The 72,089-nt window shown below is 47.6% G+C and overlaps 1 protein-coding gene across 1 annotated transcript; it reads right to left on the reverse strand.

The window, feature by feature from the left end:
• Positions 1 to 19,743: 19,743 nt before the first annotated feature.
• On the reverse strand, positions 19,744 to 40,850 carry LOC134368658 (F-box-like/WD repeat-containing protein TBL1X). Its single transcript, XM_063085076.1, has 14 exons — positions 40,770 to 40,850; positions 39,897 to 40,079; positions 37,864 to 38,122; positions 35,510 to 35,642; positions 35,008 to 35,149; positions 34,292 to 34,355; positions 34,074 to 34,171; positions 30,517 to 30,577; positions 28,053 to 28,174; positions 23,273 to 23,347; positions 22,806 to 22,933; positions 20,957 to 21,122; positions 20,442 to 20,543; positions 19,744 to 19,770 (listed from the first exon to the last, which is right to left on the reverse strand). The coding sequence occupies exons 1-14, from the start codon at positions 40,848 to 40,850 to the stop codon at positions 19,744 to 19,746; spliced, it is 1,641 nt and encodes a 546-aa protein (XP_062941146.1).
• Between the last annotated feature and the right edge of the window lie 31,239 nt (positions 40,851 to 72,089).

A 72,089-nucleotide genomic window follows, 5' to 3' on the forward strand; every position in this document is an offset into this window, starting at 1 on the left:
CCTCCCCAGCCCCCTTCCCAGGCAGCTCGGCCCTCGCCTCCCGACCGCCCACCTCAGCGGGTCCTGAGATCCCCGCACACCTGCCGGTCCCCACGGAGCACGCACCTTCCCGGCCGCGGTGGCCGCAATGTCGCGGCGCATCAGAGGCTGTGCTTGGAAGGTCCGCGTGCAGGCCGATGTCCCGCAGGTGCGACGCGGACTGTCCCCAGCTGCCGTCCCAGCAGGAAACTCCTGGTGACTGGCACGTCGCCCCCGCTCCGGGAATAGCTGTGGGGTGAGCGAACCAGGCAGGGGCGCACCTGCCCCGGACGTGCCCGCCCTCGTCCCTCCGCCCCCCGTGCAGCTCAGCCCTCGGGGCCCCGCCTGTCCCCTGTCCCGTCTCGCCACCGCCCGCAGCCGCCCGGTGCTTTCCGCGCTGGCGCCGCAGGTCTGATGCTGGGGACGAATCCGCACCTTCCCATCCCAGGGCGACACCACCCAGGGAGCCCGGCCCCCGCCCCCCGAAGGGTGACGCGGCCCCGGGCCCCTTCGTGCCCCTCCACCCCAGGGTGCAGGGAGGAAGACCCCGGGGCCTGCGCGACAGCGACGCGGACGCTGTCCCCTCCCGTGCTGCGGACACGACCTCCTGGGCTCTGGGTCAGGCGGAGGGGACAGGTGCTGCCCTGTGGTGCGCGCTGGAGTCTGTCTCGCGGTTCCCGCGGCGCGGCCTGGTCTCTGCGGGACACGGCACTTCCTGCCACACAGAAGCTCGGCCACCACTGGACCGCGACACCGCAGACCTGCCCCCGCCGCGGTGACCCCCAAGGGGACGTCCCGACAGCTGGCCGTGGCCCTCGTGGTCAGGGCACGAGGGACTCCGAGGACATCCTGACTGTGCCCGCAGGGTCCTGGTGGCCAGAGAGGCATCGAGGACGTCCGACTGCCGGGCCCCTCTGTGGCCCTGTCCACTGCCGCGGTCACCCGGGGACCAACGGATGAGCCCGCTCGTGTCAGCAGAGGGGCAGCTCCTCGGGCAGCAGGCGGCCCCCGGCATGTGATCTCTGGTGTCCTCCACTGAGGTGTCCCCGCTCTTGTCCCTGAGCGCCCAGGGCCTCACCTGCTGCAGCCGGACGCTTCCGGCTCAAGTCCACACCCGGACTGCTCTTCCTGATGCTGCTGACTTGCAGGTGACCAGGGACCAAGGTCAGGGGCCCGTCCCCCCAGGGCCTCTCTCCTCCCCGTCAGCTCCTCCATCCCCTCCCCCTCCCCTCCCCCCTCCTCCCCCTCCCCCTCCGCGTATAATTAAGTATAAATATACGTAATACATTAAATATATGCTATAGAATACATAATAACGTATGTATTGTATGTCTTCTCATGCAGCCTTTTATGATTTTTTGACCACAGACACCTATTAATATCTCCAGTTAGAAAAATTATGAAAATACTGACGTTAATCATTTGAGTCCAGAATTTCTTGCCAAAGGGTCGAGTCTTGTGTGAACAGCAATTGCATTTTACCAGCCACTTTGGAAAAATCCATCCCAATCTGAAATACGTTCAGTCCGTGACCTGCGCTGTGGCTTCCAGTCACTCACCCAGCAGACAGAGCCACCCAGGGCCGTCCACCCCAGCCGATAACAGGAAACAAAGTGTCCCCACAGGGACTGGTTCTGAAATAACAGTCTATCCTCCGCCCCAGGGTTCACCAAGATGCCCTTGAAGGGCGAGATAGATCTGTATGTGCTGATATGGGAATGTGTCCTCAAACTACTGCATGAAAAAGTCCAGCAATGTCTGTGTTGTGTAAGTGCAGAAGAAACGTTGGGGATGTACCGGCAAAACTGCACAGCGTTGGGAACGTACAAGGGAACTTCAAAAAGTTCATGGAAAAAGTCTTATGATCTTTTAAATGCATTTTCCATGAACTTTTTGAAGTACCCTAGCACTAAATGCCACTGCAACGTACGCACACTTTGAAATGAATAATTTGATGTTATGTACCTTTTATATATTTATTTTTCTTGGTGGCTGACCAGTACGGGGATCCGAACCCATGACCTTGGTATTACCAGCACCACGCTCGCCCAAGTGAGCCAACTGGCCAGCCCTTATGTGAATTTTAAATTGAATGAAGTTTAATTGAATCTTTGGATTTAGGGCCTCCCTGATACAGGATGATCTCATCTCAAGATCCTTAACTAATCACATCTACAAAGACGCTACTTCCACATGAGGTCCCATTTCCAGGATCCAGGGGTGGGGATATGGGCATGTGTTTTTGTGGCCACATTCAACACACTATAGAAGGCTGGAGCCCCTTGGGGATAATGACTGTGAAAGCTGAGGAGTGGGGTGAGGGGCACTGACCTGAGAAAGTCTCAGCCAATGCTGCGGGCACTCTGGCCACTTCCGAGCCAAAACACCCCGCAGAGGCATCGCCGCACGTCAGAGACCCCCAAGCCCTCAGACGAGCACTGGGCAGGAACAGGCCAGGCTGTGTGGGTGGGATGAGAGATGCAGGCTGTCACTGCCAGCCTGTGCACACGGCGTGGTTGTTCTGGGCCCACTGGTACTCGGGGAGTGTCACCCTGCTCTGGATGGAGCCAGCTCAGCCCTGCCTCCTGGAATCCAAACCCATTTTAAAGCCTATGCTTCTCACCATTGCAGGGTTTTCTGATGCCTCTGGGATAAAGCTGGTGGTGACCGATTACCTCCTCTCTGTGGGAAAGGTGGGCCAAGGTGTCTTTCTGTGTGAACTGTGTGGGAAGTGCGCAGAAATGCCACAGCCAGCCTGTGTTCCCACACCAGGGGGCTCCAGCCGGTCCAGGGCTCGCTCATAACTCACGGAGCCCACGTTCCTCCCCTCTCCTGCTGCTGCCAGGTTGGTCCCGGGATTGGGGGCTTGGGAAAGGTCCCAGGTGCCTGGTGCACAGATGAGCTCTCGGCAGTATCTTAGGGGGGACCTGAGTAATGTCCCTCTTTCCTCAGCTGTATAGTAGGCATGACAACATCATAAACAGTACTTATGATAAATGAGGTAGGTTGAGGAACCGTAATTAAAAATAAAATCTCCTGCCAGCCCAGAGATTTCTCTCCACAAAATATAGGAAAGAAAATAAAACAACTTGTTATTAAATAAGCGTTAAACAGTGTTACAGATTGAACTGTGTCCCCCAAAATTCATAGGTTGATGCCTTAACCCCCAGGATTTCAGATGTGACTATTTGAACATAGGGTCTTTAAAGTGGTGATGAAGGTAAAATGAGGTCAGGGTGAGCCCTGATCCAAGAGGGTTGGTGTCCTTAAGAGAAGAGAAAATTAGGAGACAGACATGCACAGAGGGATGACCATGTGAGGACACAGGGAGAAGATGGGGTCTACAAGCCCAGGAGAGAGGCCTCAGTAGGAACCGGCCCTGCCACGCCTTGATCTCAGACTTCCAGCATCCAGGACTGTGACAGGTAAATGTCGGTTGTCTAAGCCACCCAGATTGTGATGCTTTCTTACGGCGACCCAAGCAGACTGATGCAACCAGGCTGAGATGTGCATCACAGGAAATCAGCCAAAGAAATTGCAAAGAGAAAAGAAAAATCTCATTCTCTTACACAGCCAGGTGGATAAAACCGATTACCTACTTGTTAGTTGTCTTTATTGAAAGGAAAAATAAAACTGCTCACGTCTATCTGACAACAGGAAGTTACGTCTTGGAGCAAAACTCCCAGATGGACAGGCAGACAGGGTGGGGGTGGGCCCTCGCCACGGTTCCCAGGCAGAGAGAGGCTGCTTAGCTGCAGGAGAGACAGTCCTCGCATGTAAAACTGGCCGCGGCTCACTCGGGTTTTAAAAGATTTACGTCTCAGATCCAGAAAGCCCTTATGATGCTGAAGGAAATGGGAAGATTGCTTTCCCTTTTGCCACCAGGAAAAATTTTTAATTAAAAAAATTCCAGATTCATATTTTTCCTTCCAGTTAACAAGGTAGAATCTCATTGTCACCTGCCAACAGGTGGAACAGTGAGTGAGTGAATGAATGAATGAATGAATGAATGAATGAATTCAGTGCCACAGGACCAAATCGCAAGGGCTCCACACAATCAGGAGTGATTTAAGCCAGTGCCCAGACACTAGAGGCCGCCGCATATTCTGGAGCCGTACAGTAGCTGCCCTGACAACAGCTGGTGTCAAATCTCTGGACCAGTGTGGGCCGGCAAGCTTTGTAGCACCTGCCGATGTCTATGCTGTGAACACGCCCACCGTGGCTGATTTCAAGCAAACAGCCAAAGCCAGAGTTGGGAAGAAATGCACTGGGTTGTCTCTTGTGAGCCCACAACACCCGCCAGCCAGTACACCAGGCTGGGCACCTCGCTTCACACGCATGGGAAGTCTCATGGGGACAGACCTTCCAGACCACGTCACCATGACGGGCACACGACCACCCTACAAAGACGGGGTGTGACTGCTCAGCTGCTTGGGTATAGAGCCGTGGCTCTGAAAGGCTCGATGCCCTCTCAGGTTCACACTGCACTGTCTGGAAGTGGCCACTGTCTTGTCACGTTCCGGAACCATCCACAGGACCCCACACTTGCCATCACCTGCTGATCACCTTTACACTATTAAGGAGTAATACAGGCCTTCAGGATGGTTGACTTGGAGTCTTCAGTGGGTGATTCCAGAAGGTGGAGCCACAGCACTGGGGGAACACGAACCCCAAAGTCACATGGTGGCACCTTGGGAACCCACAGCTAAGGGTGAGTGCGGGACCATGCCGGTGTCCATGCTCACCTCTCCCGCTGGGGACATGTGACCCTGGGCAAGATCACAACTGCTCCGCGGCTAGGCCTGGTCCTGGAGGCAGACACTTCCCACCCTGCAGACATGGGAGGAGATACAGGCCTGCGGCTCGCAGGGGGCCTCCGGCCTTAGCCACCTGGAAGCGCAGCTGCTTGCATGTTGTGAGGCTTCCAGACCTGGGCTATAAAAGACATTTAGGATTCCTCTTGGGATATTTGGCAGCTCATTAATTTAGTATGATCTGTTTATTTATGAGCTCTAAGCTCCCTGACTCTCCTGTCCTATGACACCAGTTTGGAGACAGGCCTCCTGCTTGGGCCCCACCCTGTATGTGGGGAAGGGGCCCTCCTGACTTTTGTTTGGGAGCCAGTGGCAGTGCGATTGGTACTATTTTCAAGGAGATTTGTACTCGGGTTGTTGTCGGTGGTGGGACAGGGACTGAAGGAGTCTTCTACTCTGCTGTCATCCCTCCCATGTCCCCACAGGACACTGCTCACTCCCCACCTCCTCTCTGCCAGGATCCTTCAATCCCTTCGTCACCACAACTGCACCCAACCCGCCCACACAGTCTTCAGAAACACAAGTCGATCCGTCCACACGTGCTGAGGCAGGATTAGAGGAAAATTTGATGATTTGGCTCAAACAAAATAAATTGTAACCTGGTCCTGTGGAAAATTTCAAACCAGGTAAGAGTGGAAAGATTAGTCCAGTGAGCCGTGGTGCTGGCAGCACCCCGGGCCACAGCGACCAGCTCAGGCCACAGCTACTTGTCAGCCATCTGCTCCTGTCCCCAGCTTCTACCCTTCCCTCATTGTGCCACACACACAACCCACACATAAGCACACACATAAACACACACACACATAAACACATAAACACACACACACATAAACACACACACAAAACAAACATAAGCACACACACACATAAAAACAGACACACATAAACACACACCACACACAAACACACAACACACAAAAACACTCACCACACAAACACACACACAGCACACATGAACACACACAGCACACATGAACACACACAGCACACATGAACACACACAGCACACATGAACACACACGGCACACATAAACACACACAGCACACATGAACATACACACAGCACACATGAACACACACAGCACACATGAACACACACACCACACATGAACATACACGCAGAAAAAAAAAAAACATTTCGAAGAATAATTGCTCAAACTCCCAAAATTCTTGAGAAGACATGAAAGGTCAGATAGAATGTTCCTTGGCTTAGAAGCCTTTAGACCAAATTATCTCTTTCTGAAGCCCTCACATTTCTTCAACACCCAGACCCTGTAGGCAAAATAGGCTCACACTGTTACCTGCCCTTTCTGAATGCCCTGTTTAGTGTATGTCCCCCTCTCACTTCTCTGCAGGAGGTCAACGAGAATAGAGATTTTTTGACACCTTCTCATGCAATGACAAACCCATACATAAATAGCTTAGAACAAACAAATCATGAAGAAATTGTGCATAGATTATGTTTATTAAAGGAATAATCCAGTTAAAAACTGGAGGGGCTGTGACCATCAACTCCATTCACCACTGCACTGTGTTTACAGAACTCTTACAAGCAAACCTTACAAGTAAACCTAAGATTGCCCCCACCTTGAAAACGACCTGACACATCCCTTCAAAGCATTCATTCTCTTCTGGGGGCGAGGGGTAAAGGGGGCAGAACTAGGGGGCAGAGTTGTTACTGACTTTTCCGAAAGCCTCTCTTATGTGATCCAAGTGGGATTTATGTTCATTGTTAACTTCAGTGAGTGCACAAGCTATCCCTGTTTCTAAATATGTAACAAGGTTAGTTATGCCTATAGTAAAGCATTTCTGTGTCTCACAAAAATAACTCACAGAAAATCTCAGTTAAAGGAGATAGAAAGATTTGATGCAGAAATGGAGAAAACAGCCAAATTCACTTGGAGACAGACTCAGACGCAAACTATATATGAATGAATGAACAAACGGTAACAGAGTGGCAGATAGCAAAGCAAGGAGATGAAAATATTGAAACCATTGTAGAGATGTTCAGTGTACATCAGCAAGGATAAATGATATCAGGTGATAAAAGTATAGGCAGAGTCAGAGGAAGAGACACACACTCACACACAGAATGAGAAAGAAACCTGGGGAAATGTAGACACACAATTTGAATTTTAAACAGAGACACTGACATCAGGAAAAACAAATGTGGTTCAGAGATATCAAGTCAGAATGCTCACAAATTAATCATGTGATTATGAGGCCCACATGCACTGATACTCAATGGAAGGAAGCATTAGGGAAAATGTACAATTTCACACTTCTTTTGGTAACCCCCAAAACAGCGGGACCATGGGAAAGCAGTAATATGACTGAATTACGCGGATGAGTCAAGGACGAAACTCAGGAAGCTGCATTCTCTTGGGTGGACATGACCAAGCCACTAGGCAGTAGCAGTTTAGTCAACAGTAGACAGCTACGGTTTTGCTAGACCCTCCATGCAAGTTCTCCTCACATTTCACTCCAAGAGCAGCTACAGTTAAAACTGGCAACCAAGGGCTAGCAGGAGATAAGTATTTGGAGAACGCTTTCCTAACCTTTTCTCCATTCATTAAACGCTAAGTAAGACCCCTAAACTTGCCGCTAAATACTAAGAAAAGGGCACACAGAAATCTGCTGACCTGCTCTCATGCAGGGCTTCTGGAAATGCTTTCTTTTACAAGCACAATGGAAGATAGGTAGCAGCACATGGCACCGGAAAAGGTTCCTGCTGTTTGGATCAAGATGGATCAAGCTGCTTAGAAAGCCTGTCCCGTTCTTTCCTTTTATGTTAACCTTATGCACAACATGCTGAAAACACCACAGAAAATGAAAGGTTTCTGGGTTCCTAATACGGTGTGGGGTATCATTTACTAAGACAGCATTCTCACTGGAGTATACCAAGAAAGGAATGTACTCATAATGGCTTTACCTATTTACATTTTGGGATCTTCACCTAATACACAGGGTCTTGCGTAAAAGCTTAGACTATCTGAAAATAGGAATATTAAGAATAAAGTCTACATCTAGGATCATCTAGGGACAGACAGCACATGGGTGAAAGTCTGGCAGTTGTATATTCAACCACTCCACCTCCCTGCTCTGTTTATATTTTTTGCCCAAACTCAGTCACCTGGAAAAACAACGGCACTCACATACAACTATGAGGAGACCTGCTTTTTCCCAAAAGTTTATCTTTTCACTTAGTCACCTTTGCAAGAAACAAAGCCACACCTTCACTGCCTTCCCTCATCCCTTTGTGTCCTTTCCCACAGTCCCTTCATATACCTTATATTCCCATTTCTTAAAATGTTGCTGGGAAGCCTGGCCCTGACAGGTTGATTGTCCCAGCAAAGCACTGTGCATTCATCTACCTAAGGATGACGTTTGGTTCAGAAGAGAAACGAACTTTAACAGTTGCACCTTGAATTCTCCTAACGCGTCTGACAATATGCACAAAAGAGGATATTTGGAGGAACCCTGTGCAAGAAAATTTCACCCTGATTATTTTACTTCTGTAATCACTAGGTCCTTTCTTTGAACTACCCTCCCATTCCTGGGAAAAACAAGAAGTGTCAAACTAAACTGTTTCTCTTTCCTTTCTTCTTTCTCCACAACCCCTGCTCTGTGGGGAAGGAAAAAAACAAGTCCTCAGAAGGAATCCCAAACCTTGGTGTATCTGCTCTCTACAACTTTATAAGCCCAGATCCTCCACAGACTGACAGTTCCTGGACAAAGAATTAAAAATCCCACATGGATTTGACCTATGTATAATCTCACCCCAATCCAGTACACAAGCACATACACAGAGACACGTACGCTTGATGGTGTTTATTTCTCCTTCACACCAATCCGATTTTATCCAAGTGTCTTGCTGTCTGCATTTTTCATCACCGGATCTGCTTTTCTTTCAATCCTGAGCATGAGAACACTGTATCTGAAGTCACATTTTAGAAGTTCTGCTTTTTTAGGTAAAGTTTGATGCTCCGAGATATTCAACTCAAAAACTTGGAATACTCTAAAACACACAAACACACATAAAAACTCATTTTCTCTGAAAAATGTTAAAAATTGCTTTAATTATGCAAGGTCCTGCCCAGGAAAAACTAGCCCTTCCCCGTTTGTGACCTCTTCAATTTCCCCTTACCATGTGTTAGCAATTGCTCTCCGTAACATCTGCCCCACTGCCAGTGTTCTCTGTGTGAGTAGAATAAGCTAAGGAGATAAACAAGAAAATTAAAAGACACCTGATTACCAAAATGGAAAATTGATGAGAGAAAGGAATGAGAGACTGTACAAATATTCATAGCCTTTTGTGGAAAGGGTGAAAGGAGGAACATTTGATGAGCCAAAATTTAAGGGGGTGGAGAAATGACTGAGGGTGGGGTTGGCTGTCATGGAATTAAGTTCAGAGAAGTAAAGGATTGAACTTTGCTTCTGTCCAAACGACTCCGGACACTGACTACAGTGCAGTGGGCTTAAGCTTCCCCAGCTCTAACTTGTTTTGCAGTGCAGTTTCTCCAATGTTCCTGTTTCATCTTGATGCCCTGGGTGACCTGGTTTGTGTCATTCCCTGTCTTTCAATTTCTACACTTGTGAAATGAGTGTCCAGGTACCCAAAAACATGCATTTCAGCCCCTACTTCCTGAGCTGCTCACCTGCCCTCTCGGTTCCCTGTCCAGGCACCTGCATCCTCATGTGGTACCGCAGGGGATTGAGCCATAGGTCTTCACAGATGATCTGTTAGGGGAACCAGGACAGGACCGCTCAGGGTTCAGACACCATTCCCAAGAAGGCTGGGAACCCTCCCTGGTCATTTCTGAATTTTTGCAGTGAGGCCCTACCTCAGCGATCCTGTTAGATCCTGCAAAGTTGTGGTCAGAAAACCAGTTGAAGAAGAAGTTAACACTGCTGTTGTGGTGCCTGCGGCTATAAGCCTCATGTTCATAATCCTGATACCACTGAACTGGAGTGGAATGAGATGCCCTATATCCTGCAGGGAAGAAAAGTATACAGGAAGGGGTTGGAGCATGCTGACGATGATAAACCCAACACCTTCACTACCCATCCTGGGATCCACCTCCTACCAGTGACATTGAGATATTCCTTAATAATCACTTTATTCCGGAAGTACGGGTTGTCCCGAAAGAACATCATGATCTTGCAGCAGTGAATGGGATGCCTGATTTCCTCCACCTGTCATGACAAAGTGGAGAAGGCTAAAATTTCTTTTCAGGTCACCTACCCTTTTCTGTTTGCCTGAAAGAATTGCTTCTCTTATCCTTCCCCGCTCAACCTTCCAGCCTCAGTCTCACTAGTTCTGACCTCCAAGTCGATCATGTAGCTAAGCAAGTCTTCATCTTCATCGCTGATCATGGCCAACATCTCGGGGTGGTTCACAATCTGCCTCAGGTCAAGGAGCCATTCCATGCTACGGAAGTAGGCGCTAGAAGCAACTGAGCATGTATAAACAGCTAGGAGAGTGTGTTGCGCAGGGGTCTCCCACACCTCACACATTGTGTCTCCCACACCTTATGCACTGTGCCCTCCCTGCCTGTCATGAGACACACTCAAGGCAATGGGTGCCTTGCGTGGCCTTAAATGGGAGACTGTCCACGTTGACACAGGGAGGGGCTCCTTTCTGAGGGATGCTGAGCTCTAAGTGTCCCCGATGTACTAGGGGCAAAAGTGAATCTGCTTGTATCTAAGTATGCACTTTATCAGCTCTGACTGACTAGGGTGGGAATTCATACACTTTCCTACAGCATTATTGTCAGGAAAGCCTGTCCTTCAAACACCTTTTCTACATGAGAACTCCTTTGTGCTATTCACGACACTGATCCAGAATGACTTCTAATTCTCCGCCCCAGTTAGTGTCTCTGTGCCATAAGTATTTGTATTTGCACGAGTGTGGCTGCAGCTCCGTCTTCCCTCAGTCTGTACCTTCCCCCACACCCCCCAAGCAGATGTTTTCCAGTACAGGAACGGAACACTGGTCCTTGGTGCTATCAGTACCATTCTCTAAACAACTGAGCAACCGGCCAGAAAAGCCTGTATATTCTCATGCTGAGCTGTCCCATGGATCGATTGCTATTACCCTTGCCCATGCTCCTACCGGTCAGTACAAAGCGAGATTCGAAAGGATACGGCTTTGGCCCAGAAGCCAGGGATGCCCTGGATGATGGACCTTCGGTGACCGAGAAGAGTCCTACGTCTCTGCACCAGGTTCTGCCTCAAACAAGCAAAGGCCGTCCTGGCTTGGTTGTTCACGGGCTCCATCTCTAACTGAAGGGCCTCCAGTGACTACAGAGGGGATAAGGACAACATGGGGCTCCACAGAGTCTGTGTCGGGGTCTTCTATTCAAGCTTCTCCTCAGGCTCTACAAGTTGCATCAGAGTTTCCTCCCCCACGTCTTCTTCCTGAACTTTTCCCTCAAATTCCTCCTCCTCCTCTTCCATGTCAGGCTCCTACACCACCCTCTCACCGTCCATCACGTGCTGCGCCCACTCCCCCTTCCACTGCTCCTGCTCCTCCTTCTCCTCGTCCTGCTCAGCTGCCTCCACCTCCTGAATAACATCCACCAACACAAGCACCACATCATCCTGCTCCTCGACTTCTCTCTCCTCTTCTCCCTCTTCGGATTACCCCTTCTCTTCCTGCTCCTCCTGCCACTCAACGACCTCCGCCACCGCCATTCCTTCCACAAGGACAGCACCACGTCTTCCAGCTCTTTATCCTCCTGGTCCTCGACTTTTCCTTCCTCACACGCCTCTTCCGGTTTCTCCTCTTCCCTCCTCCACAGCGACCTCCACCACCTCCACTGCCTCAAACAAAACTAGCGCCACCTCCCGCCCGGTCGCCGCCGCCTCCCTCTCTGCCAAGGCCTCGCTTTCCTGCACAGCTTCAACCCCGGTCCCGGAGGCCTCCTCGGGCGTCCCACCCAACTCTGCCTGGGTCGCACACCCCACGCCATTACTGGCCTCTGGCCGCTGCTCCCCGAGAGGCCTACCGGCCCCTCCCTCCCGAGGGCCCTTTCCCACACCTACCTTCATCCAGGGTTCGGCAGAAGACCCTTCCTCCCGGGAGCCCGCCTCACTCGCCATGCTGCCCTGGTCCTCAGCAGGCTCAGCTGCGCCGGGTACGCAAGGCCGAAAGCCTTGAGCTGCACACCCCAGGCAGCAGCTAGAGAAGCCGAGCCGCAGGCAGCTTCCGGCTCTGGGAACTTCCGGGAGCCTCGCGGTCCGGCTCGGCATCGGGCGCATGCGCATGGCTTGGCGCGCTCTGCCGTCCTCATGGGGCCAAGGTGCCCAGCCACGCCCAGACCGCTACTGTTGCTCCACGGCCAATGGATGAAGAGGTAGTGGCTGTCACCCATGACGGCCCCGCCTCCCGGACGCAGACATCTGAGGCACAACTGCCCTGCCTGCGAGCCCAGGCCCGTGTCTCCAGGAAGCCCTCCAACTTGCCAGGTGCAGTGCACACACACAGCCGGTTTGCCCTTTGCAAAGTCCAATGAGTGTTCCACTCCAAGGTCCATGCCTGCGTCTTGTGTGGCACCGAATTCAGACAACATAAAGTACTTAAGGACACGAGGTGGGCACAGTGGACAGTACTGGGTATTTCAGTTTCAGTGCACAGTCCGAGTGAGGTTCTCAGAGGGCCGGGCCCATGTGTTGCTCTATGTTGCTGCACTGGATTTCATCGGGTCTAGAGGCAAAGAGCACTACTGCATCGTCTCCCTCAGGATTAGGAAAATTAGGGGTCTCAGACATAGTGCACGATTGTCTCTGCAAGTATCAGACCCTCTCCTCCTCAGTGCCTGGCACAATGGAGGTGATTCAGCAGAATGTTCAGCCGCCTGCATGCACACATTGATGCAGTGCCTTCCCAGAGACTGAGAGAGCAAGCCCTGGCCTCCTTTCTACCAATGGCAGATGGTCACCGGGTGGATGTCACTGGCCGTGTGTACTTTGGAAGAAAGGAAGTCCTTCGAAGGTTTTTAGGTTCCTCTCTTCGGTATGTATAGTGAGTCCGTAGGTCAAGGGTTTCATCCAGATCTCCTACACCCTTCTGCCTCGTGATCGTTCTCTTTTCTCCCCTCCCTGTTGGGTAGACGGTAGCGAGCGTGGTTCCACACATGCTATGTTGGGTGACTGATGTCACTGTCTTTTGTTCTAGTGTCGCGATGGAATTGTACACGGGCACCCCCTTGCTTCACAACTGTGTTTTCTGCCCTTCCTTCTTTATTCTGGTAACGTGGTATTGCACTTTCACTCGCACTAGTAGACTCCCGGGCTACCTCTTGCAAAAGAGGCAAGGTGAAAGGGACCAGGGCAAAGAGGGCGTGAACTACGCAGTAAAAACTGCCTGGGGCAGTTTTTCACATCAAGATTAAGTCTCCCTTTCATTCTAGAAAAGCTGTTCCAGAAAGCATCTGGATTTGGACTTTTGGAGTCACAAAGCTGCAGATGCATTTAGAGCACCCTGTGACCTTGGTATCTGGGTAGCCCAGGGGTCTCTGATAGTTGTTGCTGTACCTTCTTAATCTCTCCTTGAGCATTCTCTCCAACCTGATGAGGCACTGCTCCACATCTCATTCTAGAAGCAGAGAGGCTAGATACTTGCTTTTCCAGCCTCTCTTGCAGCTAGAGCAGGGTGCATGACTTGGCAGTGCCAGTCAGATATGTCTCCCGAGTCTCTGAGTTAGAAGTGAGTGCCCAACGGAATGGGTGGCAGAGAAGCTGTTCTGAAGGAGCAGTGGCAGCAGTAGTGGCAGCAGGCAGGTCTGTGCTGGGAGGTGCATTGAGTGTGCTTTGAGTGGTGGGTCCAGAGTCCAGTTTCAGGGTGTGGGCAGTATCCACTGCTTTCTTTGTCATCATCTTGGCCAAGTTTTGCAGCCTGATGTTGGCAGTTCTGTGTAGCTGCCAAATTGGTTCTCCAGAGATTCTCAAAGCTGCCACAATCCCTCTCAATCCTTTTTGGTTTACATTAGCCAGTCAGTTTCTGCAGCTTGCAAATCAGAACCCTGACTTATCTGATTATGCAGTGAAAGGGACCCCTCCAAGACAGGACACTGCACATCACCAGCTGACGCCCAGAGCATGATGCTTTTGACTGGGATGAGCTGCGAGAGGAAGAGGGTGAGCGGACACCTTCTCACAGCGACTTGACATGCACTGGGCATGGAGAAATGCACATCAGAGACGTCGTGTATAAAGTCGATCTAGGGAACAATGAGACGATGATTGAGCAAGCAAAGGAAGAAATGAGATAATTGGCTTGGGTCCATTTCTGTGGAAGCCTCGTTGCTGCAGGGGCCGTACCGTCACGGGAGGTTTGTTTTGTCATTGTTTTCACGATGACCGACGTTAGAGCATGTTGAGATGCTGAGGGTAATGATCCCGTGGAGGGAACACGATGATGATAGTGGGATGGAGGGACAACTGCAGGAGGACGTTCTCTCTTCAGGGAGAGCAGGAAGTGGGACATATAGCCAGGAGTCTGGGCTGGTCTGTGAGGACGAGGCTGTGACAGAGGGGAGTCTGGCTGGAAAGATGAAACTGTGACCATGAGACAGCTCCCATCTGACTTTAATTTACTGGCCATTTTATCAGCCAGTTTAGTTGTCACACTATCAAAAGCTTTAAGTCTACTCATCTCCCCCAGTACAGAGTAAGATATCACCATCATCGTCACCGTCTACGACTGTGCCGTGATGGTAGGATATATACACCCAGCTACTGTCCTGAGTGTCTCTGAATAAGTACCTTCTGCTTGAGGACAACTATATTCCTAACCAAAGCCTCAATCTTCAGAGTGTTAACATCAAGTTTTAGGGAAAGGTTAGTCCTGTAGGTGACATCCTCCCTGCCCAGTCCCACTGTCCCCTGCACCTTCTACTCTGTTCTCCACATAGAGCTGGATCCGGATGCCTTGCTTACCTTGCTGTGCATCAGATGCTTCAGAGACACAGGATCCAGGCTGGAAAAATAACATTCAGCCAAATACAAAGTCCTTTTGTAAGGGCATGAATCTGTCCCGCACACACACCTGCCCCTTCTCATGCACATCACAGAGTGACTTCTGGATTTCCGTCAACAGTAATTAACAGCCAGAACCCACAGGGGCTGAGAATACTCTCTGTGAACACAGAAAATGTTCTCAAATTTCCTTTTGGAACAGTACCGTGGTGGGGGCAATTAAGAAAAAAAAAAAAAAAAAAAAAAAAACGGTTTCTGTTCAGTGAGTTGAAGTTTAAATTCCCAAATAAATACATTTAAGTTGGGAGCCTCAATGGGTAAAGGAAAACATTTTTGGAATCCCTGCAGCAAACGGTTACATGTATCTGAGTATTAAAGTTACATAAATCTTGGGCAATCATGTGGACCCAGTCACTTCCTCTACAGGATAAAGAAACACACTGAAGGAAATTAATATGTGACCAGTATTGTCGCCGAAGCCCCAAAAGCCATGTCACGTACGTGTTCATCCTGGGGACTCTGTCACACGCTTTGTGGGCTGCCCACTGAGGGATGGCACGAGATTCTTCCCGGGGGCCTCCTGTGGCTTCTGTATTAGGGTTTAGGGTACTCAGAATGTTACCCCAAAACCACTATCTGGGAATGTGCTTGGTCAAAAACCAGAAGAATAAGACTGGAAGACAAGATAGGTTTCCCTAAAGGTGACAGTTGGTCACTTCACATTTAGTCTCAAGTTGCCAGTTCAAGACATGTGCTTGGGATCTGGATCTGCCAGAATCTGAGTCACAGGCCACAGACACCCTCCACTGAAGCACTGAGCCAAGGTGGGCAGGAATGGCCTTAGCCCCCTGCTTTGTTCCAGCGCAGCGACAAGCTAGGATTGCAGGCAAGGGACACCATGACTTTCTGTGTCACTCACTTGTTCATGAAACCTGATTCTAAGAGTGACAGCATCTGCTGACCTGCCTTCTCTGCCTCTCTGAATCTATTGCCTCCTCATATAACAGGAACTGCAACATCCATGAACTCATTCAATTATGTGACACCCACCAAGTAATTAAAGTGGCATAGATGGAACGTGGTAGCGTCCAGCACAGAGCACATGTCGGTAAATACTGCAACGTGTTCCTCTGCGACAGGCCAAAGTGACCGTCAACAGTTAGCCATGCCCTATAAATTTAGGTTCTTCCAGTTACTCAGGCCTAATCCTTGAACTCAAATTCCTCGCAATCTGCTAACAAGAGAGAATTCATTAGCACTGACTTTTTTAAACAACCGGCCTGAACTAAAATAATGAAAAGGAAACACTTTGTTAAAAAGCACACTCCCTGTGTATGGCAGCTGTTTAGAACAGGCAGGGCTCTTTCCCTACTGAATGTGGCAGTGCTGGAAAGGGGCACTCCAGCCATTTTCTTCTGGAGAAAAGGCTGAGCTGTCTTCATTCGTGGGTGTCCATGTGGCCCCAAGAGTGACCAAGTGACATGGAGAGAGCACACCAACTAGGTTGTCTAATATCAAAATAGAGCTATTTATTCAAGACACTGAATATGATCTGTTGATTTTCTCTCAAAACAAATGAGCTACAACACACAAGATGATTCTTTTTTTCCAAAGAGCGTGAGGGTGAGTGGGGGTGGAAAGAGAACTGGATGGGGCTCCATGTCACTGCAACAGGATCTGGGCAACGCAGACAGGAAGCAGGTCTGGCTGTACGTCTGACACAGATAATAAAACTGCAGAAGCCAGAATTCGAAGCTTCAGTTAGTGGAGTGAGGGGCATTTCTGCATTGGACAAGAAACACCATGAAAAAAAAAAACAAAAAAAGGTGGAACGAGAGGTTAAAAAAGAGAGAAATAAGAAGGAACAAAGACCCTTATGATTGACAAAGTGCACTTCTCTGGGCTACAGGATCTAGTTTTAGAAAGACAAAACCAAAGTCAAGTCCTATGGTGTCGCGCAGGGTCAGAGGTTTCACCCTGTGACATCTGGCCCTTCCAGCCCGGGGCAGCTCCCTCCACAGGTGCATGCAGGACGTGGCTCTTGGTCGTTTCAAATCCAACCAAAGATTCCAGGAAGGATCGTTGTGTTATGTCTGCTTTCGAGGTTGAGTTTGGTCACTAAGACTGAAGCGACCTTCACGAGGGTTTCAGAGCAGTAAGCAACGTCCGACAGTCACATGTCCAGGTGGTTGAACGTGAATCTCCTGTGTGCCTGGCAGGAGGGCACGATGGCCACATGTGTCAGGGGCTCCAAACTAGTCATTGATGGTGCTGTTTGCTGAGGACAGGCACGGATTCAAGGGGCGCCAGCAACACCCTCATGCTTGGTCCCTGTGGCCAGCTTGGGGGTGGCCGCCTCCCTTCATCTGAGGCTCACTCTTGTGCACAGGGATGGGAAGCCTGTTGTCCATGGCCCCAGCCCTCGGCTCCAACCTAACAATCCCGAGGTGCTTGAGATTCATGAGGAGGCTGAAGCCAGCGCTTTGGTGAGACCCTGGCTCCCAACATTCCCAGGAAGATTGTCTAGTGAATCCCTTCCAGTACATCCCGGGTCACCATGCCACGCCAGTCTCTGGTTGCCACGCATAAGCCACATCCTGACCGTGGTCCGATTTCCAGCAGCCGATGCTCTGCGGAGATGAAAACACTCTCATCTGGGAAGGGGGTGATGGTCTTCATCTGGACCCCAACATGCTGCCCCCCAAACCTCACGCACTCTGGGGACAGGAATCAGCGGTGAGTCTGGGGGTGCCGGCTATCTTCAGATACGGAAGTGGTTACTCCATGGGACTTCGGCCTTCGTCACTAAGTGTTCAGGTGACAGAGCCCCCAAAAAGCCTTACTTGGACACAGAGCACTTTCAGGGCTTGAATAATTCCCAGGCCCAGGTGGAGGCCAGTGAATGACCCGGGAATGGCCGATGCCCCTTGGCTTTGGTAGCTGCTCCCGGCCCATTCCAAGTTCTCTAGGAAGCCCTGCACTTCCCAGAAGTCGGTTTTCAGCTCCAAAGAGGGGTGCCGCCCCCTGAATAACACGGTCTCATGGCTGGAAGGAACACACACCAGCGAACCCCACCACTGCCAGCCGCCACCGCCGCTGCCGCCACAGGCCTGCCACCGTCCTCAGATCTTCCCTGGCCCACAGGAAGCCGATGAGAGACAGGCCCGAGCCGTCGGTCCTTGCCCCCTTGCTGATTTCAAAAGTAAGCCAGTGTCAGGTTGTGACAATACGAGCACAGAGGTCACCCGATCCAATGAAAGGAAACTTTTCTAAGAATTCAAAGCCTTGTATATATTTTTTTAAAAAACTAAAAAGATCCATTCTTTAAAAAAAACCCTCTTTCTCCTAGTCTCGTGTGAGAGAAGGAAATGATAAAGACAGCAGAAACGATCAGTGACGCTCTGCCTACAGCGTTCGCCTTTAGGGCTGCAACGCTGCATTTTGCGCATCCTTTTGTCATCATTAGACCAAGTGATGCCCTGGAACCTTGACATCAGCTTTGCAAGGACTGGTCTGGCCCGCTCTTGGAGAAACAACGCCGCTGTGGGTAGGAGGCAGTTGCGGCCACGGCAAGCCGAGCTGTGGCTTTCGATGGCTTTGGTGCCTCTTGGTTCTGGGGATGCTTCCTCAGGGTCAGAGCACACCGTCCTGCATTCACTTCTCTCCTGGCGGCCGCTAAGGTCACACACCCCGAAAGAGGCCACGTGGTTCTTCGTCCTCCCGGCGGGCCGCAGAACCACCCGCTGCTCACCCATAGGACTGACCCTTCCCACCCAGTTTCCTGACCGCCTGTGGAGCTGTATGGAATGGGGGAAGCCATCTCGGGCCCTGCCTGTGTCTCCTGACAGCTTTTCTAGACTATGAATCACACACAGCTCTCTATGTCTGATGGCCATTTGAGGATTTTTAAATTGTTTTAACATAATTTTTTTTTTTCCAAAAATACTCCAGGCTCTTTCTCTTCTAAGTCATTTTTTTTTCTCCTGTAAAAAGTCCCCCTGCCCTGCCTTCTTAACATAAAGCACTTATTATGCACCCAAAGTGCCCTTGAGACCTAAGATCTGTAGCAACTATGAGGACGGGACAGAGAACGGTGAGCGAGGGGTAGGGGAAGGAAGGGCAGGATGGAGGAGGAGACAGATGGAGGGAGGAAGCTGTCCACTGGAGACTTCTGTCACTGTGTCCAGGTGGCTGCATCGACCGAGGGGTCCTGAAAAGCCAGAACACAGCAGACAGAAAAGGCAGAGGGGTTAGGGAACGACAGAGGGAAGACGCAACAAACCCAAAACAGTTTCCATCTCAGACCGAAGGCCCCCAGACGACAGAATTCCAGCTGATAGAAAAACCACCGAACAAAGAAGATTCTAGAAAATAGAAAGTGTTGGGATTACAAAGTTGCGCAATGCATCTGTACAAACTGGTCTTTGAACATCCTTTGCCAGAGCAGCTGTAGTGTCCCAATTGTCAGGGGAAAGAAAACACCAGCGTGAGGAGAGGACGTTTCCCCTTATGGTTTATCACAGCATTTTGCTTCGTTGTTTTGTTTTTTGTTTTTGTTTTTTTGGCACAGCTTCCTTTTTCTTGTTTTCCGTTCAGCCATCAGAGCCTCTTCCGGATGGAAACCACACCGTGCAGGTCTAGCTTCCTGTTTCCTGGGCTGAATGTCCTAGGAGGAGACCACTCTTCCCCCTCTGATATGACTGTGTGTATGCTTTTGTTTTTCCTTGTTTCTTTAGGAACTTCTTGATGAAGATTACAAAAACATATAGACTCCTGTGGCCAGTGACGAGTTGATTTCCAAGTACACTCTAACGCAAGTCATGTTCATACAGTTTTGAAGCTGACAGAATGGTGTCTGGAGAGGGCCACGACCCCACACGTTCTCTGCTGGTCCACTAGAACTCTTGAGTTTTTCTAGAATATTTTGTGTTTACTTCCACAGATCTAAAACACACACCTGGAAGGAAAGACAGAGGCGCCTTTTATCTCGAGAGATGACACAAACGTGCCTTTAGAGCATGGGTCAGTAGATGGTGGCCAACCACCGATTTTTGTGAATAAAGTTTCATTGGAACACAGTCATGAAGGTCAGAGAAGCTCCAAGAACAGGCTAGTGCATGCACACCTGACCAACCAAACTCAAGCAAACAGCACTGGGGGAAACACCAGGGCAAGGACTAAGGTCCACATGGCAGAGTGACAGTGGCAGCATCAGGAACCACAGCCAGATTCCTACGTGGCAAGGTAGGTGGCAGCTTAGGCCTAAGAGCAAGGTCTCCAAGAATATTTGGGGACCCTGGCCTTCGATGTAAATGCCGTGCTGTGCATGGGAGGAGGTTGTGCAGCATCTCTGGGTTCAACCCAGGAGATGCTAGGAGCCCCCCAACCCCAAGCAGTGATAGCCCATCAGGCCTCCAGGTATTGCGTAATGTCCTCAGAGGGGCAGCGCACCCCAATTTCATCCAGGAAATGATGACCAGAAGGACATTCTGCAAGGGCTGAATCGAGGGCCACTCTCAGCTGTGGGGCCACCCCAAGCTGTCCCCGTGCACGAGCTGAGCCCTGCCGAGTGCCACCCCGGCTTGCCCTGACCCCACGCTTGCCCCTGCCACCACGAGCACTGCTTACGGATCCATCGAAGGTGCTGGCGCCCACTTTGTCCCCGCGAGCATTCCAGCACACCTCGAAGATGCCACCGGTGTTTCGGTAGCTGTGGACGAGACTGCCACTCTGCGGAGAAAGCACAGTGACCAGCGCTTACCATACGGGGTGCAGCCCTTCTGCCCGCCCAGGTGCTGCATTGGTCTCGGGGACAGCGGGGAGTTGCTCATAAAGGGGAAAAGAAGGTGGTGGCTCCTCCAAGGAGGGACGTCTCAAAGATGTCTTGCTTGGAGCTGTGAGCCCTGAGGACAGCAGAAGCAGACACCTTTCCTGGGGAGGGAGTGGCCCTGGGTGTCTCTCCCAGGCAAGGGCACAGCCAGGCGGAGCTGGACAGAGAGCCCAGGACTGGGCTCTCCATGGGGGGCGGCAGCTCATTCCTGAGCGCCAGTTCCCTGGTAGCTGTTCTGAGCCCAGGTCACTGCAAACACAGCTACTCGGGCATTACTTTGCAAAGGACTCAACCCCGAGGGTTAAGAGATTACCTGAGTATTCCAGATATGGACACACCTGTCAAAGGAGCCGCTGGCCAAGTACTTCCCGTCGGGGCTAAAAGCGACACTGTAGACAGGTTCCTGGTGTTTGGTCAGCGTGTGGATACACACCCCACGCTCCACATCCCACAGCCGGACCGTGGAGTCAAACGGAGCACTGCGGAGACGGAGGGGACACGTTATAACCTGAGCACGCGGGCGTTTAGCACACGTCCCTCCAACACGGGCCACACCTCACAGGAGCCGACTCTCTCTCCCTGCTTCTAGGTCCATATCGGTGAGCTTCTCCTCCTAAAATGCAACTCAGAAGCGGTGAAAACAAACCATCGTCACAAAACAAACAACTTTTGGTGCTGTTATTACGAAAGCAAATTGATACCCACGTTCCTATGTTTCTGCATTTGTTTAAAGATATAAATGGTAAATACTTTTGTGGAATATTTGTCAAGTTCTCTAAGATGCTCTTACATTGAAAAACTTCAACTGTTACCAACAAATGCAGATAGCCAGGTTTGGAAAAGCAGAGAAGAGAGTGAATAAGTATTTATAACATTTTTAATCCAACAGGAATTAAAACACAGTCACATCTACACATTCGACCACATTGCTGAGAGCTGCAAATTTCAGTTATTTTCAAATTTAAAATAAAATACATATGACAAACCTGCTATCTGGCTTTCTTTTTCACTATAGGGCTGGTACCACCCTTTCCTTTTCGTGTGTGCTCACTAAAGGGTCATTGATGTTCCTAATGGGTAACACGTGACACAAAAGAACCCCCCGAGTCACCAATACATGATTATAGCAAGCGGTGCTGTATCGTAGTCATTTAAGTGGCTTTTAGGACAACTACGTGAAAAAAGAGTATTACGGCCTTTGTGTTGTTCTGTTCAACCACTTGGCTGATACAGGGACTCTTTCCAGTCTTTTCTAAGAAACAAGCTTGGTTGGGCTGAGCACTTTCAACGAACTGCTCCCTCATGGCGCGGCTGGCTGGCCCCTGCTGCCCCAGAGGCAGGTGGCAGGCGTTCTCCCCTTACAGGAGGTGTGTGCCCGCCTGTCACTACCCTCTCTCTGCAGCTACACAGAATAACCCGCTGCTGCCTCCTGGTACCCAAACATTCCCCTTAACTCTCCTCTCTTGTAGGCTAAGGGGACATCCACATTTCATGGGTCCAGATCCTGGTTTTCAGACCCCTAAGTATCTCAGCATTCGGTGTCAGAATCTCTTAAGCTTCTTCTTCTAAGATTTCTTCCTGAAATAACGAGAGTGGAACATTTTACTCTTAACGGGGTCTGGCGAGCTTCAGGGCACAATAATACGCTTGAATGAAGCCTAAAGCCACGTGGTTTGGAGGAGGCCAACGTGGTCACTTATAACCCGTCTTCCCAATTCTGGCGGTGACTTGCTGGCCACTCCTCTCCCTCCCAAGCTTCTGTCTTAGGGGACTCACTATATAAAATGTCAGGTCAAGTCTGGCTGTGGCTGGGAGAACTTTTATCCCTGCTTGAAATCCCTGCCCATGTAAGCCCTGAGTTGAACGAATAAACCAAGCCCAAGGTCCGAGGTGAACTCTTTCCCTTTCCTTTCTCTGCTGTCAGGAAAACCTTCAGCAAAGCCAGGTGCCTGAATCCCTTTGAAAACGTGCCTTCTCCCAGCCTCACTTAAAAGTTCTATCTCTGTCCCTTCCAAAGGGAGCTACGACGTTCAGTGCTCCAGCAAAACGTCCTGTTCTCTCTGTGTATGAGGAAGTTCTGCTGCTGTGCTGCTGACTCAGTGACAGCGGGCCAGGCTGCGTTCAGGAGCCGAGGCTGGGCTGTGCAGGGGTTCTGTCCTTACCTCGCCAGCATGATGTTGGAGTTGGGATTTCTGGTGGCCTGCCCGGTGGGACTCCACTTGATGGTGTATATCTCTCTGCTGTGAGCTTGCAGGTCGTGCATACACGTGTCCTGCTTCATGCTCCAGATCTAGAGAACACAGTGGTAACAATATGAGCAAGCTATGTCCCTCCAGTGAGCCAAGAGACTGCTGGCTGTGAACCGTACACAAGCCATTGGAGTGTCCCAGTGGAAAAAACTGCAGGTCATTGCCCAGGAAGGGCTGGGACTCCTAGCAGGACCCTCGACTGGTACATCAGAGTTCACTGGACGAGAGCTAATCTGACAGTCAGTAATGAGACAAATTACAGAGGAAGGAAGAGGACTCAGTACAGATAACCCCCAAAGGAACAGGGAATGTGAGACTTGCGTTGAGTACTGGGGGCTGTTTAGGGTTAAACAGCTCATCCCTACAGATGCCAACTTTACCTTTAATGTCATGTCATCAGAGCAGGATGCTAGCAACATTCCAGAAGGATCCCATTTGAAAGCATTGACCTCATTCTGAAAGATAGGATGGGGTTGGAAAAGAAATAAAGTCCTGAGATCAGACCAAGTGGCTGTCCACCAGGAGGAAGTACCGCTCTGTCATCATGGTGGCCGTCCACCAGGGGGCAGTAGGAATCTGTCACCATGCCGACCACCAGGGGGCAACAGTGCTCTGTAATCCAGCCGACCATCCACCAGGGGCAATAGTGCTCTGTAATACCAGCAGCTGTCCACAAGTGGGCAGCAGTACTTTCTCATCCTGCTTACCGTCCAGCAGGGGGCAGAAGCGTTCTGTCATCCGGCCGACCATCCACCAGGGGCAATAGTGCTCTGTAACCACCCTGGCTGTCCTCATGGGAGCAGTAGCACTCTATCATCCTGCCTACCGTCCACCAGGGGGCAGTAGTCCTCTGTCATCCCAGTGGCTGTCCACAAGGGGGCAGTAGCATTCTCTCATCCTGCCTATCGTTCACCAGGGGGCATTTTTGCTCTGTCATCCTGCCATCCACCAAGGGGCAGCAGTGTTCTGTCATCCCAGTGGCTGTTCACAAGGGGCAGTAGCACCCTCTCTTCCTGCCTACCGTCCACCAGGGGGCAGTAGCACTCTCTCTCCTTGCCTACAGTCCACCGGGGGCAATAGTGCTCTATCAACTGGTCGACCATCCACCAGGGGCAATAGTGCTCTATAATCCCAGTGGCTGTCCTCAAGGTGGCAGTAGCATTCTCTCATCCTGCCTACTGTTCACCAGGGGTCAGTAGTGCTCTCTCACCCTGCCATCCACCAGGGGGCAATAGTGCTCTGTCATCCCAGTGGCTGTCCACAAGGGGGTAGTAGCACCCTGTCATCCCAGCAGCTTTACACAAGTGGGCAGTAGCACCCTCTCATCCTGCCTACCATCCACCAGAGACTGCTGGTGGGGGCAGTAACGTTCTGTCATCCTGCTGGCCATCCTCCAGGGGAAGCAAGATTCTGTCATCCTGCTGACCGGCCACCTGGGGCTTTCCCCAAAAGCAAAGCACAGAGCCTGGGAGGCCATGCATTTTCCTTTTTCTCACTTTGCCTTTTTCATTTCTATAAAAGCACAGCCATATACCACAAATGAGCAGCCACCCTCATCAATATTTCTTGAAGGGAAAAAATTCCATACTAGGAAGGAAGCAAATGAAGAATTGATGTACAATATAGGTAGCAAATAAAAACACCAAAACCACAGCTGTTTTTAAAATTGGACCAGGAAATCACTTCCCTGCGCTTTTTTAATGCAACAGCTACTCCTTCTATCTAAATCTGCTACATTTTTCTGGCGAGTGGCAGTGGACGGGGGTCAATGCAGACAAACGAAACTCCCCAGCCACGGTGGGGTTCCACGGGGAACAGGAGGCCCATGTGCCCTAAGTGCACGAGCACACGCCAGAGCCCAGAGGGTGGCTCTGTGAGAACACACAGGACAAACAAAACCCACCCAAGGGGCTTGCGCTCCAGTGCAAACAGCCTGGAAATACAAAGGGCAGGGGAGTTCTACCAGGCAGCTCAGCATGCTGGGTGCACAAAGGAACAGGACTGTTCCTGAGGGCCACCAGGGCCCCGAGACCCCGAGGCTAGGCCCTGGGGGACAAAGGCAAATGTACCTGGTAGGCAAGGGAGAGGGGGACACACAGGGAACATGGTTCTACAAAGGAACAGCCTGTGGCAGAGGAACACTGTGCCGCACATGGAGACCAAGGAGAAGGTGCACACAAAAGGGTCTTTTCCTTAGGGTGACTGTAGGGCCCCATCTGCTCAGGACAATCCCACAATATTATGCCTGCTGTCCAGCCCAACAATTAACTAACTTCACACTCATAATTCATTTTCTAAATAATTTCACACTCCTAAGAACTCTGGTTTGGAGGATAAATTATACGGTCACACTACTTTTTAAGGAAACTGAGTTGTGAAGGGTGTAAAGCAAAGAAGTGACAGTGCCACATCAGTGTTCCACATTGCACGGATGGCCTGAGAAAAGGGAGGAAGAAAGCCTGGAGTCCAGGGAGTTGGCTCCTGTGTGAGCCAGGGGAGGATGAAAAGGTCAGATTGGAGAGTGGCATGTGCACAGAGGTGCATGTGAGTGCCCAGGTGTGTGTGAGTGTGCAGACGTGTGTAAGTGCATGGATGTGTATGAATACATGGGCATGTGTCTGAGCATGTGGCCATGTATGCTGGTGTGCATATGTAGACGTGAGTGTCCAGGAGTGTGTGTGGGCATGCATGTGAGTCCAAGGAGTGGGCTCCTATGAGCCAGGGGAGGATGAAGAGGTCAGACTGGAGAGGGGATAACGTGTGGACCTGTGTGTGACTGTGCAGACGTGTGTGTGCACGTATGTGTGTGCAAGTGTACATGAGTGTGCATGACTTTGTGTGCATGTGCACAAGTGTGTATAAGTGTGAGTGTGCATGCGTGTGCACGTGTGTGTGAGCATGTGCCGTGTGGGGGTGTTCATACACGTACATGAGTGTCCAGGCCTGTGATTGGGCATGCATATGAGTCCAAGGAGTGGGCTCCTATGAGCCAGGGGAGGATGAAGAGGTCAGACTGGAGAGGGGATAATGTGTACACGTGTGAGTGTGCAGATGTGTGCATGCACATACGTGCGCACAAGTGTACATGAGTGTGCATGAGCATGCTTGACTTTGTGTGCATGTGCACAAGTGTGCATAAGTGTGTCAGCATGTGGCTGTGTGTGGGTTTTCATACACATACATGAGTGTCCAGGCATGTGAGTGTGCATGCGAGTATGCATGATTGTGCCTGCTTGTGTGTGAGTGTGTATGCATGTATGTGTGTGCGTGCATGTGCTGGAGTGTGGAGGTGTGAGTGTGTGCATGCATGTGTGGGAGTGTGGGCGTGTGTCAATGTGCACAAGGGTAGCTGGTTCTGGCTGCAGATGCTGAGAGGAGAATCTATGGGCAGGTTTCTTGGGGCCCAGGAATTTGGAGCCAGTCACCATGAACTGTCTCCAGCTGAACCCTCCTGGGAATGGAGCGCCACCCCACCCACCCGCCACTTTTAGCCCAAGTCACAATTCCTAGGAAGCATTGAGAAGAGGCTCAGAAGTCTTAGGAAGAAGTAGCTCAGCCACATTTAGCTTGAGGCTTGTTCCAAACGATTAGCCACAAGGAGACCCATTTAAAGAGCCAAGTGGTGGCACGGTGGTAAAGTCCCAGGCACGGCAGCAGGAAATCACATAGCTATGTGACCTTGTACCCTACGGCATGCACAGACTGCGGGCAGTACTATTAAAAGTTTGCAGATCAACCAGGGTTAGAGGAGAAACAAGTTTAGACCAGAAAAAGCAAGTGTCCCTTTGTAACCACAGCCAGATATTCACGGGACAATGGATGCCTGTGCTCCAAAAAAACTTTCTTTTGGAAGCAGGGACGCATTGGGCCGGGAGCTGAGACTGGTGGGTACTAGGGAAAGGCGCAGGCACTGAGGACAATGGAATTGAATTCCCTTAAATTGGGGGCATGATGGGAACTCCCCAGGGGCTTTGATCAGACCCCTCTGCTTTAACAGGGGATCACCAACATCTAATGACATTCTGGGTGCTGGTGAGAATAAACGAGAAGGCACATGAGAGAGCCCAGGTGGGAGCCATGAATTGTCCCCAAGGAATCCAGAGGACATCTGAATGGGGTCGTGGAAGATGGGAAAGATTTTGTGTCAGACCAGGGACATGGTGAGTGGGTGTAAGATGGGGGCTGTGAGAGTTTAAGGCAGGGAAGCATTTCAGGAGTGGCTGAGATGAGGTGTGAGGGGCTGGACCACACGTGTCTTCCAGGAGAACTGAGGAATGGGGGGGTTTGGGACGCTAGAGGGATCTGCTGGGGAAAGACTGGGAAGAGCCTCATGTGCTTAGCTAAAAAATCTGGTAAGACAGCTGCTGCTCATACTGTTCTTTTCTGGTATATGATGAGATTATTTTTTCAGCCACTGGTTGCTTTTACGATTTTCTCTTTATCATTGGTTTTAGTGTTTGCTGACCACATGCCTAGGTGTACAGATCTCTTTCTAGATGTTCTGCTTGGGGTCTGCCCAGCTTCTTGGATTGAATGTTGATGTTTTCCACCAAATTTAGTAAAATGTGGCCACTGTTGCTTCAAGTAATTTTCCTGTTCCATTCTCTTTTTTCTACCCATATAACACAGATATATGTTTAATATTGTCCCATACGTCAATAAGCCTTCACTCATTTTTTCAGTCTTTTCTGTTCTTCAAGTTGTCCATTCTATGATCTCCCTTCTGGTTCACTAACCTTGCTTTTGCAATCTCCAGCCTGCTTTTACACCCATCTAATAAGATTTTCGTTTCAGACATTTTGCTTCTCAGTTCTCCAATTTCCATTTCTTTTTAGAAACATAGTATTTCCATTCTCTGCTGACACTCCCCATCTATTCACTTATTACAAGCATCTTTTCCTTTATATCCTCGTACATTTTTTTCATAGCCTTTGCCACAAAGTCCAACATCTAGATCACCTCAGAGTCACTTTTTCTCACTGCCTTCCCATCACTGGGTTAATCCAACTGCCTAGGGTAGCTGTGACAGCTCAAGAGCAAAGGTCGGCAGAAGAACTGGTCTGCTGTCATGGAATCTTTTGATTCTAGGTAAAAAATATAAAAAGGCTCCCACATCACATTCTCATGAACTCAAGTCTGAAACTCAGAAGTCCCACTTACTGTGTGTCCTTGGAAGGTTTTGACCGGGCGGTCACAGCCAAGTCTGCATACATGAATACACATGTCTGTGCTACAGGAGGCAAAGGTAGTGTTGTCCTGCCAGTCCACATCAAGAGCAGGGGCTGTGGAGCAGGAAAGACAGGGAGGACACTGACATTTATCAACTGTGCACAGAGCTCGGCTGACTTAGAACAATTAACAGCATGGTGGAGAAGCCATATCTAGTAACACGATAAAACATATTCCTGTGTGAACAGACTCTTACTTTCAAAGACCTTAAAGACCCTCTCCTCCGACATTTGCAGGGACAACAAGATGACTCTGGAGAGAGGCCCCGTGGCCCTTTCTGAGCCCCATGGCATGCAGCATCTCTTGCTCCCACGGCACAGGTGAGAAAGGGCAGATGAGGTGTGCCGGCTACCTCCCCCCGCACCTTCCTGCTTGAGCAGTATCACCATGGTGGGCCTGTTAGATTTGTTTTCACAGAGAGAGGAGAAAAAAGAAGAGGAAAAAGATTTCATAGCCTGTGCTCAAGACACCCCAATTAAAAAACCTCCTGCAACCCATTAATGCATCCCATGGATTCAGGGATAATTAGTGTCAACAAGAATCCCATATTAGGGTCGAAATTGGGTGAAAGGTCAGGACTCGTGATGAACAACCTGCCTGAGTCCAAGAGACCCTCTGCTCTGCTGAGGGTTTTGAGGTGACTGCCCTCTGGTCACTCCCCGCTAGATCTATGCATGTCCCAGCTTTCCCTAATCCTTGTTCTAGTGTGAGCCCTGCCCCTGAAGGGACCTCAGAAGTAACGACGATGGGAACAATACAAAGGTTAACTAATGATGCAGTTTAGTTAGGGTCTCATTCTCTACTTTCTGTGTTCTTTGCTGAGAAGGCAGCGGGAAATCCGGCCACTATCCAATGCACTGAAATGCCCAGGGCCATTGTTAAACGCCCAGCCCTTGTTCTGTCCTCAGAGCTGGGTGCCCCAAGACGATGGAAGAACACGTAAAGACCAGGGTGGTGAAGTCAGAGCAGCCAGACTCCATCCTTGTTCTGTCCCTCAGGCAGGTCCTGGGGTCTCAGCTGCACACAGGGATGTTCTGAAAAGCCCTCAGGGGATGCTGAGCATGGAGTGAGACAAGACATCTCAGGCCATCAGCACAGCTACCAGCCAGAGAAGGGGTACAGATGTGTTAGTCCCCACGGCTGTTGTACCTGTGGCCTCCAAGCCTCATGCCTGTCCAGTTACAGGGAGCGGGTCTGCGGCTGAGGGCGGCTGCTCCCACCTCCTCTCAGGCACCCACTAGCTCAAGTGATCACTTGGCACTCCGGGGACCTCGTGGCCATGCACCACTCATGTCTGTGTAGTCTCTGCTCCCCTGAAGCAGTCCAAATGGAACACTCCCTAGAGGCATTTACGCATCAAGTGAGAGGTGACGGCAGGAGTCGGGGGGCTTGGGAAGGAACAGCAAGGGGGAAAGGGAGCTGCTCATGTGATGAGCCCCTTCTCCTTAGGAATCTCAGCGAGTCCCTTTTATTCAGGATCATCACAGGCTGCTTCTGAGAAAGAGAAGCTCTGGAACTGAGCCCTGTGCTCACAGAACCCTGACTGGGAAAGCTCATGGCCTGAGGACTGAGAACAGTGCCGCCCTAGAGCACACGTCACACAGAGAACAGGGTGCTGCCTACATAGCGTTTTGGGCCATTGTAACCAGGTAATGTCTTCAAGTGCCAGGAGCTCAGTTCTTCGAGGCTTAGCCATCAAAGTCTGACCACCCTCTTACGATACAAGCTCTCACCATTCCTTCACTGATGGGAATAGCCCCTGCCTGTGCTGTCCATGCAAACAGTGCAGTTTGTGCTGAGCACCTGCTTAACTCTGGGAGTCTGGAATCCGGGCATGGAGTAGGCAGTGGGTGCCTCCATGTGACCAGCCCCTAATGAAAACCCTCAGCACCAAGTCTCTAATGGGCTTCACTGGAAGACAGCTGACTTCTGGGGGAATTAAGCAGATCCCTTGCGACTCCCCGGGGAGCTCACGACTGTTCTCCCCGGGACTTCATCCCTCATGCCTTTTCCCTTTGCTGATGTTGCTTTGTATCCGTTCCCACAAGAAGTCTTAGCTGTGTATGCTGAGTCCTGTGTGTCCACCCAGCAGACTGCCAAACACGGAGTGGTCTCGGGGACCCCAACACAGCAGCCCTCCTGGAGCAGCAGGACAGAGAAGCCTGCCCTGGCTCTTTGGCTGGTTCCCAGTTGTGTTTCCAGACTCGGGACAGGTTGGTGTTGAGGCATCTGTACCTTGCAAACCTGAACGACAACACTTAACACGAAATGGGTCTCCTTCCCACCAGCGAGGTTCCACAGGCTGCTCCCTCTGTGCGTTCACAATTACTTTAAGGGACATTTCACAGAACTCTGAATCATTACTTTTAAATTACAAAATCAAAACAAACCTCACCTGAATGGAAAGGAAACTGTTGTTTGGCTTCTCCTGTGTGGGCATCCCAAATGATTGTTGTCTGTGCTCCGCAAACAAAGGAAAAAGTTAGTAATTATTCTTCTTGCAAAGTTTTCTCATGAAAAATGCATCATGCAAGAAAAGACAGTGGGCCCTTATTCCTTCTAAACCAGCACAGTCCAATAGACCTATTCCTTTAATTTTTCAGGGAAGCTGTAGGAAGTTCAGGATGAGGAGAGGTCATATTATTAGGAGAAGGGGAAGTAGAGGGGAGTGTTCTTTTCTCTGTAGTTTGGGGGTTTTTAATGGCTGGCTGGTAAGGGGATGTGAACCTTGACCTTGGTGTGACACCGTGCTCTCCCCAAATAAGCTAACTGCCTAGCAGTGTCCCATAGAGGCATCATGTGAGTCACTACACTAATTTTTAATTTTACAGTCACCACATTAAAAAGAAAAAAGAAACTAGTAAATTCATTAACAGTGTATATTATTTCACTCCAATATTGCCAAATTACTATTGTTTCAACACGTAATCAGTATAGAAAAATATTAATGAGGTATCTGACATTCTTTCTTGCCCCCCATCCTAGAGCCTGGAATCACAGCGTGTTTTACACAAAGCAGTTTGGACGGCCACATGTGATGAACTATAGCCACATGAGCTGGTGGCTACTGCAGCGGACACAGCAGCCTTAACTGATACCTGAGAAAACTACCCAAATCAATGGTGATTCCCCCTCATCCCAAGACGCTAAAAAACCTGTATCAAAACATATCTAAATGTTTTTTCAGCAGTTTTCCAAATGAACAGCTGCACAAACAGACATTTCTGGAAATTCCCCTGACCAACACTCCATGAACCAGGACCACAAGATGTGGCAAAGCCATCGGATTACGCCCAGGTCAGGTGCTGATTTATGGGTCTACAGTAAGGAAAAAGGTAATCAGCACCTCGGAACACAAAGTAAATCGTGAATTATGATGAACTTACTGATGCTAGGAACATACTTAAAGCAGCAGCCAGGGGCAGCTGCATAAATACCATTGGAATTAAGTCTTCATTAACCGGAATTTTCAACGTCATTGGAAACTTTACACCTGTCTGTCAGTGGGACTTCATAAAGATTTCATTTTAAGAACAGGTTATGTTTTGGTCTGATTGTAGAAAGGTTAAGAGGAATCACTCAGAGCAGCAAGTGTCTTTTAAACATGGTATTCCTACATTTGGGGTCAGCTCAGGACCACATGTCACTGTCTGCAACTGTTTTCTTAATTTGTCAAGCACAAACAAATTTGGATTATATATTGTGAGTACAATCGGTCCTTTAACAACGTGCGGCTTAGGGTACCGACCTGGACACAGTTGAAAATCCACGTGTAACTCTTGCCTTCCCCAAAACTTAACTACTAATAGCCGACTATTGATCTGGCGCCTTACCAATAACATTAACATTCAATTAAAACATGTTTTCTATGTTTTATATAGTATATACTGTATATTTACAATAAAATAAGCTAGAGAAAAGAATATGTTATTAAGAAAATCATAAGGAAGAGAAAAATACATTTATAGCATTGTGCAGTATTTACCAGACCAAAAATGTTCCATGTATAAGTGGACCTGTGCTGTTCAAGGGTCAAACTGTAAGTACACTCACAAATGTCTGATACAATTTCACATACTGCAATCAGTCACTGGAACATTTAGTTGACGTTTATGTTAAATATACATTGAACCGAAGAAAACATTTCACAAAAGCTTTGAGACTGTGAAATATATTTTTGTCACTTTGGGTTAAGCATACACTGAAGGTTACACCAGCATCCTCATAAATTACATTTTCTCCATGGGTATTATGTTCAAGGACACTGTTATTATTCCTGCCATGGTTGACTAAGGAGTAAAGAGGGACATATATGAACCAAAAGACTAACATGATTCCAAATACACATTTTACTGATCGTACAGTCCGTCACCTGGTAGAGTCAAAATAAATAATCGGTGAGAAACACACAAATGAATGTAAAATAAAAGATCCACCAGGTGAGAAGGAGGCCAGGAAACGATTTAGAATGCTCGGCAAGTCAGAGGGCAGAGTTACTGGTAAGCCGGGGCCTGATCCTCCGCCACACTGCACCAGCTGTGTGTCATTAGACAAGTTAATAAACCTCTCTGGGGCTCCAGTTCTTCCTCTGTAAAATGGGATTAATCATACTAATACCTGCCTCGATCTTGAGAGTATCGGATGGGTTAACACACATAGTAGTAAAGTGCTTGCTGTAAATATTAGCCATCATTTTCATGAATTATTTTCATAATTCAAGTGGCAGTTACCGATGGCCTGCTGAAGGCATGACAGAGTGCTGTGTATGTGTATTACTTGAACTAGAACATCTTGGGAAAAATTTGATGGTAGTTACATGACACATATAGTGTGTCAACCACAGCAGCTTATCTTTTCTTATATTATAATAAATTAGTCTCCAAAGTCTGAATGAAGAGTTTCTTGGCTTAAATATAGAGAAAAGGAACAAATGATTCATTGACCTACACAGTTATATCCACATACAGGCGCTGGCACTCTTTTTCTGTCACAGGCCACCTGGTAAATACCTTAAGCTTTGAGGGCCAATGGTCTTCTGTTGCAAGTGCTCAACTCGGCCACTAAGGCGTGAAAGCAGCCACCGACAATTCTCAACAAATGGGAGTGGCTGTGTATCAATAAAATTTAATTAAAAGAACAGGTGATGGGCCAGTTATGGCCTGTGTGGGCTGTACCCTGCCAAGTGCACCCATGACTTCTCCAAGAGTGTGATGATGTTTAGAGTTCGTTTATTATTTTATATTAAATTTTACACTTTGAATGAACAGAAAGCAGTAACAGAGTAAAGTTCTCAAACTATCATGAAACCAGTGTAGTTTCTGTGGGGGAATGGTTCTATGTCTCCTTCCTCTTTGTTCTGGGATCTTCCACCCCATGATGGCTTCGAGAGGCACCTGGCTCTAATGCCATCACGTCTCTCTGGCAGCCCTGTCCAAGTGCAGAATAAGGGAGTCCCACTTTGGCTCCGTGGCCTGTCAGGGGACAGTGCCCTGTCCCTGGGTCCATTTTACTCCTGCTCAGGAAATGTGTAGTCTACAGTGGGAAGCAGGAGCTTATCAAATTAGGAGAGCAGAAGTCTGCTAAGAGAACAGTCTGTGTCACTAACATCACTCTAGGGGTGAAAGTTTACACAGAGCACACCCACACCACCTGCTCTGTCCAGCCATTGATAAACACAGTCTGGAGATTTTCCTCTCTTTATCATTGAACTATGAACCTCAAAAGAAGGGACACTTTGCACAGAGGTCTGTAGAACAGTGGAATTTACTGACAGAGATTACGTGCTATAAATTAACACTAAGATCAAAATTACAAAAACAAAACCTATACAGGTCCTTTGGATTTCTTAATGGGAAGGAGAAAGCCTAAGAATTCAAAGAAAACACCGTGTTATCTGGAGACTGAAAATAAACATGTATAGATCGAAAGTATGTGTTTTAAGTTAATACTCACTTTGTCTACACCAGCACTCAAAATATAATTCCCCTTTTTGTTCCATTTCAAGGCAAAGATGGGGTCTCTATGTTGGCCTAAGGTGCTGGCCAGGATACCTGTTATGTAAAAAAAAATATAGACAAACATGTTGACTTCAAAGTCATGGTCTGTTCACTTCACGGTTACATACAGAAGCAGGTCCTGTCCAACCCCAACACGACAGACGCAGGACTTACCGTCTTCCGTCCATATCCTTGCAAAACCGTCGTATGAACCTGGGGCCAGAAGTGTCCCATCGCTCTGCGGGCCAGAAAGAGACACAAACCCACAGAAGCAGCTTAGTAGTGGTGGCACCAGAAAAGCACACAGAAATCGCCAGGATCTGAAGTCTAGAATATTCCTAAGCTGATAACTGATGCCACGTTAAGAGACTAATGGGTTATCTCTGACTACGTCAGCACACACTGCTGTTAAATTAAATGCAAGGCATGTGGACCAGTAAGCAAGAAAGCCACACTGGAACAACTCACATTGTGTGCTGTCTAATTAAGGACAGAATTTAAAATACCTACAGAAAGTCATCCTAGGACTTTGCAGAAAGCAAAAAGAAGTTGAACGGCGTGTGTCCCATGTATAAATGCACATAGCAGCTGGTCCTGAGCTCTCAAGGTGGAAAGTTTGCATTCCTGGCTGCTTGTCACAGCTCCCCAGCTGAGCCATCCTGGGGTCCCACGTTCACGCCGTGAGGTCCCCCTCACAGCGCCATCAGGCTCGACTCGCTCATGCGTGCTGACCATGGGAAGGCACGGCCACCCAACACCCAGCTCGTTCTGTGCCCGCCATGGCCTCAGCAGGAGCTCTTGGAGATGGGGGGGCACCTGTGAGCCCGCAGCTCAGGGCAGGGCCACCGCACACTGACATTTCAAGGGGCCTGGGTGTGGAAGATGCTTACGTTCCAATCCAGTGAGGTGATATCTTTGTTACTGGGGACATCGTGTCCCTCCTCCCGTATACAGTGCCTAAACACAAGCTGGGTGGAGTCCCCGTTGCTGTGTTCATTAAGGTTCCATATCCTGGCCATCGAGTCTCCAGACCTGCAGAATAAAAACACACGCACCTCAGCTCTTGGTGGGAACAGCTCTTTCCACCCCTCCCATGCACCCCCCCTTCTCCCCATCTCTGCATTTAGCAGTTTTAAATGTCTTTGCTCCCTATCCCATGCAGAACACGGTGAGAAATATCGACTTTACAATCCGACAACACAGCGAGGAATGTCAACTTCACAATCCGAGACACACAGAGCTGTGGAGTGCACAGGACCCGCTCCGGATCTGCTCATGTCAGGAAGACGTGACACAGGAGATCAGACAACAGCACGTGTCCCCTGAGGCTGAATGCCAGAGACGAGCAGGGATTCCCCTGACCCTGGAGCGTCCCCCACCTGACATCCTCACCCAGAATCCAGCAGATCGCTGACAGAGTTCCAGGCACAAATGAACACCTCGGACTCATGGCCCCGAAGGACTGTGGCTTTGTTGGGTGTAATCTCAACGTCCCCGTCAATTTCCATGGGTTTCGTGTGATTATCTGTTGTAGGAAACACAAAAAGGCACGTGGCTTATCAATACAAAAGAAACTCATTCTCAGGGGGCTTCTGTTTTAGGAACACCTTGTTTTTATGTACTAGGCGTTACCATCTCGGACGATTATAACTAAATCATGGCTTTGTGGGATTGGGTATTTTATGTCTCTTTGTATTTTGCCAGTCTTCAAATTTGAGTGAGGAATATACTAATTTATTCCTTAAAATTGGGGCCAGTCAACTAAGACCCATGGGCCAAAACCTAGCCTGCTGCAGCCTCTCCTCATAAATAACGTTTAAGTTATTTACTGACGCCCACATATTTATGCATTACCTGCAGCAACTGTTATGGGATGAACCGTGTCCCCAGTACCTCAGACAGTGACTTTATTTGGGGACAGGTTCTTTAAAGAGGTGATTAAGGTAAAATGAGGTTGCTAGAGAGGGTTTTAATCCAATACGACTGATGTCCTTATAAGGAGAGGAGATTAGGACACAGACACACACAGAGGGACGACCATGTGAGGACACAGGGAGAAGATGGTGTCTACTAGCCAAGGAGAGAGGACTCAGGAGGAACCAGCCTGCCTCACCTTGAGCTCAGACTTGCAGCCTCCAGGCCTGTGGGGAGAAATGTTGGCTGTTTCTGCCGCAGATATGCGGTGCTTTGTCACAGCAGCCTGAGCAGAAGAGGACAGCTGCTTCTGCATTTCAAGACAGAGTTGGGTCACTGTGACAGAGACTGCCTGGCTCTGAACGCCTGTGACAGCCACTGTCTGGCCCCTTAGGGAAAGTTTAGTAGCCCCTGCTTTACGGGAAAGAGAAGGCAGCAGTCCGATCTAACCAGCACCCAGTCAGCAGCAGCTGAGAGTTTTGTAATGCAGTGTAGAGCTGAGTCTGCTCTTAAATCTTCTTGTTCAGGTATTTAGGTGGAAAACCCCAGAAGAGAAGGACTCACTTGTCTGTGGCAGGTAACCTAAGATCCACTGCTTCTGGATCAACACATAAAAATATGAAAATGCCTGGTGACCGTGCTTGGATTGAGAATAATGACACAAAATCTTCACAACCTACCCTCAGGAACAGTGAGGCTGTGTAAAAACGCTACTTCTTTTATGCTTCCCAAGTTCCCATGTGGCTGGGAGAAGATGAAGAAAAGCATAATGATCTTCCACGTTTGGTGGATCCATCCCCTGGTGATGGCGAGAGGACAGCTGGCATCCCAGCCAGCCGTGTAGTGGGGGCCTGGGACTCTGTAGAGGCGTGCAGAGGAGGCTGTCACGTGCTCACTTATCCACAGGCAGCCGTGGCATGCTCCAGCCCCGACAGGCTGGTCTGCAGACCAGGTGTGAGGTGCTGAGAAGGGGGTCGAGGCAGCTGCTGCAGAACTTAAGAGCAGTGAGCCAGGGTGTATTAGCCACGTGCACGAGCAAGAGAAGGAGGCTGGGCTCCCTGGGGCAGGGATCAGTGCCCAGACGCAGCCTGGGCAGAAGAACTCCCACTCCCACGGCCACAGCAGGGAACAGCCTCCAGAGGAACAGACCAGTGATGGGGAACGGGTAAGGAGCCGACCTCAGACCAGAGGGGTGGCAGAATGGCTCAGGTCCTGGATGTGGCACAGGCATGCCTTGCATTCTGACTTTGGGTCCCAGGACAGGGCACCTCTTTTGTCTCTGTTGTTCTAGTTTTAAATAGATTTTCTGATGTGGGAGTTAGTTGGTGGAAGGTGCACCGGGCCTGAGCAAGTTTTGTGATATGACTGTCGAGCTCTGACTCATCTGCTGCATACTCTTGGGCGATTAGCTAACAGGTTTAACCTCCCGGGGTTTGGCAATGACCAAGTAAGATGATGCCTGGTGTCCGGGGCGTGGTGCCCTTGCACTGACCGTGGGCTCGACTACTAGACCATAATTTGGCTGAAAACCCTCTGCATGGAAGGCTGAGAGAGATACTTGCTTATGTTGGACAGTGAGCATCTGGTACTTGTCCCTGTTACACGCGAGCCCTCAGGAGCAGGGCAGCAGGATTTCTTAAAATCCAGGATGTGTGTCGAGAAGGTCGGGTCTAAGGATTTTGGTGACAAACAGGGAACCTGAAGGTCTTCCGGCCAGACAGTAAGCAAGCACTGGAAAGCAACTGGTGAGAAGTTGACAGCGGGCAGATCTCTAAGAAGTCGTTGCATTCGCCCAGCTTTAGAAGCACAATAAAGCGCCAGAAGCCCCACACTTACATACTGCGTGTGCTCGTTCTCCTCCCCGTTGACCGTGGCCTCTCCGTTCTTTGGTGGATTTTGCTGGGAAACTGCTGCCGGGGCTGCCGTGGATGCTGCTGCAGCCGCTGCTGCTGCCGCTGCGGCCGCCGCACTGGCCTGCTGCTGCGCGAGCTTCTCGCGGAACGCCTGCTGCCGCGTCTGCACCACGTCGGGCATCACGGCGTCTATCAGGGACAGGGACTCTATGGGGCGGCCATCAAACACCGTGCCATCCTGGGAAAGTAAGCCAAGGGCAGCCGTCAGCACCCGCAAAAGAGGACCTCCAGGACCAGACTCTGCCTTCCAGGTGGGAGAGGTGCAGGAAGGTGGCCCAGAAACTGAGACGCCTGGGAGCTCAGGGGCAGGGGTCGGGGGTCGGCGGAACCAAGCAGGTGCCTGGACTGTAGGGGCAGGGCAGAGGGACTCCATGGTGGGCCAAGGACAGGGAGGTGGACAAGGGGAACCGTTGATGAAGAACCAGGTATGATGGCTGTCCCGAGGGAGACTGATATTTTGTAAGTGTCAACCTGAACTGGGGCATTAAGGACATGTGAACGTGTCTCCTTTATTCCTAGACAAAAGTGCTATATCCCTGATGCAAGGATTCTCAACAGGGGCAGGGGTTGTGTATGGGGGGAGTAATTTTGTCTCCTTGGGGGACATCAGGGAATGACTGGAGACATTTTTCATTGTCACCACTTGGCGGGGGGTCTACTGGCAGCTGGTGGGTGGAGACCAGGGATGCTGGTCCACATCCTCCAGTGCACAGGACAGTCCCCACCACAGAGCAGGGTCCAGCCACAAATGTACATTGTGCTGAGCAGGAGAAACCCTGCCTGGTGCCATGGCAAGTGTGGAATCTCTTAGAACCCACTTTTGTGGGAGGAGTAAGTCTTTGGAAGCATCGGCCCCGATTTAGAGATGCCTGCAGCATTCAGGATTTCCTTCCTGGTGCACGTGCCCATCTGATCTAATAAAATAAGCACTTACAGCTACTTGAAACGATGCCCTGGATTCAGGGTTTAGACCGAATACAGCCACAATACAACCCACAATGACCTTGTTTAGTTCTGATTCACATTTTTTGGTTTTTTTAAAAGATGACCGGTAAGGGGATCACCCTTGACTTGGTGTTGTCAGCACCACGCTCTCCCGAGTAGGCTCCAGTCTGGGCCTCTGATTCACATTTTTGTCTGAACATCCTTCAATTCTCTGGTACTATCAAAAAAATTTCTGTACACACTTAAAAGTAAGACGTGCTTTCTAAATACTCGAATCACATGAAACCCGCAGTGCTCAGGGTGCTGCCTGGTGGACGGACAAACACATTTTTGTGTGCTCTGAACTTGAGGAAGGCAGGACAGAGCTGGGACTCGTGGACTCATCCGTGGGACTCAGCTGAATCCCGAGAGCACAGATGAAGGGGCCAGGGAGGAGAAGGGAACTGCTTAAAACCCAAATAACTGACTTTCAAAATTCCTATCAAATCGGCACAGCTCCAATCTAGAAGGTGGGAGGGGATACAAGAGAATCTGTATGATTTTAATTGATGGTTTTTGTTCCATCTTTCCCCGGATCAGCTCCACAAGGAGCACAGTCGTGAAACCAGCACCTGAAGTCACTTTGACACAGGGCCATCATCTCTCTGTCCCTGACTGTCCCTCTCTCAGGCTCCCAGGAATGCTTGGGACCAGAAGCGTTTCACAATGTGAAATTATTTCTGAGTTTGGAATATTTGCATTACACTTACTGGTTATGCACCCCAAATCTGAAAATCCAAAATCTGAAATGCTCAAGTGAGCATTTCCTCTGAGCATCACACTGACGCTCAAAAACTTCAGATTTTGGACCATTTAGGATTTCGGATTTGGGATGCTCAAAGTGTATCAAAAACCAAACAAGCAACCCCAGCTTGCTCTCAGACGCCTGCAGGAAGCACACGCGGGCTTTGGACCGGGGTCCCGAGCCCCCCGCTGCTGGGAAGCCCAGCCCCGCACCCCTCACGTACCTCGTTGATGCTGATCTCAGCCTCCACATACTGCAGCCCCTTCTGCAGGATGGAGATGAGGGCGGCGGGCGGCACCAGCGTCCCGTTGATGTTGGACTGGCTGATGTGGCTCTCGATCCCGAACGTGAAGGCCGAGTGGGAAAAACCTGCAGCGAGAGGGAGGCCAGGCAGGTGAGACCAGAGCTGGAAGAGCGGGCACAGCCAGCCAGCTCTGAAGGGGGCGGCGCGGATTTGAACCACGCTTCATTAACGGGGTGGACACTGCTGCAGGACTCCCGGCTTCCGATGTGGAGCCAGGCAGGCAGGAAAGGGCAGGGGGAGAGAGACGAGTGTGAGATCAAGGAAGACTGTGGAAGGGATGAGATGCCTTCATGGGAGGACCCTTTCAGTGCTATTAAGAAGCAAAAGGGAACAGAGTGGAGGCGGCCCCACGTGCCCTGGATGGCTGTCTCTTGCAGAAATCCCACTCTGGGCGTCCCCCGACCCCTCGGTTCACATATTCTTTGCAGGAGCTCAGTGCTGCAGCCTCTCTGTGTCCCCTTCCTCCCCCAATGTGTCTCCGTTACTGCCTGTGTGGAAGCTGCTTGGCAACTCAAAGGAATTTTGGATGAAGGTTTTTAAGGAAAAGTTCAGAAGAGCCAGGATGGCTACTGCGTGTGGATGACAGCGGCGTTGCGAAAAGAAGGCAGTGGCATGAGGCATGGAAGGAGGTGCTGGGGGTCCACGTAGGGGTCTGAGGGCAGTGGGGAAGCTGCAACAGCCCCTCCTCAAGGACAGGAAAGTGGCCCCCTGCTGTCGGTGGGGGGATCTGCGCAGCTGCAGGTAAAACAGGCAGCCTAGTCTGGTGGGGCTTGATCGCCCCGTGTGGCCTACAGGCGGCCCTGGGGTGCTCGAGGGCTCGTAATCCCAGGGAGGTGAATGCTGTGGGGGGATCCGAGTAACCTGGACCCCCATGCTGGGCTCCCTGGCCAGAGGTGGGGCAGGGCCTCTCACTCCGTTTCTATTGTCTGCTGATCGGGCAGCAAGGGTTCTCAAAGTGACCACTCCTCCTGACTTTGTTCTGCCCACTGTTTACGGCGACGTTGCCGGTTTGCAGGCTTAGCCCCTGGTTACCCGAGCAGGTGGGTGCCTTTCCACCTGGCCTGGTGATTGCTTCCCTTCCACCCTCTCTCAGTCACCCGAACAGAGGCAGCAGGATCGGGAGCGCGTGGGCTCGGCTCTCATCAGATGCAATATCATCAGCCCTGCTGCCTCCCGTTACCCAAATCAAACTGACTTTGCAATAAACCAAAGTCTCACTAGATGGGAGCACACCTCCATGCAAGGAGGCGTCTGTGTCTGTGCTCTCCTGCCCCGTCCCCTTCTCACTTCCCTATCCACTCGCTCCTCCCCAATCCACACCGTCCCTCCCTCATCTCCCGGTAATAATGGATGTGTAAAATAGGTAGTTTATATTGACGGGACGGAACAAACGTGGTAGATGTCATTAATTCTGCACTCAGTTGCATACAGCCCTGTAATTCTTTACAAAACCATACATAAATTAGGTTGCAAGGCTTCCTCTCTTCTGCGTTTTTAGAGGATACAAGCACAGGCCCTTTACAGTAGACCTTACCTTTCCCTTCTCCCCTGTTTTCTTTCTCTTTACCCACCTTCCTTTCCCTGACCCACTCCTAGCAAAACAAAACAAGCCACCCCTGCGTTCAACCAGTGACTCCCCTGTATCTCCACCATGCTCTGCAGCGTTATAGCTCCAGGCTTTCCTCGTCCAGGTTTCCATCAAGGCTGATCAATGGATGGAGGGCTATGTCTCACCCTCCTGGTATCCTGAAAAGTCCTCATGCAGGGCTATGACACTGCAGTCCTAATAATAATGACAGCCAGCCTTCACAGGGCACCCACTCTCAGCCTGGCACTGCTTCTGGGGCTTTATTCGAATTCACTCAAGCCTCCTGGCAGTCGTTCCCTCTGCCATCTTTCCCTTATTCCTCTGCTTCCCCATTCACAGAATAAGTCCCCGAGATCTATCAAGGGTGACTGATGGGCACACATCGCTGAGCTGGTAGGGGTGGGGCTGAGCTCCACACCCCGGCAGTGGGACACTGTACTTAGTCACTGTAAAACACTGTCGAGAAACATCTACTAAACGCTTCAGAGCACAGCATTCACTGTTGATGAGGGCTCCTCACAAACAAATCTCAGTAACTGCTGGAGCAATTGTGCAAGAGAAGTCCGGCTTCTGGTGTGCAGATGCTCCTCGACTTACAATGATGTCATGTCCTGATAAAACATCGCGTGTTAAAATACTGAAAGTCCAAAGTGCATTTAATACACCTAACCCACCAAACATCACAGCTTAGCCTCGCCTGCCTTAAATGTGCTCAGAACAACTACATTAGCCTACAGGTGGGCAAAATCACCTCATGAAAGCTTGTTTTATAATATAGTGTTGAACATCTCACGTAATTTACTGAAAATCATATTTAAAGTAAAAGCAGAATGGCTGTATGAGAACTCAAAGTACGATTTCTACTGAATCACATTTGCACCACCGTAAAGTCAAAAAATCATAAATTGAACCATAGCAAGCCAGGGACTGTCTGTATTTCACTCATTCACTCACTCATTCATTCATTCGTTCTCTCAAGCAACACCGGGCCACAGAACTGATGTTTAAGGATGCATGCTCCGAGAAGCACAGCTGATCCTGACTGCATTTCTACCTTTAGCCAAATCTGGGAGCTTTGTACTCATTACCTAAATCTTTACATCAGCTGTTCAGAGCCGGTACTGTCTTTGTTTTACACAAAAGAAGGAAAACTATTGGAGAAATTAGGTAACTTGCCCAAGGTTCACACCTGTGATGAGAGGCTGATCTAGAATTTGAACCCTAGACCCTGTGATTCCAAGATTCATCCTTTTACCCTACATTGTAAGACCCGCCGGCACAGGAAGCAGAAATCCTGCAGCCTCTAGGCTGACGCAGATGGCACTCCCACCTGCTGCCCGGCTGCACGGCTGGCAGCTCTGACCAGCAGCATCACTGCAGGGCCAGATAACATGCAAACGGATGCAGAGCCCATTTCTATTTCTAACCACAGACCTGAGTACACCCCTTATTTCTCTCTTGCTCTGGGGTTTTAAGTGTTGAGTATATGGTTTGACTGCATCACTTTCTTACCTTTACGGGATGATGCTCTTTGGTGGGGATTCCAACTCTAGACTGCATTGATGATGGTACTGATTTGAGTCTTCTTGAAAAAGGGACGAAGCAGTAAAGATGGGCTGAGGGTCTAGGAGTCTGAGCTGAAAACTGTCTGCTAGAACGAGTTTCCCCATGGCAGCCGAATGACGAGGAAAAGGCAGGATAAAGCTCTACAGGGTACCATGACCTTGAACATTTTTGATTAGCCTGGGTCTTCTACTGGAGAGAGCGGGTAATCATGACTGGAAATTAGGCACCTCCATAAAGACTCGCAGTCTGTATGTTCTATATCCCTATTCAAAGAAGTTCTCCTAGTTGCTTAAATTCATATTAGTTGCATCTCTTTGGATGGATCTGTATATGAACTCTATATCAATGGTTTTTCAGTCCATTAACTTGTAAGACTTTCTCGCTGACTCCTGGCCAGTCTGATGTCATCGAGGCCGGAGGGGGGCTCGATGGGGAAGACATTGGGGACAGTCACGATTTCTGGCTTCTATGTGTGCCCTGTCATCGAGCATCTGAGCCATGTCACTCACTGTGCCTGGGCCTCTGTTTCCTCTTCTGTACTGTGGCAATAAACGGGACCTCAAGGAGCTGACAGAAGAGCCAGATGCAAGAGCACCCAGACCCCAGACACTTATGGGTCAGGACAGAAGACCACGAGCTAGAGGAAACATCACTTTTTGCATTTCTTTGTTGGTACAATGAAGACATTGGATGAAACGGCTGCTAGGACTCTTTCCAGTTCTGATATTCATTCTGGATCAGGGAGGTGTCTGCTATGGTCTGAATGTTGGTGTCTCCCCAAAATTCATGGTGGGAACTAATACCCATTGTGACAGTATTAAGAGCTGGGGCCTCCGGGAATTGATTAAGTCATGTGTTCTCCATGCTCATGAATGGGATTGTGTCCTTATACAAGAGACCCCAGAAAGCCCCCTCGCCTGTTCCACCATGTGAGGACACAGTGAGAAGACACTGTCTGTGAACCACGAAGCAGGTCCTCACCAGACACGGCATCTGCTACACCTTGATCTTGGACTTCCAGCCTCCAGAACTGTAAGCGATAAATTTCTGTTTTTTATAAATGACCCAGTCTAACGTATTTTGTTATAGCAGCCTGTACAGACTAAGACAATGCCCAAGGACTATGTAATTGAGGCCTGCTCGACTACTTCCTCTTAGGCCACAGTTGCTAGATGGCGGCCACGGCCAGGTGCTGTGTAAGGTGCTGTCCTGGAAGACGTGTACTTCCAGGCAGGACACTTCTCTTCCAGGGCGAGACGACCTCCACCACTGCCAGCGTCCCACCCCTCCAATGGGACTCCAAGGCTCATGAGCACATCCGCTCGCAGTCTGCTGGCATGGTGAGACTTCTGTACCTTGTACCTCTCAGCTGTCCCAGGACATTCAACACATCTCTTCTACCCAACAAGACATAGGTAGGCACAAAGATCAGAATGTCATTGGCAGATGCAACACTCAGGACTGCCCCAGCAGCAGGTGCAGGAGTAGTTAAAAGGGAGAAGTACAAAAAGCATGGTGGTGGGGCCGAGCCCGTGGCGCACTTAGGAGGGTGCGGCGCTGGGAGCGCGGCGACGCTCCCGCCGCGGGTTCGGGTCCTATATAGGTATGGCCGGTGCACTCACTGGCTGAGTGCCGGTCACGAAAAAGACAAAAAAAAAAAAAAAAAAAAAAAAAGCATGGTGGTGGATGCATGAAAGATCCATGTGAGGGCAACGAGTCAGTGTCCTTGGTGCCTGCTGCTCAGCTACCCAGAAGGCGTTACGGAAGCCAGCAGGCTTGCCAGCACTTAGCAACTGTATCCCTGATGCATCTCCACAGCAGTAGCACAGCTGACCTTTGGGCTGGATCATTCTTTGCTGTGGGAGCTGTCCTGTGCCTTTGCAGGCTGTTGAGCAGTGTCCCCAGCTTCTTTCCACTAGATGCCAGTAGCATCCACTCCAACTGGGACAACCAAAAATGTCTCCAAACATTATCCAGTCGACACTGCTGTGGTTGAAAACCAATGACACAGAGGAATTGACCCCCCAAAAGACCACTCTCCACAGCTCTATTCTACTCGTCTTTCTGCTTGTTTCTGGATTGTTGCTAATGAAAAGCAAGTCCCTGTCTACATGCAATTGATCACAAACTTTAGAGAATATGAAGTAACAGACAACCACCAGATGAGGCAAAATTATTCCCAAGGAAAAAAAGACACAATCAAGATAAACTGAGGAAGGCTTAAAATAAGGACCACATGCTATGAAGAATGGTCGGATCTTCAAAAGTAGAGTCCTGTCCGTTTGTAGTGAAAATTGCCTTGGTCTCACAAGAGAGGAAACAATCTGTGCATGAGTTTGTCTCACCTCACTAGGGAATAAAAACACACTCAAAACAAAACAAGTACACACTTTGTTTCTTAAAATTAGAATACTGCCTACCTCTAGCTCTTTCACAAATGGCTTCACAAACCATTTCAGTTGTACACTGACCCATTATGCCCAGTTAATGCAGACCTGATTTATCAGCAAACTTTGCTAAATTATCACCCTCCAGCCCTTAGAAATACTGCTTATTTGACAGAGAAAAGCAGACACTTAATACTCAGGCAGCTCTGAGGTTAGTTTTGCATCTTCAGCTGAAACAAATACCAAGGGCACCATATTGTGGCATTAAAAACAGAACTTGTATTGAGTATTTAACAGACTTACATACTGACAGCTATCCAGTGGGCACAGTCTGTTTATTTCAAAATGGTCTAGACTGGCGCTTGGCAAACTGAGGCCCGCAGGCCATATCTGGCCCACTGACTGTATGTATAATTAAAGTTTTATTGGGACATGGTCACACCCATGACTTGGTGTTTTGTCTATGGCTGTTTTCATGCTACAAGGGCAGAGCTGAGTAGTTGCAAAAGAGACCATACTGCCCACACCGAGGCTGAAGATATTTACTATCTGCTGCCTTACATGAAGAGTATGCTAACCCAATTATATACACACACATATATACATGGTATCACTAAGCCTCCCAGATCCTCTCTTCTCTCCGTATCCATGCTATACACCTGACTTTTCTCTTCTGTTTGCCACCACTCTGATCCTGGATCCTTACTCTCTCCCAACCCCTCTTTCATTCCTCTGCTTCTAACAGTCCTGATAATAACGTGATGCAACACAAAACCATCACAGCAACTTTGCTGTTTCACCGCAAGCAGCCTACTGCGCTCCTTCCTGCCTGGGCAAACCCCCGGCCTCAGCATGGCCTTCCAAACCTCCGCTGTCATCTCTCCCGTGCCTTGCTCCAAGCACATGCCTCCTTTCCTGCAGGATGACTTTGCTCATTCTGGTCTCTCAGTCTAGGTCAGCAGTTTCTCAAAGGAGGGCAGTTGTGTTCCCCAGAAGAAGACACTTGGCAATACATGTTGAGTATCCCTTATTGGAAATGCTACAGATTTGGGATTTCAGATTTTGAAATATTTGCATATATATAATGAGATATCTTCGGGACGCAACCCAAGTCTAAACAAGAAATTCATTTATCTTTCATATATACCTTACACAGACAGTCTGAAGGCAATTTATACAATATGTTTAATAATTTTGTGCATGAAATCCATGACCTGTCATATAAGGTCAGGTGTGGGATTTTCCTCTTTTGATATCATGTCAGTGCTAAAAAGATTTGGATTTTGGAGCATAGTGGATTTCAAACTTTTGAATTAGGGATGCTCAACTTGTACATGGAAACATCTTTGGTTGTCATAATGGGGGTGTGTGTGTTCTTATGCTGTAGGCACCTGGCAGGTACAGACCAGGGATGCTGCTAAATATCTACTACTCACAAGACAGTCCACCTCAACAAAGAATGATCTGGAAGAACATTTCAAGAGTGCCAAGGTTTAGAAACCCTGCTCTCACCCCTGTGGACACCTTTTCCTTCTGGGTAATTATGGCCACAGCCAGGAGTCCTTTCTACACCCCAGCGTGACAGGAAGTGACTGTCACTATTGTCATAACAAAGGACTTTCAAGGAGACAGACAAGACTTGAGTATTTAGGCACAACAGCACAACAGTTAGGAAACTGAGTTTTTAGACAAGGGTGCCAGTCAGAAAACTTTCAGCCATAAATCTATACCTGAATCAAAAACCAATTAATTATTTGGAAAGATTTATAAACAGCAACAGTAAAGCTAATGACAGTGGGTGCTTACTATGTGCATCAGCCCTTTTCATGAATTAAGTCAGAGAGATCTGACAACTTACGAATTGGTCCAGTTAAATTCATGTTGCAGATGAGGAAACTGAGTCATGAAGTGGTTATGTGATTCCTTGAGGGTACACAGCTAGCAAACATCCAAATGACCCTTGAATCCATGCTCTTAACCCACACACCATCCACTACTGAAATGTGTTTTTAAACCTTTGATGACTCAAGATGGCATCCTCTTAAAAGAGGAAAGAAACCTTTTGTAACATAGGGTCTAGGGTCTCCTAAATGCCCAGGTGCTTGCCACCACTTAGAAGCCCCAAACAGGAAGTAAACAGGTCATAAAACTTTGCTCTGAGTTTCTGTTCTTGCAGGAGGTGGCAGGAAGTCATGAACCATGAAATACTAGACTGCCCTCAAAGGTTTTCCAGCAGAACTGCAGCTGCCTGGAATGGTGCCTGCTCTGCTCTCAAGGTTGGGGCCAAGGTGACTCAAGGTGGTGGAGGGTACTGATCAAAATAAAGACGGGAGAGGGCTGTGGAGATATAGTGGGAGCTGGGCCAGATAGCCAAGGAGAAAACACACACGGAAATACACGCTCACACTCTCTCTCAGAGTAAGAAAGAATAAACAGAAAAGGTGCAAGAATTAGAAATTGCATCCTCCCTTTGGAGCTAATTTACTACCCTCACTTCCGTTCTACAGAAATGGATTGGTCTCACCAGACAACTGCATTTGCTGCCAGAGAAGCGATCCTTAGCATATGCAAACCCCAGCTTCATCAACAGCAAAATGTACGAAAACATGCTGAGAATTCTGTTTGATTTTGCAGTCTAAATCACTCGGCATGTTCCTATCTGCTTTACATTTCAATGTGTGTATATATTTGTAAAAAATCCTCATGGCCCAGGGCCTGACTCCTACCCTCATTCTGTCCACATTTTGCTAGAGTACAGAGTGCAGTGGGAATGTTTTTATACGTGCAGACCTGTTCGAGATGACCCACCATACCATGGAATTTAGTGTAAAATGGAACTGCCTTGGAGGGTGTCCAAAGGCAATACCAGAAGGATCTCATTAAAACAGGGTTTCACTTCTAACATGTGGCCTGGACCCCAAGGGTGGCAGCTGACTACAGCTCGGGTGGCTGACTATTGTGGCCGGGAGCCCCTGCCAAGACAATTTTAATATCCTCTAAGCATGGGAAACATGCAGGAGGGGAAAGCGTACTCAGGTCATAAACTAGGCTGCTACTTCCTCCCCGGTCAATGCTGGGCCATGGGTGAGGGGTCCCTGTGAAGGGGCCCTGGGCTGGTGGGGGAGGCTGCTTTCCTGCAAACGCCCACGGGAAGCCCAGTGGATGCAGAGGAGGGGAACCCCAGCCCTGCTTCTAGTCGGCCGCTCGGCAAGGCAAGGCTCAAACAGTCTCGTCCACAGCACCACAGGGGGATCACCAGCAGTTTGGAACCCTTGTGCATTTGGGATTCAACGTCTGCAAATCAGGAAATAAGAGCATGGATGCCAATCTGGAGATTTACTGTGGACAGCACTGTTAAACATCACAATTAGAAAAAACTTGAATTTGAAAATAACTGAGAAAGCAATTTGGAAGACCGAGGAAATAACTCACATTTTTATACAATCAGCTCAACTCCTGTCCTGACACTGGGGAATTCTCTATAGCCCCGTTACTCTAGGTATACTAATTTTTACGTATAACCCTCATGATCATAGAATACTGCATCCCTGTTCTTTTTTACATAACACGATATAAGCATTTCCCCCAGGTGCTGATTGGTCTTGACAGCCACCATTTAGGTTATTAACTGGGTCATTTTTTACTCAGACTACCTCCAGGTTTAGCTTAAAAAATGAATCAATGGCTTCTCACTGGACTGGGTCCAACGTCTGAGCTGGTGTTCACCTGCTGCCAGACCCAGTTTCCAGCACCTCCTCCTCTTCCCTCCCACCATGTATCCAAGGGTTCCTTCACCAAGGTGGTTTCTTCCCTACACAAGCTGGCTTAGCTGTGCCTCAGGGCCTTCCCTTAGGCTCCTAATGTTCCTGGGAAAGCTCTTCTTCCTCCTTTGCCTGAAAAATTCTAACTCAAGACCCAGCTCAGATACCATCTCCTCTGTGTGCCCTTTCCCGGACCCCTGGGCCCCTCCGTGCACACGTGGCAGGCACTTCTAATATTACATTTATCAGCCTGTGCAAGAGCTGACTGCTTTAGTATCCGTGATCCTCTCTAGGTGGGGAGAAAACAACAAGACCTCCTCTTTTCACCCGTCCTTCTGACCCTAGTACCCAGGGCAGTGCCACCATCCATGGGACAACCCAACAAGAGATGTGTGGAACTGAAAATTGGAGCAACTGCTGTATTCTTGGACACCAAGAAGGACTGACTCATTCATGGCATCCATATCCCCGGTGGTACTCAAAATGATGTTAGGCAGCACGGGAGCAAACGTCTGAAATTTTAGTAGTTTATTTTAAGGTGCAAAGAACTAATGTGTGTTATGCAAACAGAAGAGAACTAAACAGAACTAGTTATACTAATATCTACTTGTACATTTAAGAAGAAGTAACTGCATCAGTTTAAGAATACTAATACATATTAATAAAATTCCCCAGGCATATGCAAATATGGCAAAAATTCAGATGAAGAGCAAAGAAGTGCGGTTGGGAAATACAAGATCAGAGAGCAGGAGGACCACGGAAGTCTTCAAGGGGAAGGCAGGAAAGAATCCTCACTAGACACACACTGGCACCTGAAGGGGGAAGAAATTCTCAGATTGTATGGGGCAGGGGTTAGTAAACTACAGCTTGTGGGACTAATCCAGCCCTTTGCCTGTTCTTGTCAATAAAGTGTTATTGGAACACAGCTAGTCATATTTGTTTATTTTCAGTGGCTGCTTTTGTGCTAGAAGACAGATGCCTGGTTACAACAGGGACTGCAATATTTACTATCTGGCCCTTTACAGTTCCCTAAATACTGGTCACGGGGAGATATGGACTAGGAGATGGGACTAAGAGGTCCTTAAGAAAACAGTTTCCAAAGCCCCAACCTGTTGTATAAGGCCAGCCAGCATAACTCTAAGATCCAAACCTGACACGGATATTCAAAAAGAGACATCAGAGCCCAGTTTTTCTCAGTAAGATAAATGTGAATATATCCAAGTATTAACCAACTGAGTTCAGCCATAGAAAGGACAGTATGTCCTGGCCCAGTGAGGTTTGCTCCAGGAACACAGGCCTTAATGTTAGAAAATAAATAAATAAATTCACCACATGAATAGAATCAAGGGATATCATTTAAAAGAAGAAGATTCAAGAGGTATGTGAAAAAAGTGCTCAATATCACTAATCATTAGAGAAATGCATATCAAAACTGCAATGAGATATCACCTCACACCTGTCAGAAAAGTTATTATCACAAAGTTGAAGTTTTTGGTGAGAAAAGACCGTTGTACATTGTTGGTGGGAATGTAATTTAGTACAACCATTATGGAAAACAGTCATTTTTTTGAGGTTCCTCATAAAATGAAAAGTAAAATTACCATGTGGTCCAGCAATCCTACTACTGGGCATATATACAAAGGAAAGGATAGCAGTACGTGAAAGAGACACCTGCATTTCCTGTTTATTGCAGCAGTATTCACAGTAGCCCAGATATGGAAACAACCTCAAGTGGCCGTCATCAGACAAATGGATAAAGAAAACGTGGCATATATACATGGAACACTACTCAGCCTTAAAGACGAAGGAAATCCTGCTCCTTGTGACACTATGAATGAACCTGGAGGACATTAAGTTAACTGACATCAGCCAGGCACCAAAAGACAAATGCTGCATGAATCTTGCTCATGTGTGGAATTTTTAAAAGTTGATCTTATAGAAGCAGAAAGGAGAATGGTGGTTACCAGGGGCTGGGCGGAGGGGGAGTATTGGGGAGATGATGGTCACAGAATACAAAATTTCAGTTCAAGAGATCTACTGTACATCATTGTGGCCACAGTTAATAAAATTGCGTTAAATTTTGAAAATCACTGAGAGTAGACCTCTCCCACAAAAAAAGTATGTCAGGCGATGCGTATGTCATGTTGTACAAGGTAAGTATATACAATTTTTATTTGTCAATTTAAACAAACAAATGAATAAGAAAGACTGCAGAGCCAGATGGCCCTTTCTGAAGGCCAGCTCTATGACCTCCCAGTGTGACCTGGGTGAGTCTGGACTTCTCCACACCTTGGGTTTCTCATCTGTAAATGAGGGATGGAGCCATTTCTACTTCTCAGGGATTGGTAAGAATAGTTTCAACTGTGAAGGACTTAGAAGCATGCCTGGCACACAGTAAGTGCTAAATAAATGTGAACTATTGTTATTATAACAAACAAATGAGGAGAGGGAATGAGCTGTCTTTGATGGGGTGGGGAGTGCATGCCTGAGGGAGTGTGGGGTGAGGGGATTGAACACAGGGAGGCAGCAGGAAAGAACTGTTTGAACACCATCCTGACGCTTTTAGATTAAACAGCACTACGGTCTGAAAGTTTGTGCCCCTCCCCCTCCAGATTCATATACTGAAATCCTCACATTCATGGCGATGGTGTTAGGAGGTGGGGCCTTTGGGAGGTCATGGGGGTGGAGTCTTCATGAATGGGATTAGTGTCCTTATAGGAGAGGCCCCAGTGAGCTCCCTCACCCCTTCCACCATGAGAGGTCAAGGTGCCATCTATAAACCCAGAAGTGTGTCCTCACAGGGCACTGAGTCTGCCAGCACCTTGATCTTGAATTTCCAGCCTCCAGAATGAGAAATAATATTCTGTTGTCTACAAGGCACTCAGACTATGGCATTTTCCTATAGAGGCCCAAGCCGACTTAGTAAGACAGTGATTAAATTACAGGTACAGGAAGATTTCCTTTGAGAGAAGGGATAGTGGTAGGAAAATGGTGATCATGACAAGGGTGGGATTATGGTTAAGAAATGCCTGGTAAACATGCCATCCAAATTATCAGTATCGAAGTCAATGCACAGGTTGCGGATGGACACCCAGACTTGTAGTACACAGCGAGGTTGGGGATGGGCACCTGGTCTAGAGGTGCATGGAGAGTTTGGGGATGGACATCCAGACTTGAGGTCCAAGGAGAGGTTGGGGATTGACACCCAGACTTGTAGTACACAGAGAGGTTGGGGATGGGCACCTGGGCTAGAGGTGCATGGAGAGTTTGGGGATGGACATCCAGACTTGAGGTCCAAGGAGAGCCTGGGGATGGGCACCCAGATTTGAGGTCCACGGAGAGGCTGCGGATGGGCACCCAGACTTGAGGTCCAAGGAGAGGCTGGGGAAGGGCACCCAGACTTGAGGTCCATTCAGAGTTTGGGGATGGACACCCAGACTTGAGGTCCATGGAGAAGAGTTGGTGTCCAGTACACAAGTGGCAGGAACCCATTTCAGAATAGACCTCTGGTTTACATTTTGGAGGCGTGCTGCCTCCCTAAGAGAAAGCCTTCCTGAACTTCTTTACTGTGCTCCAAAGCTTTGTTACTTCAAATATTACTGATTTTGCGAGTGTGCTAGAAATTGCCAGTACCCCACATACTTCATCCTGTGTGAGTCTGTACGTCTGGCTCACAACTCTGGCTGATCTTTTACCATTGGGACCCAGGAGCTGCCTCCCTGAGATTCTGGCTCTTGTCCCTCTGCCTACAGGTGGCCCAGCTTCCACTGGCAACACTGGGGCCCAGACTGAGGCTCTAGGTTAGCTAATGAGCTGGCTGGAATGAGGTGTTAACTTGAGTGATCTGAGCCTTGAGTGATTCAGTGCCCCTCTTTTTTCCTGTAAGGTTTGTACATTTTGAGTCCAGAGACTATCATGTACTTTCTCTTTCCTGTGAGTTTTCCAGGCATTTAAAGTGATCTTTCCCCTAGCTTTGTCTCTCAGTCCATCCTTTGACCCTCTCTAGCCAGCAAAATTTTGCACCTTGAGCTCTAAGTCCTTCCAGGCATACCCAGAATTTGCTTTGGTGTTCCATGCATGTGATTTCTCATCCTTGGAATGTCTTAGAGAATATGTTCTAGAGTGGGATTGTCCAAACTTTTAAACCCAGGGCTCCGTCCGCAAGGGTAAAAATGCCCACATGCTTCTGCGGTGTTCAAAATTAAAACATAAATAGTGTGACTACTAATTGGGAGAAAAAGCACTGCTTTTTCAGGCTACAGAGGGGATTGTACTGGCAAGTGGCAGAGAAAACAAAGTCGATTTTAATCCTTCCACGGCCTCGTGCTCGGACTTGCTTACAAAGCCCTCTGAGGCTGATCCAGGACGTGAGAGAGTGCTCTAGGATAGAGAGGAGGGAAAAAGAGGGGCCCACTTTGAAATGCATGGTGGACAGTATTCCTTCCTCTGTCTGCCTGCTTTTTGATCTGTTCTGTCCAATTGGTCAATGAGATTGAACCTTAAAGGTGACCCTCCTTGGGCTGGCCTGTTAGCTCGCCACAATGTGGCCACAAAGTCCCTCTCATGCAAGCAATCTAAGACTGAGGCGTATCACAGTAAGAAGCGATCCATGAGGAGGCAGAGGCATTCACAGACCTTTCCCAAAACTGAGCACGTGTTAAGCTACAATGAACATATGAATCATACAAAATAAAAAATGTCTTTTGGAACCTAAGTGTCAGTCAGAAGTGACAGATGACCACTTGTCTATATTCTACCGGTCATGCAGATCAGGCCTGAATGACTGTGGGTGGGAATTACACAGAGTGTGGATAGCAGGAGGTGGGAATCATTGGGGACCATCTTGGAGGCTGAAAACGCCTACGTAGGAAAAGTCAATCTTAAGTAACTAAAGAAATACGAAGGAAAACAGGATATATGTGATTCTTCACCTTTTAGAAATGTAGCAAAGGTCAAAACCAACATTCAATGTTCATTCTAATAGGACATAAATTTGGTGTTACATGTCCAGAACGCAGTTTAGCATTCCATATAGAAAGCCTGAGGAATGCACGTGCCTGATGAATTAGTAATTTCAAGACCTCAAATGTTTCCTGTGGATCTAACCATCTGCTAAATTGATTAAGGTTTTAACAAGCCTATACATCACAATATTCTCAGTAATAGCAAAGAATTAATAAACCAGTCCACAGTAGGTGAACTGTTTAAATTATGATTCATCCTTTCAATAAGATAGATTGGAGGCATTAAAAATTACTTATGGGAAAGTTATTTATTTACAGGAAAAGGGATTCGTACAATATGCTGATCCAAGCAGGTCACAGATGTAGATGTATTCCATTACTTCTATAAGGGGATTATATTTTGTGTTTCTATACAGATGTGTTTACATGCCTAGAAGATATACATGAACCTGTTTAATGGGCATATCGGGGTGGGTGAGATTCGGGATATGTTTCACTTCACTTTGCTCATCTTCATTTCTTATTTCTCTGCGGTGTATTGCTTTTATAATAATTGTTTAATTACAAGAATCCAGGCCCTATCATGTCCTAATCACTGTGGAAGATAAACAAACAAACAAAATAATTGCCATTTTGCCGACAGGAGAAACAGCAAAAACATAAGGAAAATGGTACATGTCAGAAGACCAACTTAATTTAATGATAGTATGTGTAAATAGATTAAATGACCACAAGGATTGACTTGAAAAAACAATTATGTAATTTTACCTAGCTTCTCATTTGCCTTAAACATTAGAGCAGGGATCCATACCCCTTCCTCTTGTTCTGCTTTCCTCAGCTTGTGGTTTCCAACGCGTGGCCCAACACAGTTGCTCCAACTCCTGCCATCACATCCTCACCCCCACTCAGTCACTCCCAGCCTCCGAGGGGACTTTTAATGAAGTGGCCACATATCTTAGATTAAGTCTCTTAATCTAAGAAGAGGAGAACTGAATTCGTGGACCAGCACATTCTCCGTCACACTCCTATTTAATTATCATGCAGCTACACGAGATGGTTGAAGCTAAACTGACGTGATGAAATCTGTAAGGTAGAAAAAGTGGCGAGGACAAGGTTGATCGGTGGATTCAGGATAGTGGAGGTTGTGGGGAAATGTGGGGTAGTGAGAGCTAGAGAGGACGGGGGATTTCCCAGGAGATACCAGGAATTGATGATCCGTGGCCTTTTCGATGATATCGGAAAGTCCAGTAGGAGTTATGATTTGTTTTCTAGTACTTTCGTTCATAGAACGTCTCTGTGAAAGTCTCACCAGGTTAACACTGGGCATAATTGGGAATTACAGAATTGCAATGGGAAGAGCAATGTGTAGCGAATCTTTGGGGAATTTTGATCATCTAAGGGTGACTCTAGCGAGGTGTGAGTGGAGTTCAGAAGGGATCAGGGACACATCTGAATGACACTATCACGACTTTTCTCCTTCAGCGTGAGGATTTGCGACGATAAAGAAGGAAAAAACGCAGCCTCAAGGGGGTGAAGTTAGTCCTTGGCCAGGGGGTACTTTTTTCTTTTGGGGTACTTGTGCCCTGCTCTTGATCCCTCCCAGTCAGGGCCGCGTGTCTGGGGTTTCTGGTGTGTAGACGGATGGCTTGGCTTCAGGCAGCAGGATCCCCAGTCTTTACAGAGACAAGAAGGCAGAGCAGCCGGCCGGAATGGAGATGTTTAAAGGAGAACATGCCCAGAGGGGGATATAGAGGCAGAAGGATAGCTTTGTGGAGGGAGAAATTTGCTAGTGACAGCCTGAGGCTCAGTAAAAGGGTTGGGAGCTTGATTTGCCCCTGGTGTGAGAATTCAATGTCACGATCTCTGGAGTAAAAAGGAAGGTGCAGAGACGCTGGATCGCAGTCTGGCTGCCCGGGAGAGGCGCCCGGAGCGTTTCCACCCCAGCGCCTCTGGCCGGGGACATGGGAGTCTCTGGGCAGGCGCTGGGCGTCAGGAGTCTTTACAGGTCCCTGGTGATCCCAGGCTGTGACTAGGGTGGGGCACCAGCCGTCGGGCAGGGAGACCAATGTCCCCTGTGACCTGGTGGCCCCTGACCACCGTGCTCCCAGCCGTCAGTCCTCCTCCTGCTGCCTAGGGGAACGCACCTTTCCCGCCTTCCCCTCCATTGCACTGCAAGATCCCCTGCCACCTCTCCCCTCTCGGTTTCTCTTGTCCCCGGCATCACTGAGTCCGTCATTTCAGCTCCACACACTGCAGTGTACGGTGTCCTGCAGCTTTTATTCTAGCCTGTATCGGAAGCCACGAAGTCGTAGGCCGGCGATCCTCTGTCCCCGGCTGTGCAGTTACACGGTTTTCCATTCGTGAAGGCTGAGGAGGCTCCCTTCTGAACACTGGGACCCCGCAGCATTTTCAGTCTGGACCCTTCCCACGCATGTGCTAAGATGCTCACAAACTCGCTTCCCACAGAGGACCAAGGTGGCTAGCCAGGTGCCCGTGTCACGGCCACTATGTCGGGAAGTTCCCTGTGGTAGTTGGAGGGTGGGAGGGGGTTGCAGCAGAGGCCTGTGTCCCCCCAAACCTAGATGTTTTCATTGCTTCTTTTTCTTGTGTCTTATCTTCTCTGAGATCGGCTGATATTTCAGTTCATGCTACATATTCTATTTAAAAATTCTTTGTATAAAGAACTGGACATTGTCTCCACAGGAAAGCATTTTTGATTGCTTATTCCAGACACCTGGGGTTGTTGAATCCCCTTGTGATGTGAGCCTGAACTACAGTCCGTGTGGTTAACTGTTGGTTAATTCTGGATCACGTTTACTCCGGAGATACCTCTGTTTGTGGTCCCAGCCCAAGACAGGAGGTGCTTTTCCACTTCCCCTCCTGTGGTGTGTTCCAGATTCTGACTTTGGTCCCTCAGTGCCCCAAAGCCAGCAAAACTGCAGCCCAGGCCCTTTAGGCCTTTTCTAGATCAGTAAACGCCCAGGAGCAAAGGCAGTCCTCTCAGCATTTCACACCGCGCTGGGATTCTGATTCTTCCTAGCTCTTAGCTCAGCAATGGCCCATTGTTTTGTGAACTTTTTGATGTTGTTTAGTGTGATAACATTTCATTTATTTATTTATTTTTAAATCTTATTTTATTTTGGCAATGTGCAATGTGGTTGATTATTTTGGCCCATTACCAAAACCTCCGTCCCTCCTGCCCGTCTCACCTCCCTCCCAAACACTTCATATTTCTTTGCTTCTCATCTCAAATTCAAGGTATTGTAAATTTTGTGTCAAGTCTTCCCTCTCCCACCAGTTTATTTATGTATTTATTTCTTTACTTTTAGCTCCCATATGTAAGTGAGAACCTGTGATATTTCTCTTTCTGTGCCTGACTCGTTTCACTTAATATAGTTCTATCTCCATCCATGTTGTTGCAAATGGCGGTATTTCATTCTTTTTTATAGCAGAGTAGTATTCCATTGTGTAGATCTACCACATTTTAAATTTCCACTCATCAGATGACAGACATTTGTGCTCTTTTTAGCTCTTAGTTATTGTAAATAGGGATGCAAAGAATTTTGGGGCACAGGCATACATTCGACGTGATGATTTCCATTCCTCTGGGTATATTCCCAGCAGTGAGATAGCTGGGTCATATGGTCTAGGTATCTGCATGGATCTATCTGCAATTGTTTGAGGAATCTCCATACCATTGTCCATAGGGTCTGCATCATTTTTCAGTCCCACCAACGATGTATGAGAGTTCCTTTTTCTCCACAACCTCACCTGCATTTATCATTCATAATCTTTTGGATATTAGCCGTCCTAACTGGGGTGAGATGGTATCTCAGTGTGGTTTACATTTTAAAAACACTTCATGCAGCTTTTCTAGTGGTCTTTTAGGGAAATGGCTGCTGTTATTACCCGGTGCCCGTTACCGGTGGGAGAAATCCTGGCTGCCATGTCTTCATTCTGTGTTGACAGAAATACCTGCTCTGTCCATCACCTCTGTGGTCCAGCTTGTACCCGAGAACACGTCAATAGCACTTCCAGCACCTGCCCCATTCATCCCATTGCTGGGAGATCTCCAGCACCTGTTGGTCACTATTATTCTTCCCTACTCAGGTTAAGGCAGCTTAGGGACACCAGGAAATGGAAAGCCAGCCCTAGGAGTGACAGTATGGAAAGCGTTTCCTTCTGAATTCCATCTCCCTCCACGGAGAAAAACAGGTCAAGTAAATGAATGGAGTGGATTGACCGGAAATGAAACTGAAGGGGATTGCTGAGTATCTGTTGGGTCTTCAATCACATTTTATGAACAAACCTTCTACACCGATTTAGTATTAGGTACTACAAGGAAATCCGGAAGGGCGAGTGCATCAGTCTGGGTGTGATACGAGACAAGAACCAAGGTCAACAGGGAAAGTTTAATGTACAGAAGAGATTGAGCTAGGGGACAATTTCCTTTGTGTCTCATGAATATTCTTGATAGAGAAATAAATAAATAACTAATGATAAAAACAAAAAGAAGAGTTTGAGCTGAGATAGAGTGCCCAAGCCTCCGTGAATAGGAGAAAAGTCACCCTGGTGCTGTAATTCTGGAGCTGGCTGGAAACCTGTCCTCTAGAACTTGCCAGAAATTTGCCCTCTAGGGTGCAGGGGAAAGCTGCGCTGTGCAACAGCCTGACCAGAGAGCTCATAAGCACCAGGAGACAAAACCCTTGGCTCCTACAATCTCGATCCATTACCTTCTACCGACAGAAGCTTAAATTGTGCCACCAGCGAGGGAAAAGTATTTAAAGGACCGTGCCCACTTAGACGCCCTCAAGGGCTAGTCCGATCTGCTGGTCATGGGCCAGAGCGTAGCCGAGGTGCCTCTGAGCTTCGGCCAGTGGCCGCCGGCCTCCACCCGCTGACGGGTCAGTGGTGCTGTCCCCATTGTGTAGATCGCGCGTGGCACCCCGGGCGCCCCGGGCGCCCCGATCGGCTTATGGCCCCGTGTTCAAGGAGCCTCAGGGACTCACGATGACACTGAGAATCGAGGTGACCCTAGGGCTTGTGGTGTCTCAGGGCTTGAGGTGACCCTAGGGCTTGTGGTGTCTCAGGGCTTGAGGTGACCCTAGGGCGTGTGGCATCTCAGAACTGGAGGTGACCCTCGGGCTAGCGGTGTCTCGTGGCTCTAGGTGACCCTAGGGCTCGCAGTGATCCTAGTGCTAGGGTGTCCCATGGGCTGGAAGAGACTAGGGCCATCGACGAGCACATGTCAAGAGGATGGGCTTGGTGTCCAGCATCCAGGGTCCACGGGATTTTCCAGAACGAGCCTGGAGGAGCCATAAAACAGTCCAGGCCATCGCCCATAGGGGGAGACTGCGCCAGCACGAGCTGTTTCTGGCGCCCTCTCGAGCTTCGGCATGGCAGGCTCTGGCGTCTGGCGCCAGGGCACGACTGTCCCTCTGTGCTTTCTTTTTTGGAGCACAGCCGTGTTACAGCCGGAAAGCGATTTGGCTTCTGGGCTCGGGTGCTCCTGGGAGCAGAGATCTGCTTTGCGGGAAGAGCGAGTTAGCACTTTGCAGCCTCGAGTTCCAGCAGCGCTGCGGCGGGGTGCACAGGCCTGTCCTGGGACGGCAGCACGTCCCTGTGAGTGTGAGCTTTTCTTGTGTGTTTATTTTAAAATTAATATTATTTTAATCGACAGATCGTCACTATATACATTTAAGGGGCACCATGGGATATTTTGATATATGTATACAATGTGGTTTGATTATATCAAGCTTTTAAAAGAAGGAGAGCAGAAAAGTGCATTTTCTTTTTTTCGTTCTTTATGGGGGGCTTCTGTATTTTCATTTTTCTTGCTTCCTTTTTCTTTTTTCGGATTTGGCCATTTATTAGACGGTTGGTGCTGACTTTCTGGGCCGAGTTGATCTCTTCTTTGGTGCAGGCGGGCAAAGGACCCAGACTCTCAGATTTTGGGTTCTGAGAATTGACAGACCCGCGAATTGATTCCTTTAACGTCTTTTGAGATTGAGACGTAGATTTGGAGACTTTGATGGTGACCGCGTTTGGTTAAAGACAGATAGTGGAGCTTCGCTGTTTCATTGTTAATCCATATATGAGGAAGAAAATAACGGTGTAGGGGTGTTGTGAAGAAGTCTCCGCGTATAGATCCTGTCCTTTGCTTGATGAGGGCAGATGCCAGAGTCAGGAAATGCTTCAAAATGTGGGGATCCCTGTAAAGCCGGGGAGCCCTTCCGAGTGAGCTCCAGGGCCCAGCCGCCTGCCGAACAGGCCTTTCATAGAAAAGGCTCTAACTTAGGTCCGTAGGAGGTGGCTTCCCTCCCACCTCTATCCTGCTCTCCCGAGTTCGGACTGCCCTAGGGTTCATAACATGAGGTGGCAAACTGGTTTAGTGTTTCTAATTAGCGACTTTCCCAACGACTCTTCTGCTCGGTGTTCTATAAAGCGGGACACGGTCTAGATGCACTTCCCAAACTCACTTGTCTGGCCTGCAGCATGTGCTGGACGATGGGATACAACTTTGGCTGCATTATCGCCCATTTTAGAGACAGCACCGGGTTTCTGTAAAGTTTGACACGACAATGAAAGGGATGCTTTTTAGAGCTCTGCCAGAAGATTCAGAAACTGATTGGTCAGTGTATTAACATGCAGTATTTTATTCCATTTCATTTTATTTTATGTTTTGGTGGCTGGACAGGAGGGGATCCAAAACCTTGACCTTGGTGTTGTAACGCTGTGCTCTAACCAACCGAGAAACAGGTCAGCCCTCACTTTTGTTTTTTGAAAAAACTGGAGTGGTCTGTCTGTTGTGACAGGTTGCTGTGTATTCCTTGAAGTGGTCCTGGGGTGAAATGTCCTCATCATTGTGAACCATGGCTTATCTGATAAGTCGAAGACAAGTGACTGCTTTCCACCTTGGAAGCGTAATTTTGAAAAAACTTCTCAATGTTATAATGCCTTTAAATTTTGATTATGAAGGTTATATGTAAACCTAAAGTAATTAATTGGAATTTTACACATTTATTGAGAAACCTTAGTGGAGTTGTCAGAGGCTTTAACTAACTGTAGTTTGAAAAACCTGTGGATATACAAAAGCTCGATGTAACAGTAAATGTTCAGTTACCTTGGTAATTCGACTACCATTTTCTTCTGATGCTAAACTCGAAAGTTCATTGCAGAGAACCTACGGGGAAGTCTAATGAAGATAATAAATTTGCTATTCAGAGATAGCCACCTAGAGAACCATTCATGTTTACTTTGGTTCTCAAGGTTGGGATTAGACTGTATTTCTCTGTTTTGAAAGCTTTTCACCCTTGAACATTATGTTGCATTTCTACCATCTTGTTAGAAATGTTTTTTGAGAACATGCTTATCTGGTGTACCTTCTATCTTATTGAAATGCCGTAATTTACTTAAAATTTTGTTTATTGAAGCTTTTGATTATTTGACCTTTTTGTTTAGATAATTATTAGATAATTAGGGTAATTTCTAATGTTCCATTCCCCACGCCCCACCCCCACCCCCATTAAGACTATGCAGTAGAATTCTCAGTGGCTCTTCAAACCCAACTGCACATTAAGGGTTAGAAAACAAGGGAAAGAGTCTATGTCTCTGGCCCAAAGGTTGTATTGGAAACATCATTATGTGATTTCTAATTCAGTATCATATTCACACCATCACATACCACTCACACTTGCTAATTACCTTATTCTTCTGCTTTGGTCCATTTGGAATAAGTATAATGAATCCAAGTTATAATGCAGTGGAAACATGATCTTGTGAGTAAATACTTCAAGTTTAAACATGTTCTTTTCCAGGCCAACGTGATTAAATAATCCAATGTAGATATCAGATATTATGCCTACTGGGTTGTTTTACGTATATATGAAAATGGTTTACTGAGTAGATATTTCACATCGTTTATTTGTGGTTATCTATTTCAAGGTCTCTCAGATTCAAATTGAATTGAATTTGCTTTATAACAACATTTACTTTTGCACTTTATTTCTGCATCTTTAATCAGTGTAACTATTAATACTAATTTTTAGAGCATAAGTTCGGAAGTTCATGGTCACCACAAGTGTGGCTATGTAACACCAGTTGCATCAATTACAAGTTAATGCATATCAGTGATCACGTTGGAGCGTGAGCCAGGTGGTCACAATTCTTAACTGAGAATAAATTCATTGCTTTACAAATTTGAAACTAGTAGAAATATTACTCTGCATGTGTTTACATACATACATACATATATACACACCTGTATATGTATCTCAAAGCTTTATACTAAATAATTCATTTGTTAGCTAACCTGTACTGACTATAGATTTAAAAACACTTGATGTAATTTTTCCAGCTAAAATATGATTTTTAAGCAATCCATTACTTTATAAGGTAGTTTCTTCAAGGAACTGTTTATTTAATGTGGTTTCCAAACTAAACTTTCTCTTTGCTTTTTCTTAGATTATATTGTTGTAACTGTTGGAGACGACTGCGACAGTAGAATTGATGATGATGATGTCATCATAATAGAAGATTCTGAAAGAGAGATTACTGATGACATGTTGAATATACAACCAAATTTGGAAGGCTGCAGTGATAACTTATCAGCTGGCATCCCGAATGTCATATGGTAACTTTGTTAAATTTCTTTCCGGGCAAAATTTTGCTCTCTGGTTCCCATTTGCAGTGAGTTCCTGAAATACCCCGATAAGCTTTACATTAATAAGTGGATAGCAGAGGGCTAAGTTTTGTGGTAATACCCCAGAGTTTGGTTCTGCTTGCATTTACCCTTCACTTCATCTTTCGCATGTGCCCTTTTCTCTTTTCGCTCTTTGGGGAAACAGCCTCAGAAAAGGTTGTGGACAATGCATGCTCTGTCTCTGAAATTATTCATATCGGTCAACTATAATTATCACTATTTGGTGGCCAAGCAAAAGTGGAAAGCTAAAGTTGAACGTCTAGGAATAACAGGTCATGTCAAGAGTCCGGAGAGCAGATGCCATGATTATCTAGGTAGAAAGTCTCAAAGTATAAAAAAAAAAATCTCCTGGAACTAGTAAGTGATTTTGCAAGATACAATGTTAATAACCAAAAGCCAATCACTTTACTACATCCAAGCAATAAACCATCAGAATTTCAAGTTAAAAACCTAATACCAATTACATCAGACATCAAATGAATTCATGCAAAGTTGAGACCTGCAAGCAGAACTGCTAGAGCTATTTATCCCTCCCAGAGTTGCTTCCCAATCACAGTTATGAAAGAAATGTGAAACCATTTGTGTTTTCACTTCCACATACCCCTTGGAATATTTCTTCAGTAGCTTTATGACAATTTGTTCTGTTTTATTTGTTTGGGGCTTAGGGTTTCATACTTTTAGAAACATCGAAATGTTATTGCTTAGGTTGGAGATTGATTGGTAAACTTTCTGGAAGGGGCCAGATAAGTAAGTATGTTAAGCTTTGCAGACCGTAAGGTCTCTGTCTGAAGTGTTTAACTCTGCTTTTGAAGCACGAAAACAGCTAAAATGGAAACAGATGGGTGTGGCTGTGTTTCAGTAAACCTTTATGGACACTGAAATTTAAATTTCCTATAATTTTTCCATTTTATGAAACATTATTTTTTTTTCAATCATTGAAAAATGTAAACAAATAAACCCCCCCACTTTCTTAGCTTGTGGACTATACAAAAACAGGTGCGATGTCGACTTGGTGCACAGGTTGTCATTTGCTGACACCTGATCTGACTGCTGCCAAAAAGTCATTTCTTACCTCTTATCTGTTCTGGTTTTATCACTCTATGGAAGACCAGCAGGATACTCCCTTAATGTGTTCTAGAACACCTGGGTGACTCCAACAGCTGTCTCTTAGTGGAAAAGATGTAGAGGAGAATTTTCAAAGGTGGATACCCTTTGACCCACTGTTTCTACATTTAGGAATTTATCCCATAGAACTGGTTGCAGAAATGCTAGATGGTTCAGCAGTGTTCTTTGCAAGAGTAAACATTTAGAAGCAGCTTGAATACCCATGAATTAGGGGCTGGATAAATAAATTATGGCTTAACTGCAATGATGGAAAAATGAGGAGTTGTTAAAGTGACTGCAGTATATCTAAAATATTAGTGTGGAAAGACCAATTTTAGCCAAAAGAAGAGGATGCAGAAAAGTAATTATTATAGTCTGATCTCTTTTATCTGACCGATGGAAAAAACTAAGACTAAGAGATTTCTGTAAAGGTAGTTAGGCCACATTTTTTATTAAATAAAATATTCATAACATAATATTTATAATTTTTACCATTTGTAAGTGTACTATTCAGAGTCATTAAACACATTCACAATGTTGTATAACTCTCACTGCTGGCTATACCCAAACCCTTCCATCATCTCCAACCTAACCTCTGTACTCATTAAACAATAACTGCCCCCTCCAGCCCCTGGTAACATTTCCGTCTCTATGATTATGCCTATTCCAAGTACCTGATATATGTGGATTTGTACAATAGTTTTCCTTTTGTGTCTGACTTATTTCACTCAGCATAATGTTTTCAGGGTCTTTCCATTCTGTGGCATTTATCAGAATTTCCTTTCTCTTTAAAGACTGAATAATATTCCATTGTGTGTATATACCACACTTGTTTGATCAGTTCCACTGCTATTAGAAATTTGCGTTGTTTCCATCTATTGACCATTTTGAACATTGTACGAATATCTGCTCAAGTTCCTGTTTTCAACTCTTTTGAGCATTTACCTAGAAGTGAAATCGCTGCATCATATGATAATTCTGTTTAATTTCTGAGGAAGAACCATGGTGTTTTCCACAGCAATTTCACCATTTTACATTCCTACCAGCAGTTCACAAGGGTTCCAGGTTTTCTACATGTTCACCAGCACTTGTTGTATTATATATTATTCAAATTATAACCATCCCAGTAGATGGAAAGTGGCATCTTATTGTGGCTTTGGCTTGCATTTCCATAATGACTCATGATGTTGAGCATCCTTTCACATCCTGATTGCCCATTCGTAGATCTTTGGAGAAATGTGTATAAAGTTCTTTGCCTATTTTTGAATTGGGTTATTCAGTTTCTGTTCTTCAGTTTTCGGGGTCCTTCATGATCTTGATGTTAATCCTTTATCAGTCATATGATTTGCAAATAATTTCTGCCATTCTGTAGATTGTCTTTGTCTTTTTTCTATACTGTCCTTTAATGCACAAAAGTTCTTAATGTTGATTAACTCCAGTTTAACTATTGTTTTCTTCTGTTGCCTATGCTTTTGGTGTACTATCTGTGAGATCGTTGACAAATGTAACACAGAAAAATAATGCCACAGAAAAGGCTGTTGGCATTTTGACAGGGGTTGCATGGAATTAGTAGAATGCTTTGTGTAGTATTGCCATCTTCACAACATTAAGTTTTCCTATCCATACACGGATTGCTTTCCCGTTTATGTAGGTCTTCTTTAATTTCTTTTGACAATGTTTTGTAGTTTTCAGTGTAGCATTCTTTCACCTCCTTGGAGCGATTTATTCCCAAGTATTTACTGCTTTTAGATGGTATTGTAAATGGAATTGCTTTCTTAATTTCCCTTTGGAAGGTTAATTCCTGATATGTAGAAACGCAACTGATTTCTGTGTATTGATCTTGAACCCAGCACCTTTGCTGAACTGGTCCATCAGCTCTAGTAGCTTTCCTGTGGATTCTTTGGGATTTTCTATAGAGGGGATCATGTCATCTGTGAATAGGGGTAGTTTAACCTCTTCCTTTCCAAGTTGGATGCCTTGTTCCTTTCTGTCCCTGACTGTTCTGGCTAGGGTTTTCAGTGCAATGTTGAATAGCAGTGGTGAAAGTGGGCATCCTTGTCTTGGTCCTGAGCTTTGGGGGAATGCTTTCAGTCTTTCACCACTAGGAATAGTGTTAGCTGTGGGTTTTTCAGAAATACCTTTTTTTCAGATTATGCAATTTTCCTCTATTCCTAGTTTGCTAATAATTTTTCATCATAAAATGGTGTTGGGTTTTGTCAAATGCCTTTTCTGCATTAATTGAGATATTGATTTTTTTTGTCATTGTCTTAATGTGATATACTACATTGATTGCTTTTCTTATGTTGAAGCACCATTGCATTCTTGGGACAAACCCCACTTGGTCCTGGTGAACAATCCTTTTAATATGCTGTAAGATTAGATTTGCTATAATTTTGTTGAGGAGTTTTGCATCTGAATTTATAAGGGAAACTGGGCTGTAATTTCCTTTTCTTGTGATGTCTTTATGTGGCTTTGGAGTCACGGTAGTTCTGGCTTCATAGAATGAGTTAGGAAGACTTCCCTCCACTTCAACTTTATGGGATGAGTTTGAGAAGGATCGGTATTAATTCTTCTTTAAATGTTTCTTGGAATCCAGCTGTGAAGCGATCTGGTCCTGGGCTTTTCTTTGTTGGGGGGTTTGTGATTACTGCTTCTATCTCTAGTTATAGGTTTGTCTGTTGAGACTTTTCTATTTCTTCTTTAGTCAGTCTAGCTAAATTTTTAATTAGCTATAAATACAAGTAGCTTTCTCATATACTTGCATCAGGCACTTAGCAAGCTACACCCAATTGATAATGGCTACCCAAAAATATTCCAAGGAATAAATGAGTAAAATTAACAGAACGTGTATGAAAGAAGTACGAATACCTTAGTGTGGAGTTATAAAATAAGTCTTTGGTAAGTGGAGAAACACAAATTATTCTTGGGTGTGAGAAAATTCTTTAGTGTAGCTTTAAAAATCTTGGAAAATCCTGCTTATGGGACATTGGTGATTGACCATATCAAATACTAAAACATTCGAAGGTACAATTTTAAGATATTGTGGCTCTAGTTCTAAAATTGTCTGACTGGAAACTCAGCAAAACGTTTAGAGTTAACATAATATATTACATTCATTTGGGAAAGATGGGGAGTAAATCATGCTGGGACAAATGCTTAACTATTGGTGGGGGACACATTTCATTTCCTCTCACATCATACACTTAAATAATTTTGAGATCAATTAAAGAGTCGAATATCGAATAAATACAAATATGGAAAAACTAGAACAAAATATGGCTGGATGTTTTTCTCATCCAAGTGAAAGACCGAGTCTAAAAGCATTTGAAGGAATCATGAGGAATATTAATGAATTTGAATGAAATAAAAACAAAGAACCCCTCCGTATGTGAAAGACATCAGACTTCAAAATCACACCACTGCCTGTGAAAAGCATTTGTTGCAATTAAACATTTTAAAGGGTTATTATCCCTAAGATAGCAAGATCTCATATTAATCAGACAGAAAACAGGGAAACCCCAATCAGGAAGGGAACAGGGGACACACAAAAAATAACAAGTCATAGAACAGGAAATACTGATGGGTAGAAAACATCGGAAAAAGTCATCTGAATTCATGGTGTGAGAAATGCAAATTAACAAACTTTAAGATTTCTTCAATCAAATTAGCAATTTTTAAAAGAGATAATGTGCGTAAAGGTGATAATGGAGAAAAAAAATTTCATTGCACTTCTCTCACAATGTAACGTAGTATAACTGTTTTGGTCATTTTGGCAGCACCTACCAGGTGTCCCCAAAAGGTCATAGCCTTTGACCTGGTGTTTCTTCTAGATATCCGTGATGAGGAACTATTCAGAGGTGTACAGAAATATTGGCATGTGAATGTGTACAGACAGTTCCTGATTTGCAGTGGTCTCACAACAGTTTTTTGACTTTACAATGGTGCAAAAGCCATATGCATTCAGTACGGTATTCAATGAGTGACATGAGATAAGCAATACTTTATTATCAAGTAAGCTTTGTGTTTGATGATTTTGCCTATCTGTTCTGAGCATGTTTAGTAGGCGAGGCTAAGCTACGATGTTCAGTAGGTGAGGTGTACAAGTATTAAATGCATTTCTGATGTGATATTTCCAACTTACCATGCGTTCATCCAAATGCAACCCTTTTGTAGGTTGAGGAGCATGTGTACACAGCATTCTATCAAAATAGTGAAAACTTGGGAGCCATATAAATATCCCACAATAGAAAACAGATTACATAACCTGTGGATATCCGCAAAATGAAATATTATGCATACATTTAAAAATCTTTTAAAAAGTATAAATGACATACAAAATTGTTCAATATATATGTACAGTTGATTCGAGTGAGACAAAATATATATGGAGTATGCAAAAGAAAAGGAAGTATATCGAAAGGCTGTGATATTTGTTGGTGATATTTTATTTAGATTCTGAATATTTTGTAAAGAGCTTAATATTTTTAGGTAATTTTTTTATAAAAGTCTATCACATAGAAAAGTATGCAAAAATAATATATGCACTATATTATCTTTTATGTCTGTTTTCTTTACCCAGTGTTTTGCTTGGGAGTTTCATCCTTGTTGTGTGCAGCAGCAGGCCGTTTCTTCTCAATGCTATGATACTTCCTTTGTTTGAACACACCACAATTTAATTACTTCTAGCTTGTATTAGTTTCATACTCAGAAGAAAATCCAAGGCTTTTTGTTTGATTTGCCTCTGCTGTCCTCTCTTCAATGCCACTTCCAATGGTCACAAGCCCGTCACAATCCAGAAGTAATGACCTCATCCATCTGTGAGTTTTCTGGCTCAATCCCTCTGTAACAATTCCTTTCGTTGTGTCCTCTTCGACGAACTGTTTGTTGTTACTCTTTGACAGTGCACCGTGCACGTGAGGATGACCCCGTACTCATCCATTCATATCCTCAGTCTCTGCTTCTCTCTCTCTCTCTCTCTCTGTCTCACTGTCTGTGTCAGTGAGACGGTGTCACCTGATCTCCATAGGTGTATTGTTCGATGAGTCTCGTGTCTTCTATGCCTGCATTTCAAAATTTTCACTTCAAGATATCCATAGCACTCTGTGTCAAATGCCCTTACTGCTCTTTCTCTCATCTTGGTCACCATTATTCTGCAGCCCGTCTGAGGGTGACTTGGACATCTCACCTTGTTTCACTGAGATAAAGGGAAACTCTTTCATATCTCAATAAACCAGGATGTTTCTGACTGGTGGTTGATTCCATATGTTTAGGCAACAGGGATTGCTTTTGGTGTGGCAATGTCCAAGGAAAACACACACTTTGGGAGAGAAAAAGTAGTGACTCATACAAAGAGGGCATTTACATTCCATCCCTGACCATGAGGTGTACTGAGCAATGTTCGCTCCTGGAAAAGAGACCAATAATGACGATCCCCAGAGCAGGGACATTTCCCAGAATGGCCACTCTCATGCAGTGTCCATGAGTGTGCAGTGGAATGTCTCCATCGGTCAGGACGGGAGGGGGCCTTCTTTTCTAATCTCTTTCAGATGACCTAATGCTTTGACAAGCTTCCATGGCTCTACTTCCCTCACAATCACCATCCTTATATTTAACTAGACACTTTATATTCGTGCATGGCAGGAGCAAAGGAGAACATCTCAGAGCTTGCTGGCTCCCAGGGGCCTCCTATGGATTTCGGAGAGAGAATAGAAGCCAGTGAAGACATGGGCTCACACAGCGGCTGGTGTGAGGACACTCCCGGGGAAGTTCAGGGAAAAGCATGGGAACATGTGGGCATCGTGCACAGAAAGTTGGACTCAGATCCTGATATGACCAGAGAGTGTTTGAGGCTCAAGCATGGTGTCTGCGGACAGGGAACATCTAGAAAGAAGGATGTGGTGGTGCAGGTGTACTAATTGGTGCTAATCTGTCATCATCAACAGGGTCGAAGGACAAGTAGGAATTCACACATCTTGCCCCCAGGCAGTTTTTACTGTGTAGTTCACGCCCTCTTTGCCCTGGTCCCTTTCACCTTGCCTCTTTTGCAAGAGGTAGCCCAGGAGTCTACTTGTGCGAGTGCAAGTGCAAAACCACGTTACCAGAATAAAGAAGGAAGGGCAGAAAACACAGTTGTGAAGCAAGGGGGTGCCTGTGTACAATTCCATCGAGACACTAGAACACAAGACAGTGACATCACTCACCCAACACAGCCTATGGGGAACCATGCTCGGTACCCTCTACCCAACAGTGAGGGGAGTAAAGAGAAAGATTACGAGGAAGAAGACTGTAGGAGATCTGGACGACACCCCTGACCTAACGACCCTCTATAGATACCGAAGAGTGGAACCTAAATACCTGCACACGACTTTCTTTCTTCCAGTGTACACACGGCCAGTGACTTCCATGCAGTGGCCATCTGCCATTGGTAGAAAGGAGGCCACGGCTTGCTCTCTCAGTCTCTGGGAAGGCACTGCATCAATGTGTGCATGCAGGCGGACGGACATTCTGCTGAATCACCTCCATTGTGCCAGGCACTGAGGAGGAGAGGGTCTGATACTTGCAGAGACAATCGTGCACTGTGTCTGAGACCCTTAATTTTCCTAATCCTGAGGGAGACGTTGCAGTGGTGCTCTCTGCCTCTAGACCCGATGAAATCCAGCGCAGCATCATATAGAGCAACACATGGGCCCGGCCCTCAGAGAACCTCACTCTGTCTGTGGGCTGGAACTGAAATACCCAGTACTGTCCACTGCGCCCGCTTCGTGTCCTTAAGTACTTTATGTTGTCTGAATTCGGTGCCACACAAGACGCAGGCATGGACCTTGGAGTGGAACACTCATTGGACTTTGCAAAGGGCAAACCAGCTGTGTGTGCGCACTGCACCAGGCAAGCTGGGTGGGCTTCCAGGAGCACGGGCCAGGGCTCGCAGGCAGGGACGTTGTGCCCCAGATGCCTGCGTAAGGGTGGCGGGGCCCTCATGGGTGACAGCCACTACCTCTTCATCCATTGGCCTTGGAGCCATAGTAGCGGTTTGGGCGTGGCTGGGCGCCTTGGCGCCAAGAAGCCAGAAGAGGGCGCCAAAGCCTTGCGCGTGTGACTGATGCCGAGCCTGACCGCGAGGCTCCTGAAGGTTCCCAGAGCTGGAATCGGCCTGCGGCTCAGCTTCTCTAGCTGCTGCTGGGGGTGTGCAGCTCAAGGCTTTCGGCCTTGCGTACCCGGCGCAGCTGAGCTGGCTGAGGTCCAGGGCAGCATGGCGAGTGAGACGGGCTCCCGGTTGGAAGGGGCTCCCGCGGGACCCTGGATGAACGTAGGTGTGGGAAAGGGCCCTCGGGAGGGAGTGGCCGGTAGGCCTCTCGGGGAGCAGCGGCCAGAGGCCAGTAATGGCGTGGGGTGTGCGACCCAGGCAGAGTTGGGTGGGAAGCCCGAGGAGGCTTCCGGGACCGGGGTTGAATCTGTGCAGGAAACCGAGGCCGGTGCGTAGAGGGAGGCGGCTGCGACTGGGCAGGAGGTGGCGCTGGACTTGCTGGACTTAATGGAGGTGGTGGAGGTCGTGGCCGAGGAGCAGGAGGAGGCGGACAAGACGACAGGCAGGCACTGCTAGCCTCGGGTCCCGTGGGGCCTGTGCCCCCTTTGGAGGCGTGGGAGATCCTTCAGTTGGAGCTGGGAGCCGTGAATGCCCGAGGAGGCAGGACTTCTGCTCGGCTCAAGCGGAGGCTGGGACAGACGCGTAGGCGTCACCTTGAGCGGAGAATGGCCATCATCCCGCACGTCCCTGGCTTCTGGGCCAAAGTTTTATCCTTTGGGCTGTGTGTCTAGAGTGTTTGCCAAAGGGGGCTGGGGGTGGAGGTTGCGTGTCAGCGAGAAAGGATGCGGGATGGGCAGAGGTTTGGGAGCAGGGAGGGGTCGAGGCCATGTCCTATAAAAGAGCTCAAAGTGTGGCTGACCTCCCGCCCTTAGAGGTCGACCGTGAGCAGCTGATAGGGGCCTGGGGCTCTCGTCTACACTGGAAGGTAAGGGTGGCACCACGTGTGCCGTTCACTCA

The sequence above is a fragment of the Cynocephalus volans genome, chromosome X (genome assembly GCF_027409185.1).
Source record: "Cynocephalus volans isolate mCynVol1 chromosome X, mCynVol1.pri, whole genome shotgun sequence".
Classification (NCBI taxonomy): domain Eukaryota; kingdom Metazoa; phylum Chordata; class Mammalia; order Dermoptera; family Cynocephalidae; genus Cynocephalus; species Cynocephalus volans.

What these genes read in the sequence shown, in the direction of transcription:
- LOC134368658 (XM_063085076.1), bottom strand. Translation starts at nt 40,850, where the DNA reads ATGGGGGTCCAGGTTACTCGGATCCCCCCACAGCATTCACCTCCCTGG. An exon ending in CGAGCACACGCAGTATGTAA is followed by an intron (nt 35,643 to 37,863) that starts GTGTGGGGCTTC and finishes TTCCTACAACAG; the next exon opens with ATAATCACACGAAACCCATG. An exon ending in TCCATATCTGGAATACTCAG is followed by an intron (nt 20,544 to 20,956) that starts GTAATCTCTTAA and finishes CTTTCTCCGCAG; the next exon opens with AGTGGCAGTCTCGTCCACAG.